At 34.2% G+C, this 68,189-nt stretch overlaps 3 protein-coding genes and 1 long non-coding RNA gene across 5 annotated transcripts; 2 read left to right on the plus strand and 2 right to left on the minus strand.

Moving 5' to 3' along the window:
- The first annotated feature begins 36,497 nt into the window (after positions 1 to 36,497).
- LOC138134786 (uncharacterized) lies at positions 36,498 to 43,222 on the plus strand. The gene is made up of 5 exons (XM_069053275.1): positions 36,498 to 36,545; positions 41,692 to 41,858; positions 41,910 to 42,065; positions 42,117 to 42,398; positions 42,447 to 43,222. Exons 2-5 carry the CDS (start codon positions 41,765 to 41,767, stop codon positions 43,133 to 43,135), a joined length of 1,221 nt encoding a protein of 406 aa, XP_068909376.1. The 5' UTR covers positions 36,498 to 36,545; positions 41,692 to 41,764; the 3' UTR covers positions 43,136 to 43,222.
- Positions 43,223 to 43,341: 119 nt separating this feature from the next.
- On the minus strand, positions 43,342 to 45,894 carry LOC138134784 (cytochrome P450 9e2-like). The gene is made up of 4 exons (XM_069053273.1): positions 45,450 to 45,894; positions 45,234 to 45,397; positions 44,858 to 45,186; positions 43,342 to 44,810 (listed from the first exon to the last, which is right to left on the minus strand). The coding sequence occupies exons 1-4, from the start codon at positions 45,683 to 45,685 to the stop codon at positions 43,917 to 43,919; spliced, it is 1,623 nt and encodes a 540-aa protein (XP_068909374.1). The 5' UTR covers positions 45,686 to 45,894; the 3' UTR covers positions 43,342 to 43,916.
- Positions 45,895 to 46,230: 336 nt separating this feature from the next.
- Positions 46,231 to 48,086, minus strand: LOC138134785 (cytochrome P450 9e2-like). Its single transcript, XM_069053274.1, has 4 exons — positions 47,823 to 48,086; positions 47,609 to 47,772; positions 47,232 to 47,560; positions 46,231 to 47,183 (listed from the first exon to the last, which is right to left on the minus strand). Exons 1-4 carry the CDS (start codon positions 48,032 to 48,034, stop codon positions 46,287 to 46,289), a joined length of 1,602 nt encoding a protein of 533 aa, XP_068909375.1. The 5' UTR covers positions 48,035 to 48,086; the 3' UTR covers positions 46,231 to 46,286.
- Positions 48,087 to 50,468: 2,382 nt separating this feature from the next.
- On the plus strand, positions 50,469 to 54,167 carry LOC138135276 (uncharacterized). Of its 2 annotated transcripts, none has more exons than XR_011160911.1 (4): positions 50,469 to 50,688; positions 50,739 to 50,921; positions 52,786 to 53,770; positions 53,824 to 54,167. It is a non-coding gene; the product is annotated as an uncharacterized lncRNA (long non-coding RNA). The 2 variants fall into 2 exon arrangements; XR_011160910.1 differs by having other exon boundaries at positions 50,739 to 50,909.
- The last annotated feature ends 14,022 nt before the right edge of the window (positions 54,168 to 68,189 follow it).

Consider the following 68,189-nt stretch of genomic DNA (forward strand, 5'->3'; position numbering starts at 1 on the left):
CCAGGACTTTTCGAGGCAAAAATTTTATAACTCAAGAAATGTAGGGTTTGGGCAGGAAATTCCTAAATTTCTGAAAAGACGTAAGTTTCAATTATAACTCATGAAAGGGACGGTTTCGGCCGGAAATTATTAAATTTTCCAAAGAGACGTAAGTTTCTACATTTCATGCGAATTTCTTAACCAGGACTTTTCGAGGCAAAAATTTTATAACTCAAGAAATGTAGGGTTTGGGCAGGAAATTCTTAAATTTCTGAAAAGACGTAAGTTTCAATTATAACTCATGAAAGGGACGGTTTCGGCCGGAAATTATTAAATTTTCCAAAAAGACGTAAGTTTCTACATTTCATGCGAATTTCTTAACCAGGACTTTTCGAGGCAAAAATTTTATAACTCAAGAAATGTAGGGTTTGGGCAGGAAATTCTTAAATTTCTGAAAAGACGTAAGTTTCAATTATAACTCATGAAAGGGACGGTTTCGGCCGGAAATTATTAAATTTTCCAAAAAGACGTAAGTTTCTACATTTCATGCGAATTTCTTAACCAGGACTTTTCGAGGCAAAAATTTTATAACTCAAGAAATGTAGGGTTTGGGCAGGAAATTCCTAAATTTCTGAAAAGACGTAAGTTTCAATTATAACTCATGAAAGGGACGGTTTCGGCCGGAAATTATTAAATTTTCCAAAGAGACGTAAGTTTCTACATTTCATGCGAATTTCTTAACCAGGACTTTTCGAGGCAAAAATTTTATAACTCAAGAAATGTAGGGTTTGGGCAGGAAATTCTTAAATATCTGAAAAGACGTAAGTTTCAATTATAACTCATGAAAGGGACGGTTTCGGCCGAAAATTATTAAATTTTCTAAAAAGACGTAAGTTTCTACATTTCATGCGAATTTCTTAACCAGGACTTTTCGAGGCAAAAATTTTATAACTCAAGAAATGTAGGGTTTGGGCAGGAAATTCTTAAATTTCTGAAAAGACGTAAGTTTCAATTATAACTCATGAAAGGGACGGTTTCGGCCGGAAATTATTAAATTTTCCAAAAAGACGTAAGTTTCTACATTTCATGCGAATTTCTTAACCAGGACTTTTCGAGGCAAAAATTTTATAACTCAAGAAATGTAGGGTTTGGGCAGGAAATTCTTAAATTTCTGAAAAGACGTAAGTTTCAATTATAACTCATGAAAGGGACGGTTTCGGCCGGAAATTATTAAATTTTCTAAAAAGACGTAAGTTTCTACATTTCATGCGAATTTCTTAACCAGGACTTTTCGAGGCAAAAATTTTATAACTCAAGAAATGTAGGGTTTGGGCAGGAAATTCTTAAATTTCTGAAAAGACGTAAGTTTCAATTATAACTCATGAAAGGGACGGTTTCGGCCGGAAATTATTAAATTTTCCAAAAAGACGTAAGTTTCTACATTTCATGCGAATTTCTTAACCAGGACTTTTCGAGGCAAAAATTTTATAACTCAAGAAATGTAGGGTTTGGGCAGGAAATTCCTAAATTTCTGAAAAGACGTAAGTTTCAATTATAACTCATGAAAGGGACGGTTTCGGCCGGAAATTATTAAATTTTCCAAAGAGACGTAAGTTTCTACATTTCATGCGAATTTCTTAACCAGGACTTTTCGAGGCAAAAATTTTATAACTCAAGAAATGTAGGGTTTGGGCAGGAAATTCTTAAATTTCTGAAAAGACGTAAGTTTCAATTATAACTCATGAAAGGGACGGTTTCGGCCGGAAATTATTAAATTTTCCAAAAAGACGTAAGTTTCTACATTTCATGCGAATTTCTTAACCAGGACTTTTCGAGGCAAAAATTTTATAACTCAAGAAATGTAGGGTTTGGGCAGGAAATTCTTAAATTTCTGAAAAGACGTAAGTTTCAATTATAACTCATGAAAGGGACGGTTTCGGCCGGAAATTATTAAATTTTCCAAAAAGACGTAAGTTTCTACATTTCATGCGAATTTCTTAACCAGGACTTTTCGAGGCAAAAATTTTATAACTCAAGAAATGTAGGGTTTGGGCAGGAAATTCCTAAATTTCTGAAAAGACGTAAGTTTCAATTATAACTCATGAAAGGGACGGTTTCGGCCGGAAATTATTAAATTTTCCAAAGAGACGTAAGTTTCTACATTTCATGCGAATTTCTTAACCAGGACTTTTCGAGGCAAAAATTTTATAACTCAAGAAATGTAGGGTTTGGGCAGGAAATTCTTAAATATCTGAAAAGACGTAAGTTTCAATTATAACTCATGAAAGGGACGGTTTCGGCCGAAAATTATTAAATTTTCTAAAAAGACGTAAGTTTCTACATTTCATGCGAATTTCTTAACCAGGACTTTTCGAGGCAAAAATTTTATAACTCAAGAAATGTAGGGTTTGGGCAGGAAATTCTTAAATTTCTGAAAAGACGTAAGTTTCAATTATAACTCATGAAAGGGACGGTTTCGGCCGGAAATTATTAAATTTTCCAAAAAGACGTAAGTTTCTACATTTCATGCGAATTTCTTAACCAGGACTTTTCGAGGCAAAAATTTTATAACTCAAGAAATGTAGGGTTTGGGCAGGAAATTCTTAAATTTCTGAAAAGACGTAAGTTTCAATTATAACTCATGAAAGGGACGGTTTCGGCCGGAAATTATTAAATTTTCTAAAAAGACGTAAGTTTCTACATTTCATGCGAATTTCTTAACCAGGACTTTTCGAGGCAAAAATTTTATAACTCAAGAAATGTAGGGTTTGGGCAGGAAATTCTTAAATTTCTGAAAAGACGTAAGTTTCAATTATAACTCATGAAAGGGACGGTTTCGGCCGGAAATTATTAAATTTTCTAAAAAGACGTAAGTTTCTACATTTCATGCGAATTTCTTAACTCGGACTTTTCGAGGCAAAAATTTTATAACTCAAGAAATGTAGGGTTTGGGCAGGAAATTCTTAAATTTCTGAAAAGACGTAAGTTTCAATTATAACTCATGAAAGGGACGGTTTCGGCCGGAAATTATTAAATTTTCCAAAAAGACGTAAGTTTCTACATTTCATGCGAATTTCTTAACCAGGACTTTTCGAGGCAAAAATTTTATAACTCAGGAAATGTAGGGTTTGGGCAGGAAATTCTTAAATTTCTGAAAAGACGTTAGTTTCAATTATAACTCATGAAAGGGACGGTTTCGGCCGGAAATTATTAAATTTTCTAAAAAGACGTAAGTTTCTACATTTCATGCGAATTTCTTAACCCAGACTTTTCGAGGCAAAAATTTTATAACTCAAGAAATGTAGGGTTTGGGCAGGAAATTCTTAAATTTCTGAAAAGACGTAAGTTTCAATTATAACTCATGAAAGGGACGGTTTCGGCCGGAAATTATTAAATTTTCCAAAAAGACGTAAGTTTCTACATTTCATGCGAATTTCTTAACCAGGACTTTTCGAGGCAAAAATTTTATAACTCAAGAAATGTAGGGTTTGGGCAGGAAATTCTTAAATTTCTGAAAAGACGTAAGTTTCAATTATAACTCATGAAAGGGACGGTTTCGGCCGGAAATTATTAAATTTTCTAAAAAGACGTAAGTTTCTACATTTCATGCGAATTTCTTAACCAGGACTTTTCGAGGCAAAAATTTTATAACTCAAGAAATGTAGGGTTTGGGCAGGAAATTCCTAAATTTCTGAAAAGACGTTAGTTTCAATTATAACTCATGAAAGGGACGGTTTCGGCCGGAAATTATTAAATTTTCCAAAGAGACGTAAGTTTCTACATTTCATGCGAATTTCTTAACCAGGACTTTTCGAGGCAAAAATTTTATAACTCAAGAAATGTAGGGTTTGGGCAGGAAATTCTTAAATTTCTGAAAAGACGTAAGTTTCAATTATAACTCATGAAAGGGACGGTTTCGGCCGGAAATTATTAAATTTTCCAAAAAGACGTAAGTTTCTACATTTCATGCGAATTTCTTAACCAGGACTTTTCGAGGCAAAAATTTTATAACTCAAGAAATGTAGGGTTTGGGCAGGAAATTCTTAAATTTCTGAAAAGACGTAAGTTTCAATTATAACTCATGAAAGGGACGGTTTCGGCCGGAAATTATTCAATTTTCTAAAAAGACGTAAGTTTCTACATTTCATGCGAATTTCTTAACTCGGACTTTTCGAGGCAAAAATTTTATAACTTAAGAAATGTAGGGTTTGGGCAGGAAATTCTTAAATTTCTGAAAAGACGTAAGTTTCAATTATAACTCATGAAAGGGACGGTTTCGGCCGGAAATTATTAAATTTTCTAAAAAGACGTAAGTTTCTACATTTCATGCGAATTTCTTAACTCGGACTTTTCGAGGCAAAAATTTTATAACTCAAGAAATGTAGGGTTTGGGCAGGAAATTCTTAAATTTCTGAAAAGACGTAAGTTTCAATTATAACTCATGAAAGGGACGGTTTCGGCCGGAAATTATTAAATTTTCCAAAAAGACGTAAGTTTCTACATTTCATGCGAATTTCTTAACCAGGACTTTTCGAGGCAAAAATTTTATAACTCAGGAAATGTAGGGTTTGGGCAGGAAATTCTTAAATTTCTGAAAAGACGTTAGTTTCAATTATAACTCATGAAAGGGACGGTTTCGGCCGGAAATTATTAAATTTTCTAAAAAGACGTAAGTTTCTACATTTCATGCGAATTTCTTAACCCAGACTTTTCGAGGCAAAAATTTTATAACTCAAGAAATGTAGGGTTTGGGCAGGAAATTCTTAAATTTCTGAAAAGACGTAAGTTTCAATTATAACTCATGAAAGGGACGGTTTCGGCCGGAAATTATTAAATTTTCCAAAAAGACGTAAGTTTCTACATTTCATGCGAATTTCTTAACCAGGACTTTTCGAGGCAAAAATTTTATAACTCAAGAAATGTAGGGTTTGGGCAGGAAATTCTTAAATTTCTGAAAAGACGTAAGTTTCAATTATAACTCATGAAAGGGACGGTTTCGGCCGGAAATTATTAAATTTTCCAAAAAGACGTAAGTTTCTACATTTCATGCGAATTTCTTAACCAGGACTTTTCGAGGCAAAAATTTTATAACTCAAGAAATGTAGGGTTTGGGCAGGAAATTCTTAAATTTCTGAAAAGACGTAAGTTTCAATTATAACTCATGAAAGGGACGGTTTCGGCCGGAAATTATTAAATTTTCTAAAAAGACGTAAGTTTCTACATTTCATGCGAATTTCTTAACCAGGACTTTTCGAGGCAAAAATTTTATAACTCAAGAAATGTAGGGTTTGGGCAGGAAATTCTTAAATTTCTGAAAAGACGTAAGTTTCAATTATAACTCATGAAAGGGACGGTTTCGGCCGGAAATTATTAAATTTTCCAAAAAGACGTAAGTTTCTACATTTCATGCGAATTTCTTAACCAGGACTTTTCGAGGCAAAAATTTTATAACTCAAGAAATGTAGGGTTTGGGCAGGAAATTCTTAAATTTCTGAAAAGACGTAAGTTTCAATTATAACTCATGAAAGGGACGGTTTCGGCCGGAAATTATTAAATTTTCCAAAGAGACGTAAGTTTCTACATTTCATGCGAATTTCTTAACCAGGACTTTTCGAGGCAAAAATTTTATAACTCAAGAAATGTAGGGTTTGGGCAGGAAATTCTTAAATTTCTGAAAAGACGTAAGTTTCAATTATAACTCATGAAAGGGACGGTTTCGGCCGGAAATTATTAAATTTTCCAAAAAGACGTAAGTTTCTACATTTCATGCGAATTTCTTAACCAGGACTTTTCGAGGCAAAAATTTTATAACTCAAGAAATGTAGGGTTTGGGCAGGAAATTCTTAAATTTCTGAAAAGACGTAAGTTTCAATTATAACTCATGAAAGGGACGGTTTCGGCCGGAAATTATTAAATTTTCTAAAAAGACGTAAGTTTCTACATTTCATGCGAATTTCTTAACTCGGACTTTTCGAGGCAAAAATTTTATAACTCAAGAAATGTAGGGTTTGGGCAGGAAATTCTTAAATTTCTGAAAAGACGTAAGTTTCAATTATAACTCATGAAAGGGACGGTTTCGGCCGGAAATTATTAAATTTTCCAAAAAGACGTAAGTTTCTACATTTCATGCGAATTTCTTAACCAGGACTTTTCGAGGCAAAAATTTTATAACCCAGGAAATGTAGGGTTTGGGCAGGAAATTCTTAAATTTCTGAAAAGACGTTAGTTTCAATTATAACTCATGAAAGGGACGGTTTCGGCCGGAAATTATTAAATTTTCCAAAAAGACGTAAGTTTCTACATTTCATGCGAATTTCTTAACCAGGACTTTTCGAGGCAAAAATTTTATAACTCAAGAAATGTAGGGTTTGGGCAGGAAATTCTTAAATTTCTGAAAAGACGTAAGTTTCAATTATAACTCATGAAAGGGACGGTTTCGGCCGGAAATTATTAAATTTTCCAAAAAGACGTAAGTTTCTACATTTCATGCGAATTTCTTAACCAGGACTTTTCGAGGCAAAAATTTTATAACTCAAGAAATGTAGGGTTTGGGCAGGAAATTCTTAAATTTCTGAAAAGACGTAAGTTTCAATTATAACTCATGAAAGGGACGGTTTCGGCCGGAAATTATTAAATTTTCTAAAAAGACGTAAGTTTCTACATTTCATGCGAATTTCTTAACCAGGACTTTTCGAGGCAAAAATTTTATAACTCAAGAAATGTAGGGTTTGGGCAGGAAATTCTTAAATTTCTGAAAAGACGTAAGTTTAAATTATAACTCATGAAAGGGACGGTTTCGGCCGGAAATTATTAAATTTTCCAAAAAGACGTAAGTTTCTACATTTCATGCGAATTTCTTAACCAGGACTTTTCGAGGCAAAAATTTTATAACTCAAGAAATGTAGGGTTTGGGCAGGAAATTCTTAAATTTCTGAAAAGACGTAAGTTTCAATTATAACTCATGAAAGGGACGGTTTCGGCCGGAAATTATTAAATTTTCCAAAAAGACGTAAGTTTCTACATTTCATGCGAATTTCTTAACCAGGACTTTTCGAGGCAAAAATTTTATAACTCAAGAAATGTAGGGTTTGGGCAGGAAATTCTTAAATTTCTGAAAAGACGTAAGTTTCAATTATAACTCATGAAAGGGACGGTTTCGGCCGGAAATTATTAAATTTTCCAAAAAGACGTAAGTTTCTACATTTCATGCGAATTTCTTAACCAGGACTTTTCGAGGCAAAAATTTTATAACCCAGGAAATGTAGGGTTTGGGCAGGAAATTCTTAAATTTCTGAAAAGACGTTAGTTTCAATTATAACTCATGAAAGGGACGGTTTCGGCCGGAAATTATTAAATTTTCCAAAAAGACGTAAGTTTCTACATTTCATGCGAATTTCTTAACCAGGACTTTTCGAGGCAAAAATTTTATAACTCAAGAAATGTAGGGTTTGGGCAGGAAATTCTTAAATTTCTGAAAAGACGTAAGTTTCAATTATAACTCATGAAAGGGACGGTTTCGGCCGGAAATTATTAAATTTTCCAAAAAGACGTAAGTTTCTACATTTCATGCGAATTTCTTAACCAGGACTTTTCGAGGCAAAAATTTTATAACTCAAGAAATGTAGGGTTTGGGCAGGAAATTCTTAAATTTCTGAAAAGACGTAAGTTTCAATTATAACTCATGAAAGGGACGGTTTCGGCCGGAAATTATTAAATTTTCTAAAAAGACGTAAGTTTCTACATTTCATGCGAATTTCTTAACCAGGACTTTTCGAGGCAAAAATTTTATAACTCAAGAAATGTAGGGTTTGGGCAGGAAATTCTTAAATTTCTGAAAAGACGTAAGTTTAAATTATAACTCATGAAAGGGACGGTTTCGGCCGGAAATTATTAAATTTTCCAAAAAGACGTAAGTTTCTACATTTCATGCGAATTTCTTAACCAGGACTTTTCGAGGCAAAAATTTTATAACTCAAGAAATGTAGGGTTTGGGCAGGAAATTCTTAAATTTCTGAAAAGACGTAAGTTTCAATTATAACTCATGAAAGGGACGGTTTCGGCCGGAAATTATTAAATTTTCCAAAAAGACGTAAGTTTCTACATTTCATGCGAATTTCTTAACCAGGACTTTTCGAGGCAAAAATTTTATAACTCAAGAAATGTAGGGTTTGGGCAGGAAATTCTTAAATTTCTGAAAAGACGTAAGTTTCAATTATAACTCATGAAAGGGACGGTTTCGGCCGGAAATTATTAAATTTTCCAAAAAGACGTAAGTTTCTACATTTCATGCGAATTTCTTAACCAGGACTTTTCGAGGCAAAAATTTTATAACTCAAGAAATGTAGGGTTTGGGCAGGAAATTCTTAAATTTCTGAAAAGACGTAAGTTTCAATTATAACTCATGAAAGGGACGGTTTCGGCCGGAAATTATTAAATTTTCCAAAAAGACGTAAGTTTCTACATTTCATGCGAATTTCTTAACCAGGACTTTTCGAGGCAAAAATTTTATAACTCAAGAAATGTAGGGTTTGGGCAGGAAATTCTTAAATTTCTGAAAAGACGTAAGTTTCAATTATAACTCATGAAAGGGACGGTTTCGGCCGGAAATTATTAAATTTTCCAAAAAGACGTAAGTTTCTACATTTCATGCGAATTTCTTAACCAGGACTTTTCGAGGCAAAAATTTTATAACTCAAGAAATGTAGGGTTTGGGCAGGAAATTCTTAAATTTCTGAAAAGACGTAAGTTTCAATTATAACTCATGAAAGGGACGGTTTCGGCCGGAAATTATTAAATTTTCCAAAGAGACGTAAGTTTCTACATTTCATGCGAATTTCTTAACCAGGACTTTTCGAGGCAAAAATTTTATAACTCAAGAAATGTAGGGTTTGGGCAGGAAATTCTTAAATTTCTGAAAAGACGTAAGTTTCAATTATAACTCATGAAAGGGACGGTTTCGGCCGGAAATTATTAAATTTTCTAAAAAGACGTAAGTTTCTACATTTCATGCGAATTTCTTAACCAGGACTTTTCGAGGCAAAAATTTTATAACTCAAGAAATGTAGGGTTTGGGCAGGAAATTCTTAAATTTCTGAAAAGACGTTAGTTTCAATTATAACTCATGAAAGGGACGGTTTCGGCCGGAAATTATTAAATTTTCTAAAAAGACGTAAGTTTCTACATTTCATGCGAATTTCTTAACCCAGACTTTTCGAGGCAAAAATTTTATAACTCAAGAAATGTAGGGTTTGGGCAGGAAATTCTTAAATTTCTGAAAAGACGTAAGTTTCAATTATAACTCATGAAAGGGACGGTTTCGGCCGGAAATTATTAAATTTTCCAAAAAGACGTAAGTTTCTACATTTCATGCGAATTTCTTAACCAGGACTTTTCGAGGCAAAAATTTTATAACTCAAGAAATGTAGGGTTTGGGCAGGAAATTCTTAAATTTCTGAAAAGACGTAAGTTTCAATTATAACTCATGAAAGGGACGGTTTCGGCCGGAAATTATTAAATTTTCCAAAAAGACGTAAGTTTCTACATTTCATGCGAATTTCTTAACCAGGACTTTTCGAGGCAAAAATTTTATAACTCAAGAAATGTAGGGTTTGGGCAGGAAATTCTTAAATTTCTGAAAAGACGTAAGTTTCAATTATAACTCATGAAAGGGACGGTTTCGGCCGGAAATTATTAAATTTTCTAAAAAGACGTAAGTTTCTACATTTCATGCGAATTTCTTAACCAGGACTTTTCGAGGCAAAAATTTTATAACTCAAGAAATGTAGGGTTTGGGCAGGAAATTCTTAAATTTCTGAAAAGACGTAAGTTTAAATTATAACTCATGAAAGGGACGGTTTCGGCCGGAAATTATTAAATTTTCCAAAAAGACGTAAGTTTCTACATTTCATGCGAATTTCTTAACCAGGACTTTTCGAGGCAAAAATTTTATAACTCAAGAAATGTAGGGTTTGGGCAGGAAATTCTTAAATTTCTGAAAAGACGTAAGTTTCAATTATAACTCATGAAAGGGACGGTTTCGGCCGGAAATTATTAAATTTTCCAAAAAGACGTAAGTTTCTACATTTCATGCGAATTTCTTAACCAGGACTTTTCGAGGCAAAAATTTTATAACTCAAGAAATGTAGGGTTTGGGCAGGAAATTCTTAAATTTCTGAAAAGACGTAAGTTTCAATTATAACTCATGAAAGGGACGGTTTCGGCCGGAAATTATTAAATTTTCCAAAAAGACGTAAGTTTCTACATTTCATGCGAATTTCTTAACCAGGACTTTTCGAGGCAAAAATTTTATAACTCAAGAAATGTAGGGTTTGGGCAGGAAATTCTTAAATTTCTGAAAAGACGTAAGTTTCAATTATAACTCATGAAAGGGACGGTTTCGGCCGGAAATTATTAAATTTTCCAAAAAGACGTAAGTTTCTACATTTCATGCGAATTTCTTAACCAGGACTTTTCGAGGCAAAAATTTTATAACTCAAGAAATGTAGGGTTTGGGCAGGAAATTCTTAAATTTCTGAAAAGACGTAAGTTTCAATTATAACTCATGAAAGGGACGGTTTCGGCCGGAAATTATTAAATTTTCCAAAAAGACGTAAGTTTCTACATTTCATGCGAATTTCTTAACCAGGACTTTTCGAGGCAAAAATTTTATAACTCAAGAAATGTAGGGTTTGGGCAGGAAATTCTTAAATTTCTGAAAAGACGTAAGTTTCAATTATAACTCATGAAAGGGACGGTTTCGGCCGGAAATTATTAAATTTTCCAAAGAGACGTAAGTTTCTACATTTCATGCGAATTTCTTAACCAGGACTTTTCGAGGCAAAAATTTTATAACTCAAGAAATGTAGGGTTTGGGCAGGAAATTCTTAAATTTCTGAAAAGACGTAAGTTTCAATTATAACTCATGAAAGGGACGGTTTCGGCCGGAAATTATTAAATTTTCTAAAAAGACGTAAGTTTCTACATTTCATGCGAATTTCTTAACCAGGACTTTTCGAGGCAAAAATTTTATAACTCAAGAAATGTAGGGTTTGGGCAGGAAATTCTTAAATTTCTGAAAAGACGTAAGTTTCAATTATAACTCATGAAAGGGACGGTTTCGGCCGGAAATTATTAAATTTTCTAAAAAGACGTAAGTTTCTACATTTCATGCGAATTTCTTAACCCGGACTTTTCGAGGCAAAAATTTTATAACTCAAGAAATGTAGGGTTTGGGCAGGAAATTCTTAAATTTCTGAAAAGACGTAAGTTTCAATTATAACTCATGAAAGGGACGGTTTCGGCCGGAAATTATTAAATTTTCCAAAGAGACGTAAGTTTCTACATTTCATGCGAATTTCTTAACCAGGACTTTTCGAGGCAAAAATTTTATAACTCAAGAAATGTAGGGTTTGGGCAGGAAATTCTTAAATTTCTGAAAAGACGTAAGTTTCAATTATAACTCATGAAAGGGACGGTTTCGGCCGGAAATTATTAAATTTTCCAAAAAGACGTAAGTTTCTACATTTCATGCGAATTTCTTAACCAGGACTTTTCGAGGCAAAAATTTTATAACTCAAGAAATGTAGGGTTTGGGCAGGAAATTCTTAAATTTCTGAAAAGACGTAAGTTTCAATTATAACTCATGAAAGGGACGGTTTCGGCCGGAAATTATTAAATTTTCCAAAAAGACGTAAGTTTCTACATTTCATGCGAATTTCTTAACCAGGACTTTTCGAGGCAAAAATTTTATAACTCAAGAAATGTAGGGTTTGGGCAGGAAATTCTTAAATTTCTGAAAAGACGTAAGTTTCAATTATAACTCATGAAAGGGACGGTTTCGGCCGGAAATTATTAAATTTTCTAAAAAGACGTAAGTTTCTACATTTAATGCGAATTTCTTAACCCGGACTTTTCGAGGCAAAAATTTTATAACTCAAGAAATGTAGGGTTTGGGCAGGAAATTCTTAAATTTCTGAAAAGACGTAAGTTTCAATTATAACTCATGAAAGGGACGGTTTCGGCCGGAAATTATTAAATTTTCCAAAAAGACGTAAGTTTCTACATTTCATGCGAATTTCTTAACCAGGACTTTTCGAGGCAAAAATTTTATAACTCAAGAAATGTAGGGTTTGGGCAGGAAATTCTTAAATTTCTGAAAAGACGTAAGTTTCAATTATAACTCATGAAAGGGACGGTTTCGGCCGGAAATTATTAAATTTTCCAAAAAGACGTAAGTTTCTACATTTCATGCGAATTTCTTAACCAGGACTTTTCGAGGCAAAAATTTTATAACTCAAGAAATGTAGGGTTTGGGCAGGAAATTCTTAAATTTCTGAAAAGACGTAAGTTTCAATTATAACTCATGAAAGGGACGGTTTCGGCCGGAAATTATTAAATTTTCCAAAAAGACGTAAGTTTCTACATTTCATGCGAATTTCTTAACCAGGACTTTTCGAGGCAAAAATTTTATAACTCAAGAAATGTAGGGTTTGGGCAGGAAATTCTTAAATTTCTGAAAAGACGTAAGTTTCAATTATAACTCATGAAAGGGACGGTTTCGGCCGGAAATTATTAAATTTTCCAAAAAGACGTAAGTTTCTACATTTCATGCGAATTTCTTAACCAGGACTTTTCGAGGCAAAAATTTTATAACTCAAGAAATGTAGGGTTTGGGCAGGAAATTCTTAAATTTCTGAAAAGACGTAAGTTTCAATTATAACTCATGAAAGGGACGGTTTCGGCCGGAAATTATTAAATTTTCCAAAAAGACGTAAGTTTCTACATTTCATGCGAATTTCTTAACCAGGACTTTTCGAGGCAAAAATTTTATAACTCAAGAAATGTAGGGTTTGGGCAGGAAATTCTTAAATTTCTGAAAAGACGTAAGTTTCAATTATAACTCATGAAAGGGACGGTTTCGGCCGGAAATTATTAAATTTTCTAAAAAGACGTAAGTTTCTACATTTCATGCGAATTTCTTAACCAGGACTTTTCGAGGCAAAAATTTTATAACTCAAGAAATGTAGGGTTTGGGCAGGAAATTCTTAAATTTCTGAAAAGACGTAAGTTTCAATTATAACTCATGAAAGGGACGGTTTCGGCCGGAAATTATTAAATTTTCCAAAAAGACGTAAGTTTCTACATTTCATGCGAATTTCTTAACCCGGACTTTTCGAGGCAAAAATTTTATAACTCAAGAAATGTAGGGTTTGGGCAGGAAATTCTTAAATTTCTGAAAAGACGTAAGTTTCAATTATAACTCATGAAAGGGACGGTTTCGGCCGGAAATTATTAAATTTTCCAAAAAGACGTAAGTTTCTACATTTCATGCGAATTTCTTAACCAGGACTTTTCGAGGCAAAAATTTTATAACTCAAGAAATGTAGGGTTTGGGCAGGAAATTCTTAAATTTCTGAAAAGACGTAAGTTTCAATTATAACTCATGAAAGGGACGGTTTCGGCCGGAAATTATTAAATTTTCTAAAAAGACGTAAGTTTCTACATTTCATGCGAATTTCTTAACCAGGACTTTTCGAGGCAAAAATTTTATAACTCAAGAAATGTAGGGTTTGGGCAGGAAATTCTTAAATTTCTGAAAAGACGTAAGTTTCAATTATAACTCATGAAAGGGACGGTTTCGGCCGGAAATTATTAAATTTTCCAAAAAGACGTAAGTTTCTACATTTCATGCGAATTTCTTAACCAGGACTTTTCGAGGCAAAAATTTTATAACTCAAGAAATGTAGGGTTTGGGCAGGAAATTCTTAAATTTCTGAAAAGACGTAAGTTTCAATTATAACTCATGAAAGGGACGGTTTCGGCCGGAAATTATTAAATTTTCCAAAAAGACGTAAGTTTCTACATTTCATGCGAATTTCTTAACCAGGACTTTTCGAGGCAAAAATTTTATAACTCAAGAAATGTAGGGTTTGGGCAGGAAATTCTTAAATTTCTGAAAAGACGTAAGTTTCAATTATAACTCATGAAAGGGACGGTTTCGGCCGGAAATTATTAAATTTTCCAAAAAGACGTAAGTTTCTACATTTCATGCGAATTTCTTAACCAGGACTTTTCGAGGCAAAAATTTTATAACTCAAGAAATGTAGGGTTTGGGCAGGAAATTCTTAAATTTCTGAAAAGACGTAAGTTTCAATTATAACTCATGAAAGGGACGGTTTCGGCCGGAAATTATTAAATTTTCCAAAGAGACGTAAGTTTCTACATTTCATGCGAATTTCTTAACCAGGACTTTTCGAGGCAAAAATTTTATAACTCAAGAAATGTAGGGTTTGGGCAGGAAATTCTTAAATTTCTGAAAAGACGTAAGTTTCAATTATAACTCATGAAAGGGACGGTTTCGGCCGGAAATTATTAAATTTTCTAAAAAGACGTAAGTTTCTACATTTCATGCGAATTTCTTAACCAGGACTTTTCGAGGCAAAAATTTTATAACTCAAGAAATGTAGGGTTTGGGCAGGAAATTCTTAAATTTCTGAAAAGACGTTAGTTTCAATTATAACTCATGAAAGGGACGGTTTCGGCCGGAAATTATTAAATTTTCTAAAAAGACGTAAGTTTCTACATTTCATGCGAATTTCTTAACCCAGACTTTTCGAGGCAAAAATTTTATAACTCAAGAAATGTAGGGTTTGGGCAGGAAATTCTTAAATTTCTGAAAAGACGTAAGTTTCAATTATAACTCATGAAAGGGACGGTTTCGGCCGGAAATTATTAAATTTTCCAAAAAGACGTAAGTTTCTACATTTCATGCGAATTTCTTAACCAGGACTTTTCGAGGCAAAAATTTTATAACTCAAGAAATGTAGGGTTTGGGCAGGAAATTCTTAAATTTCTGAAAAGACGTAAGTTTCAATTATAACTCATGAAAGGGACGGTTTCGGCCGGAAATTATTAAATTTTCCAAAAAGACGTAAGTTTCTACATTTCATGCGAATTTCTTAACCAGGACTTTTCGAGGCAAAAATTTTATAACTCAAGAAATGTAGGGTTTGGGCAGGAAATTCTTAAATTTCTGAAAAGACGTAAGTTTCAATTATAACTCATGAAAGGGACGGTTTCGGCCGGAAATTATTAAATTTTCTAAAAAGACGTAAGTTTCTACATTTCATGCGAATTTCTTAACCAGGACTTTTCGAGGCAAAAATTTTATAACTCAAGAAATGTAGGGTTTGGGCAGGAAATTCTTAAATTTCTGAAAAGACGTAAGTTTAAATTATAACTCATGAAAGGGACGGTTTCGGCCGGAAATTATTAAATTTTCCAAAAAGACGTAAGTTTCTACATTTCATGCGAATTTCTTAACCAGGACTTTTCGAGGCAAAAATTTTATAACTCAAGAAATGTAGGGTTTGGGCAGGAAATTCTTAAATTTCTGAAAAGACGTAAGTTTCAATTATAACTCATGAAAGGGACGGTTTCGGCCGGAAATTATTAAATTTTCCAAAAAGACGTAAGTTTCTACATTTCATGCGAATTTCTTAACCAGGACTTTTCGAGGCAAAAATTTTATAACTCAAGAAATGTAGGGTTTGGGCAGGAAATTCTTAAATTTCTGAAAAGACGTAAGTTTCAATTATAACTCATGAAAGGGACGGTTTCGGCCGGAAATTATTAAATTTTCCAAAAAGACGTAAGTTTCTACATTTCATGCGAATTTCTTAACCAGGACTTTTCGAGGCAAAAATTTTATAACTCAAGAAATGTAGGGTTTGGGCAGGAAATTCTTAAATTTCTGAAAAGACGTAAGTTTCAATTATAACTCATGAAAGGGACGGTTTCGGCCGGAAATTATTAAATTTTCCAAAAAGACGTAAGTTTCTACATTTCATGCGAATTTCTTAACCAGGACTTTTCGAGGCAAAAATTTTATAACTCAAGAAATGTAGGGTTTGGGCAGGAAATTCTTAAATTTCTGAAAAGACGTAAGTTTCAATTATAACTCATGAAAGGGACGGTTTCGGCCGGAAATTATTAAATTTTCCAAAGAGACGTAAGTTTCTACATTTCATGCGAATTTCTTAACCAGGACTTTTCGAGGCAAAAATTTTATAACTCAAGAAATGTAGGGTTTGGGCAGGAAATTCTTAAATTTCTGAAAAGACGTAAGTTTCAATTATAACTCATGAAAGGGACGGTTTCGGCCGGAAATTATTAAATTTTCTAAAAAGACGTAAGTTTCTACATTTCATGCGAATTTCTTAACCAGGACTTTTCGAGGCAAAAATTTTATAACTCAAGAAATGTAGGGTTTGGGCAGGAAATTCTTAAATTTCTGAAAAGACGTAAGTTTCAATTATAACTCATGAAAGGGACGGTTTCGGCCGGAAATTATTAAATTTTCCAAAAAGACGTAAGTTTCTACATTTCATGCGAATTTCTTAACCAGGACTTTTCGAGGCAAAAATTTTATAACTCAAGAAATGTAGGGTTTGGGCAGGAAATTCTTAAATTTCTGAAAAGACGTAAGTTTCAATTATAACTCATGAAAGGGACGGTTTCGGCCGGAAATTATTAAATTTTCCAAAAAGACGTAAGTTTCTACATTTCATGCGAATTTCTTAACCAGGACTTTTCGAGGCAAAAATTTTATAACTCAAGAAATGTAGGGTTTGGGCAGGAAATTCTTAAATTTCTGAAAAGACGTAAGTTTCAATTATAACTCATGAAAGGGACGGTTTCGGCCGGAAATTATTAAATTTTCCAAAAAGACGTAAGTTTCTACATTTCATGCGAATTTCTTAACCAGGACTTTTCGAGGCAAAAATTTTATAACTCAAGAAATGTAGGGTTTGGGCAGGAAATTCTTAAATTTCTGAAAAGACGTAAGTTTCAATTATAACTCATGAAAGGGACGGTTTCGGCCGGAAATTATTAAATTTTCCAAAGAGACGTAAGTTTCTACATTTCATGCGAATTTCTTAACCAGGACTTTTCGAGGCAAAAATTTTATAACTCAAGAAATGTAGGGTTTGGGCAGGAAATTCTTAAATTTCTGAAAAGACGTAAGTTTCAATTATAACTCATGAAAGGGACGGTTTCGGCCGGAAATTATTAAATTTTCTAAAAAGACGTAAGTTTCTACATTTCATGCGAATTTCTTAACCAGGACTTTTCGAGGCAAAAATTTTATAACTCAAGAAATGTAGGGTTTGGGCAGGAAATTCTTAAATTTCTGAAAAGACGTAAGTTTCAATTATAACTCATGAAAGGGACGGTTTCGGCCGGAAATTATTAAATTTTCTAAAAAGACGTAAGTTTCTACATTTCATGCGAATTTCTTAACCCGGACTTTTCGAGGCAAAAATTTTATAACTCAAGAAATGTAGGGTTTGGGCAGGAAATTCTTAAATTTCTGAAAAGACGTAAGTTTCAATTATAACTCATGAAAGGGACGGTTTCGGCCGGAAATTATTAAATTTTCCAAAGAGACGTAAGTTTCTACATTTCATGCGAATTTCTTAACCAGGACTTTTCGAGGCAAAAATTTTATAACTCAAGAAATGTAGGGTTTGGGCAGGAAATTCTTAAATTTCTGAAAAGACGTAAGTTTCAATTATAACTCATGAAAGGGACGGTTTCGGCCGGAAATTATTAAATTTTCCAAAAAGACGTAAGTTTCTACATTTCATGCGAATTTCTTAACCAGGACTTTTCGAGGCAAAAATTTTATAACTCAAGAAATGTAGGGTTTGGGCAGGAAATTCTTAAATTTCTGAAAAGACGTAAGTTTCAATTATAACTCATGAAAGGGACGGTTTCGGCCGGAAATTATTAAATTTTCCAAAAAGACGTAAGTTTCTACATTTCATGCGAATTTCTTAACCAGGACTTTTCGAGGCAAAAATTTTATAACTCAAGAAATGTAGGGTTTGGGCAGGAAATTCTTAAATTTCTGAAAAGACGTAAGTTTCAATTATAACTCATGAAAGGGACGGTTTCGGCCGGAAATTATTAAATTTTCTAAAAAGACGTAAGTTTCTACATTTAATGCGAATTTCTTAACCCGGACTTTTCGAGGCAAAAATTTTATAACTCAAGAAATGTAGGGTTTGGGCAGGAAATTCTTAAATTTCTGAAAAGACGTAAGTTTCAATTATAACTCATGAAAGGGACGGTTTCGGCCGGAAATTATTAAATTTTCCAAAAAGACGTAAGTTTCTACATTTCATGCGAATTTCTTAACCAGGACTTTTCGAGGCAAAAATTTTATAACTCAAGAAATGTAGGGTTTGGGCAGGAAATTCTTAAATTTCTGAAAAGACGTAAGTTTCAATTATAACTCATGAAAGGGACGGTTTCGGCCGGAAATTATTAAATTTTCCAAAAAGACGTAAGTTTCTACATTTCATGCGAATTTCTTAACCAGGACTTTTCGAGGCAAAAATTTTATAACTCAAGAAATGTAGGGTTTGGGCAGGAAATTCTTAAATTTCTGAAAAGACGTAAGTTTCAATTATAACTCATGAAAGGGACGGTTTCGGCCGGAAATTATTAAATTTTCCAAAAAGACGTAAGTTTCTACATTTCATGCGAATTTCTTAACCAGGACTTTTCGAGGCAAAAATTTTATAACTCAAGAAATGTAGGGTTTGGGCAGGAAATTCTTAAATTTCTGAAAAGACGTAAGTTTCAATTATAACTCATGAAAGGGACGGTTTCGGCCGGAAATTATTAAATTTTCCAAAAAGACGTAAGTTTCTACATTTCATGCGAATTTCTTAACCAGGACTTTTCGAGGCAAAAATTTTATAACTCAAGAAATGTAGGGTTTGGGCAGGAAATTCTTAAATTTCTGAAAAGACGTAAGTTTCAATTATAACTCATGAAAGGGACGGTTTCGGCCGGAAATTATTAAATTTTCCAAAAAGACGTAAGTTTCTACATTTCATGCGAATTTCTTAACCAGGACTTTTCGAGGCAAAAATTTTATAACTCAAGAAATGTAGGGTTTGGGCAGGAAATTCTTAAATTTCTGAAAAGACGTAAGTTTCAATTATAACTCATGAAAGGGACGGTTTCGGCCGGAAATTATTAAATTTTCTAAAAAGACGTAAGTTTCTACATTTCATGCGAATTTCTTAACCAGGACTTTTCGAGGCAAAAATTTTATAACTCAAGAAATGTAGGGTTTGGGCAGGAAATTCTTAAATTTCTGAAAAGACGTAAGTTTCAATTATAACTCATGAAAGGGACGGTTTCGGCCGGAAATTATTAAATTTTCCAAAAAGACGTAAGTTTCTACATTTCATGCGAATTTCTTAACCCGGACTTTTCGAGGCAAAAATTTTATAACTCAAGAAATGTAGGGTTTGGGCAGGAAATTCTTAAATTTCTGAAAAGACGTAAGTTTCAATTATAACTCATGAAAGGGACGGTTTCGGCCGGAAATTATTAAATTTTCCAAAAAGACGTAAGTTTCTACATTTCATGCGAATTTCTTAACCAGGACTTTTCGAGGCAAAAATTTTATAACTCAAGAAATGTAGGGTTTGGGCAGGAAATTCTTAAATTTCTGAAAAGACGTAAGTTTCAATTATAACTCATGAAAGGGACGGTTTCGGCCGGAAATTATTAAATTTTCTAAAAAGACGTAAGTTTCTACATTTCATGCGAATTTCTTAACCAGGACTTTTCGAGGCAAAAATTTTATAACTCAAGAAATGTAGGGTTTGGGCAGGAAATTCTTAAATTTCTGAAAAGACGTAAGTTTCAATTATAACTCATGAAAGGGACGGTTTCGGCCGGAAATTATTAAATTTTCCAAAGAGACGTAAGTTTCTACATTTCATGCGAATTTCTTAACCAGGACTTTTCGAGGCAAAAATTTTATAACTCAAGAAATGTAGGGTTTGGGCAGGAAATTCTTAAATTTCTGAAAAGACGTAAGTTTCAATTATAACTCATGAAAGGGACGGTTTCGGCCGGAAATTATTAAATTTTCCAAAAAGACGTAAGTTTCTACATTTCATGCGAATTTCTTAACCAGGACTTTTCGAGGCAAAAATTTTATAACTCAAGAAATGTAGGGTTTGGGCAGGAAATTCTTAAATTTCTGAAAAGACGTAAGTTTCAATTATAACTCATGAAAGGGACGGTTTCGGCCGGAAATTATTAAATTTTCCAAAAAGACGTAAGTTTCTACATTTAATGCGAATTTCTTAACCCGGACTTTTCGAGGCAAAAATTTTATAACTCAAGAAATGTAGGGTTTGGGCAGGAAATTCTTAAATTTCTGAAAAGACGTAAGTTTCAATTATAACTCATGAAAGGGACGGTTTCGGCCGGAAATTATTAAATTTTCCAAAAAGACGTAAGTTTCTACATTTCATGCGAATTTCTTAACCAGGACTTTTCGAGGCAAAAATTTTATAACTCAAGAAATGTAGGGTTTGGGCAGGAAATTCTTAAATTTCTGAAAAGACGTAAGTTTCAATTATAACTCATGAAAGGGACGGTTTCGGCCGGAAATTATTAAATTTTCCAAAAAGACGAAAGTTTCTACATTTCATGCGAATTTCTTAACCAGGACTTTTCGAGGCAAAAATTTTATAACTCAAGAAATGTAGGGTTTGGGCAGGAAATTCTTAAATTTCTGAAAAGACGTAAGTTTCAATTATAACTCATGAAAGGGACGGTTTCGGCCGGAAATTATTAAATTTTCTAAAAAGACGTAAGTTTCTACATTTAATGCGAATTTCTTAACCCGGACTTTTCGAGGCAAAAATTTTATAACTCAAGAAATGTAGGGTTTGGGCAGGAAATTCTTAAATTTCTGAAAAGACGTAAGTTTCAATTATAACTCATGAAAGGGACGGTTTCGGCCGGAAATTATTAAATTTTCCAAAAAGACGTAAGTTTCTACATTTCATGCGAATTTCTTAACCAGGACTTTTCGAGGCAAAAATTTTATAACTCTAGAAATGTAGGGTTTGGGCAGGAAATTCTTAAATTTCTGAAAAGACGTAAGTTTCAATTATAACTCATGAAAGGGACGGTTTCGGCCGGAAATTATTAAATTTTCCAAAAAGACGTAAGTTTCTACATTTCATGCGAATTTCTTAACCAGGACTTTTCGAGGCAAAAATTTTATAACTCAAGAAATGTAGGGTTTGGGCAGGAAATTCTTAAATTTCTGAAAAGACGTAAGTTTCAATTATAACTCATGAAAGGGACGGTTTCGGCCGGAAATTATTAAATTTTCCAAAAAGACGTAAGTTTCTACATTTCATGCGAATTTCTTAACCAGGACTTTTCGAGGCAAAAATTTTATAACTCAAGAAATGTAGGGTTTGGGCAGGAAATTCTTAAATTTCTGAAAAGACGTAAGTTTCAATTATAACTCATGAAAGGGACGGTTTCGGCCGGACATTATTAAATTTTCCAAAAAGACGTAAGTTTCTACATTTAATGCGAATTTCTTAACCCGGACTTTTCGAGGCAAAAATTTTATAACTCAAGAAATGTAGGGTTTGGGCAGGAAATTCTTAAATTTCTGAAAAGACGTAAGTTTCAATTATAACTCATGAAAGGGACGGTTTCGGCCGGAAATTATTAAATTTTCCAAAAAGACGTAAGTTTCTACATTTCATGCGAATTTCTTAACCAGGACTTTTCGAGGCAAAAATTTTATAACTCTAGAAATGTAGGGTTTGGGCAGGAAATTCTTAAATTTCTGAAAAGACGTAAGTTTCAATTATAACTCATGAAAGGGACGGTTTCGGCCGGAAATTATTAAATTTTCTAAAAAGACGTAAGTTTCTACATTTCATGCGAATTTCTTAACCAGGACTTTTCGAGGCAAAAATTTTATAACTCAAGAAATGTAGGGTTTGGGCAGGAAATTCTTAAATTTCTGAAAAGACGTAAGTTTCAATTATAACTCATGAAAGGGACGGTTTCGGCCGGAAATTATTAAATTTTCTAAAAAGACGTAAGTTTCTACATTTCATGCGAATTTCTTAACCCGGACTTTTCGAGGCAAAAATTTTATAACTCAAGAAATGTAGGGTTTGGGCAGGAAATTCTTAAATTTCTGAAAAGACGTAAGTTTCAATTATAACTCATGAAAGGGACGGTTTCGGCCGGAAATTATTAAATTTTCCAAAAAGACGTAAGTTTCTACATTTCATGCGAATTTCTTAACCAGGACTTTTCGAGGCAAAAATTTTATAACTCAAGAAATGTAGGGTTTGGGCAGGAAATTCTTAAATTTCTGAAAAGATGTAAGTTTCAATTATAACTCATGAAAGGGACGGTTTCGGCCGGAAATTATTAAATTTTCCAAAAAGACGTAAGTTTCTACATTTCATGCGAATTTCTTAACCAGGACTTTTCCAGGCAAAAATTTTATAACTCAAGAAATGTAGGGTTTGGGCAGGAAATTCTTAAATTTCTGAAAAGACGTAAGTTTCAATTATAACTCATGAAAGGGACGGTTTCGGCCGGAAATTATTAAATTTTCCAAAAAGACGTAAGTTTCTACATTTCATGCGAATTTCTTAACCAGGACTTTTCGAGGCAAAAATTTTATAACTCAAGAAATGTAGGGTTTGGGCAGGAAATTCTTAAATTTCTGAAAAGATGTAAGTTTCAATTATAACTCATGAAAGGGACGGTTTCGGCCGGAAATTATTAAATTTTCCAAAAAGACGTAAGTTTCTACATTTCATGCGAATTTCTTAACCAGGACTTTTCCAGGCAAAAATTTTATAACTCAAGAAATGTAGGGTTTGGGCAGGAAATTCTTAAATTTCTGAAAAGACGTAAGTTTCAATTATAACTCATGAAAGGGACGGTTTCGGCCGGAAATTATTAAATTTTCCAAAAAGACGTAAGTTTCTACATTTCATGCGAATTTCTTAACCAGGACTTTTCGAGGCAAAAATTTTATAACTCAAGAAATGTAGGGTTTGGGCAGGAAATTCTTAAATTTCTGAAAAGACGTAAGTTTCAATTATAACTCATGAAAGGGACGGTTTCGGCCGGAAATTATTAAATTTTCCAAAAAGACGTAAGTTTCTACATTTCATGCGAATTTCTTAACCAGGACTTTTCGAGGCAAAAATTTTGTAACTCAAGAAATGTAGGGTTTGGGCAGGAAATTCTTAAATTTCTGAAAAGACGTAAGTTTCAATTATAACTCATGAAAGGGACGGTTTCGGCCGGAAATTATTAAATTTTCCAAAGAGACGTAAGTTTCTACATTTCATGCGAATTTCTTAACCAGGACTTTTCGAGGCAAAAATTTTATAACTCAAGAAATGTAGGGTTTGGGCAGGAAATTCTTAAATTTCTGAAAAGACGTAAGTTTCAATTATAACTCATGAAAGGGACGGTTTCGGCCGGAAATTATTAAATTTTCCAAAAAGACGTAAGTTTCTACATTTCATGCGAATTTCTTAACCAGGACTTTTCGAGGCAAAAATTTTATAACTCAAGAAATGTAGGGTTTGGGCAGGAAATTATTAAATTTCTGAAAAGACGTAAGTTTCAATTATAACTCATGAAAGGGACGGTTTCGGCCGGAAATTATTAAATTTTCCAAAAAGACGTAAGTTTCTACATTTCATGCGAATTTCTTAACCAGGACTTTTCGAGGCAAAAATTTTGTAACTCAAGAAATGTAGGGTTTGGGCAGGAAATTCTTAAATTTCTGAAAAGACGTAAGTTTCAATTATAACTCATGAAAGGGACGGTTTCGGCCGGAAATTATTAAATTTTCCAAAAAGACGTAAGTTTCTACATTTCATGCGAATTTCTTAGCCAGGACTTTTCGAGGCAAAAATTTTATAACTCAAGAAATGTAGGGTTTGGGCAGGAAATTCTTAAATTTCTGAAAAGACGTAAGTTTCAATTATAACTCATGAAAGGGACGGTTTCGGCCGGAAATTATTAAATTTTCCAAAAAGACGTAAGTTTCTACATTTCATGCGAATTTCTTAACCAGGACTTTTCGAGGCAAAAATTTTATAACTCAAGAAATGTAGGGTTTGGGCAGGAAATTCTTAAATTTCTGAAAAGACGTAAGTTTCAATTATAACTCATGAAAGGGACGGTTTCGGCCGGAAATTATTAAATTTTCCGAAAAGACGTAAGTTTCTACATTTCATGCGAATTTCTTAACCAGGACTTTTCGAGGCAAAAATTTTATAACTCAAGAAATGTAGGGTTTGGGCAGGAAATTCTTAAATTTCTGAAAAGACGTAAGTTTCAATTATAACTCATGAAAGGGACGGTTTCGGCCGGAAATTATTAAATTTTCCAAAAAGACGTAAGTTTCTACATTTCATGCGAATTTCTTAACCAGGACTTTTCGAGGCAAAAATTTTATAACTCAAGAAATGTAGGGTTTGGGCAGGAAATTCTTAAATTTCTGAAAAGACGTAAGTTTCAATTATAACTCATGAAAGGGACGGTTTCGGCCGGAAATTATTAAATTTTCTAAAAAGACGTTAGTTTCTACATTTCATGCGAATTTCTTAACCAGGACTTTTCGAGGCAAACATTTTATAACTCAAGAAATGTAGGGTTTGGGCAGGAAATTCTTAAATTTCTGAAAAGACGTAAGTTTCAATTATAACTCATGAAAGGGACGGTTTCGGCCGGAAATTATTAAATTTTCTAAAAAGACGTAAGTTTCTACATTTCATGCGAATTTCTTAACCAGGACTTTTCGAGGCAAAAATTTTATAACTCAAGAAATGTAGGGTTTGGGCAGGAAATTCTTAAATTTCTGAAAAGACGTAAGTTTCAATTATAACTCATGAAAGGGACGGTTTCGGCCGGAAATTATTAAATTTTCTAAAAAGACGTAAGTTTCTACATTTCATGCGAATTTCTTAACCCGGACTTTTCGAGGCAAAAATTTTATAACTCAAGAAATGTAGGGTTTGGGCAGGAAATTCTTAAATTTCTGAAAAGACGTAAGTTTCAATTATAACTCATGAAAGGGACGGTTTCGGCCGGAAATTATTAAATTTTCTAAAAAGACGTAAGTTTCTACATTTCATGCGAATTTCTTAACCCGGACTTTTCGAGGCAAAAATTTTATAACTCAAGAAATGTAGGGTTTGGGCAGGAAATTCTTAAATTTCTGAAAAGACGTAAGTTTCAATTATAACTCATGAAAGGGACGGTTTCGGCCGGAAATTATTAAATTTTCCAAAAAGACGTAAGTTTCTACATTTCATGCGAATTTCTTAACCAGGACTTTTCGAGGCAAAAATTTTATAACTCAAGAAATGTAGGGTTTGGGCAGGAAATTCTTAAATTTCTGAAAAGACGTAAGTTTCAATTATAACTCATGAAAGGGACGGTTTCGGCCGGAAATTATTAAATTTTCCAAAAAGACGTAAGTTTCTACATTTCATGCGAATTTCTTAACCAGGACTTTTCGAGGCAAAAATTTTATAACTCAAGAAATGTAGGGTTTGGGCAGGAAATTCTTAAATTTCTGAAAAGATGTAAGTTTCAATTATAACTCATGAAAGGGACGGTTTCGGCCGGAAATTATTAAATTTTCCAAAAAGACGTAAGTTTCTACATTTCATGCGAATTTCTTAACCAGGACTTTTCCAGGCAAAAATTTTATAACTCAAGAAATGTAGGGTTTGGGCAGGAAATTCTTAAATTTCTGAAAAGACGTAAGTTTCAATTATAACTCATGAAAGGGACGGTTTCGGCCGGAAATTATTAAATTTTCCAAAAAGACGTAAGTTTCTACATTTCATGCGAATTTCTTAACCAGGACTTTTCGAGGCAAAAATTTTATAACTCAAGAAATGTAGGGTTTGGGCAGGAAATTCTTAAATTTCTGAAAAGATGTAAGTTTCAATTATAACTCATGAAAGGGACGGTTTCGGCCGGAAATTATTAAATTTTCCAAAAAGACGTAAGTTTCTACATTTCATGCGAATTTCTTAACCAGGACTTTTCCAGGCAAAAATTTTATAACTCAAGAAATGTAGGGTTTGGGCAGGAAATTCTTAAATTTCTGAAAAGACGTAAGTTTCAATTATAACTCATGAAAGGGACGGTTTCGGCCGGAAATTATTAAATTTTCCAAAAAGACGTAAGTTTCTACATTTCATGCGAATTTCTTAACCAGGACTTTTCGAGGCAAAAATTTTATAACTCAAGAAATGTAGGGTTTGGGCAGGAAATTCTTAAATTTCTGAAAAGACGTAAGTTTCAATTATAACTCATGAAAGGGACGGTTTCGGCCGGAAATTATTAAATTTTCCAAAAAGACGTAAGTTTCTACATTTCATGCGAATTTCTTAACCAGGACTTTTCGAGGCAAAAATTTTGTAACTCAAGAAATGTAGGGTTTGGGCAGGAAATTCTTAAATTTCTGAAAAGACGTAAGTTTCAATTATAACTCATGAAAGGGACGGTTTCGGCCGGAAATTATTAAATTTTCCAAAGAGACGTAAGTTTCTACATTTCATGCGAATTTCTTAACCAGGACTTTTCGAGGCAAAAATTTTATAACTCAAGAAATGTAGGGTTTGGGCAGGAAATTCTTAAATTTCTGAAAAGACGTAAGTTTCAATTATAACTCATGAAAGGGACGGTTTCGGCCGGAAATTATTAAATTTTCCAAAAAGACGTAAGTTTCTACATTTCATGCGAATTTCTTAACCAGGACTTTTCGAGGCAAAAATTTTATAACTCAAGAAATGTAGGGTTTGGGCAGGAAATTATTAAATTTCTGAAAAGACGTAAGTTTCAATTATAACTCATGAAAGGGACGGTTTCGGCCGGAAATTATTAAATTTTCCAAAAAGACGTAAGTTTCTACATTTCATGCGAATTTCTTAACCAGGACTTTTCGAGGCAAAAATTTTGTAACTCAAGAAATGTAGGGTTTGGGCAGGAAATTCTTAAATTTCTGAAAAGACGTAAGTTTCAATTATAACTCATGAAAGGGACGGTTTCGGCCGGAAATTATTAAATTTTCCAAAAAGACGTAAGTTTCTACATTTCATGCGAATTTCTTAGCCAGGACTTTTCGAGGCAAAAATTTTATAACTCAAGAAATGTAGGGTTTGGGCAGGAAATTCTTAAATTTCTGAAAAGACGTAAGTTTCAATTATAACTCATGAAAGGGACGGTTTCGGCCGGAAATTATTAAATTTTCCAAAAAGACGTAAGTTTCTACATTTCATGCGAATTTCTTAACCAGGACTTTTCGAGGCAAAAATTTTATAACTCAAGAAATGTAGGGTTTGGGCAGGAAATTCTTAAATTTCTGAAAAGACGTAAGTTTCAATTATAACTCATGAAAGGGACGGTTTCGGCCGGAAATTATTAAATTTTCCGAAAAGACGTAAGTTTCTACATTTCATGCGAATTTCTTAACCAGGACTTTTCGAGGCAAAAATTTTATAACTCAAGAAATGTAGGGTTTGGGCAGGAAATTCTTAAATTTCTGAAAAGACGTAAGTTTCAATTATAACTCATGAAAGGGACGGTTTCGGCCGGAAATTATTAAATTTTTCAAAAAGACGTAAGTTTCTACATTTCAGGCGAATTTCTTAACCGGGACTTTTCGAGGCAAAAATTTTATAACTCAAGAAATGTAGGGTTTGGGCAGGAAATTCTTAAATTTCTGAAAAGACGTAAGTTTCAATTATAACTCATGAAAGGGACGGTTTCGGCCGGAAATTATTAAATTTTCTAAAAAGACGTAAGTTTCTACATTTCATGCGAATTTCTTAACCAGGACTTTTCGAGTCAAAAATTTTATAACTCAAGAAATGTAGGGTTTGGGCAGGAAATTCTTAAATTTCTGAAAAGACGTAAGTTTCAATTATAACTCATGAAAGGGACGGTTTCGGCCGGAAATTATTAAATTTTCCAAAAAGACGTAAGTTTCTACATTTCATGCGAATTTCTTAACCAGGACTTTTCGAGGCAAAAATTTTATAACTCAAGAAATGTAGGGTTTGGGCAGGAAATTCTTAAATTTCTGAAAAGACGTAAGTTTCAATTATAACTCATGAAAGGGACGGTTTCGGCCGGAAATTATTAAATTTTCCGAAAAGACGTAAGTTTCTACATTTCATGCGAATTTCTTAACCAGGACTTTTCGAGGCAAAAATTTTATAACTCAAGAAATGTAGGGTTTGGGCAGGAAATTCTTAAATTTCTGAAAAGACGTAAGTTTCAATTATAACTCATGAAAGGGACGGTTTCGGCCGGAAATTATTAAATTTTTCAAAAAGACGTAAGTTTCTACATTTCAGGCGAATTTCTTAACCGGGACTTTTCGAGGCAAAAATTTTATAACTCAAGAAATGTAGGGTTTGGGCAGGAAATTCTTAAATTTCTGAAAAGACGTAAGTTTCAATTATAACTCATGAAAGGGACGGTTTCGGCCGGAAATTATTAAATTTTCTAAAAAGACGTAAGTTTCTACATTTCATGCGAATTTCTTAACCAGGACTTTTCGAGTCAAAAATTTTATAACTCAAGAAATGTAGGGTTTGGGCAGGAAATTCTTAAATTTCTGAAAAGACGTAAGTTTCAATTATAACTCATGAAAGGGACGGTTTCGGCCGGAAATTATTAAATTTTCCAAAAAGACGTAAGTTTCTACATTTCATGCGAATTTCTTAACCAGGACTTTTCGAGGCAAAAATTTTATAACTCAAGAAATGTAGGGTTTGGGCAGGAAATTCTTAAATTTCTGAAAAGACGTAAGTTTCAATTATAACTCATGAAAGGGACGGTTTCGGCCGGAAATTATTAAATTTTCTAAAAAGACGTTAGTTTCTACATTTCATGCGAATTTCTTAACCAGGACTTTTCGAGGCAAACATTTTATAACTCAAGAAATGTAGGGTTTGGGCAGGAAATTCTTAAATTTCTGAAAAGACGTAAGTTTCAATTATAACTCATGAAAGGGACGGTTTCGGCCGGAAATTATTAAATTTTCTAAAAAGACGTAAGTTTCTACATTTCATGCGAATTTCTTAACCAGGACTTTTCGAGGCAAAAATTTTATAACTCAAGAAATGTAGGGTTTGGGCAGGAAATTCTTAAATTTCTGAAAAGACGTAAGTTTCAATTATAACTCATGAAAGGGACGGTTTCGGCCGGAAATTATTAAATTTTCTAAAAAGACGTAAGTTTCTACATTTCATGCGAATTTCTTAACCCGGACTTTTCGAGGCAAAAATTTTATAACTCAAGAAATGTAGGGTTTGGGCAGGAAATTCTTAAATTTCTGAAAAGACGTAAGTTTCAATTATAACTCATGAAAGGGACGGTTTCGGCCGGAAATTATTAAATTTTCTAAAAAGACGTAAGTTTCTACATTTCATGCGAATTTCTTAACCCGGACTTTTCGAGGCAAAAATTTTATAACTCAAGAAATGTAGGGTTTGGGCAGGAAATTCTTAAATTTCTGAAAAGACGTAAGTTTCAATTATAACTCATGAAAGGGACGGTTTCGGCCGGAAATTATTAAATTTTCCAAAAAGACGTAAGTTTCTACATTTCATGCGAATTTCTTAACCAGGACTTTTCGAGGCAAAAATTTTATAACTCAAGAAATGTAGGGTTTGGGCAGGAAATTCTTAAATTTCTGAAAAGACGTAAGTTTCAATTATAACTCATGAAAGGGACGGTTTCGGCCGGAAATTATTAAATTTTCCAAAAAGACGTAAGTTTCTACATTTCATGCGAATTTCTTAACCAGGACTTTTCGAGGCAAAAATTTTATAACTCAAGAAATGTAGGGTTTGGGCAGGAAATTCTTAAATTTCTGAAAAGATGTAAGTTTCAATTATAACTCATGAAAGGGACGGTTTCGGCCGGAAATTATTAAATTTTCCAAAAAGACGTAAGTTTCTACATTTCATGCGAATTTCTTAACCAGGACTTTTCCAGGCAAAAATTTTATAACTCAAGAAATGTAGGGTTTGGGCAGGAAATTCTTAAATTTCTGAAAAGACGTAAGTTTCAATTATAACTCATGAAAGGGACGGTTTCGGCCGGAAATTATTAAATTTTCCAAAAAGACGTAAGTTTCTACATTTCATGCGAATTTCTTAACCAGGACTTTTCGAGGCAAAAATTTTATAACTCAAGAAATGTAGGGTTTGGGCAGGAAATTCTTAAATTTCTGAAAAGATGTAAGTTTCAATTATAACTCATGAAAGGGACGGTTTCGGCCGGAAATTATTAAATTTTCCAAAAAGACGTAAGTTTCTACATTTCATGCGAATTTCTTAACCAGGACTTTTCCAGGCAAAAATTTTATAACTCAAGAAATGTAGGGTTTGGGCAGGAAATTCTTAAATTTCTGAAAAGACGTAAGTTTCAATTATAACTCATGAAAGGGACGGTTTCGGCCGGAAATTATTAAATTTTCCAAAAAGACGTAAGTTTCTACATTTCATGCGAATTTCTTAACCAGGACTTTTCGAGGCAAAAATTTTATAACTCAAGAAATGTAGGGTTTGGGCAGGAAATTCTTAAATTTCTGAAAAGACGTAAGTTTCAATTATAACTCATGAAAGGGACGGTTTCGGCCGGAAATTATTAAATTTTCCAAAAAGACGTAAGTTTCTACATTTCATGCGAATTTCTTAACCAGGACTTTTCGAGGCAAAAATTTTGTAACTCAAGAAATGTAGGGTTTGGGCAGGAAATTCTTAAATTTCTGAAAAGACGTAAGTTTCAATTATAACTCATGAAAGGGACGGTTTCGGCCGGAAATTATTAAATTTTCCAAAGAGACGTAAGTTTCTACATTTCATGCGAATTTCTTAACCAGGACTTTTCGAGGCAAAAATTTTATAACTCAAGAAATGTAGGGTTTGGGCAGGAAATTCTTAAATTTCTGAAAAGACGTAAGTTTCAATTATAACTCATGAAAGGGACGGTTTCGGCCGGAAATTATTAAATTTTCCAAAAAGACGTAAGTTTCTACATTTCATGCGAATTTCTTAACCAGGACTTTTCGAGGCAAAAATTTTATAACTCAAGAAATGTAGGGTTTGGGCAGGAAATTATTAAATTTCTGAAAAGACGTAAGTTTCAATTATAACTCATGAAAGGGACGGTTTCGGCCGGAAATTATTAAATTTTCCAAAAAGACGTAAGTTTCTACATTTCATGCGAATTTCTTAACCAGGACTTTTCGAGGCAAAAATTTTGTAACTCAAGAAATGTAGGGTTTGGGCAGGAAATTCTTAAATTTCTGAAAAGACGTAAGTTTCAATTATAACTCATGAAAGGGACGGTTTCGGCCGGAAATTATTAAATTTTCCAAAAAGACGTAAGTTTCTACATTTCATGCGAATTTCTTAGCCAGGACTTTTCGAGGCAAAAATTTTATAACTCAAGAAATGTAGGGTTTGGGCAGGAAATTCTTAAATTTCTGAAAAGACGTAAGTTTCAATTATAACTCATGAAAGGGACGGTTTCGGCCGGAAATTATTAAATTTTCTAAAAAGACGTAAGTTTCTACATTTCATGCGAATTTCTTAACCAGGACTTTTCGAGGCAAAAATTTTATAACTCAAGAAATGTAGGGTTTGGGCAGGAAATTCTTAAATTTCTGAAAAGACGTAAGTTTCAATTATAACTCATGAAAGGGACGGTTTCGGCCGGAAATTATTAAATTTTCTAAAAAGACGTAAGTTTCTACATTTCATGCGAATTTCTTAACCAGGACTTTTCGAGGCAAAAATTTTATAACTCAAGAAATGTAGGGTTTGGGCAGGAAATTCTTAAATTTCTGAAAAGACGTAAGTTTCAATTATAACTCATGAAAGGGACGGTTTCGGCCGGAAATTATTAAATTTTCCAAAAAGACGTAAGTTTCTACATTTCATGCGAATTTCTTAGCCAGGACTTTTCGAGGCAAAAATTTTATAACTCAAGAAATGTAGGGTTTGGGCAGGAAATTCTTAAATTTCTGAAAAGACGTAAGTTTCAATTATAACTCATGAAAGGGACGGTTTCGGCCGGAAATTATTAAATTTTCTAAAATGACGTAAGTTTCTACATTTCATGCGAATTTCTTAACCAGGACTTTTCGAGGCAAAAATTTTATAACTCAAGAAATGTAGGGTTTGGGCAGGAAATTCTTAAATTTCTGAAAAGACGTAAGTTTCAATTATAACTCATGAAAGGGACGGTTTCGGCCGGAAATTATTAAATTTTCTAAAAAGACGTAAGTTTCTACATTTCATGCGAATTTCTTAACCAGGACTTTTCGAGGCAAAAATTTTATAACTCAAGAAATGTAGGGTTTGGGCAGGAAATTCTTAAATTTCTGAAAAGACGTAAGTTTCAATTATAACTCATGAAAGGGACGGTTTCGGCCGGAAATTATTAAATTTTCTAAAAAGACGTAAGTTTCTACATTTCATGCGAATTTCTTAACCAGGACTTTTCGAGGCAAAAATTTTATAACTCAAGAAATGTAGGGTTTGGGCAGGAAATTCTTAAATTTCTGAAAAGACGTAAGTTTCAATTATAACTCATGAAAGGGACGGTTTCGGCCGGAAATTATTAAATTTTCTAAAAAGACGTAAGTTTCTACATTTCATGCGAATTTCTTAACCAGGACTTTTCGAGGCAAAAATTTTATAACTCAAGAAATGTAGGGTTTGGGCAGGAAATTCTTAAATTTCTGAAAAGACGTAAGTTTCAATTATAACTCATGAAAGGGACGGTTTCGGCCGGAAATTATTAAATTTTCCAAAAAGACGTAAGTTTCTACATTTCATGCGAATTTCTTAGCCAGGACTTTTCGAGGCAAAAATTTTATAACTCAAGAAATGTAGGGTTTGGGCAGGAAATTCTTAAATTTCTGAAAAGACGTAAGTTTCAATTATAACTCATGAAAGGGACGGTTTCGGCCGGAAATTATTAAATTTTCTAAAAAGACGTAAGTTTCTACATTTCATGCGAATTTCTTAACCAGGACTTTTCGAGGCAAAAATTTTATAACTCAAGAAATGTAGGGTTTGGGCAGGAAATTCTTAAATTTCTGAAAAGACGTAAGTTTCAATTATAACTCATGAAAGGGACGGTTTCGGCCGGAAATTATTAAATTTTCCAAAAAGACGTAAGTTTCTACATTTCATGCGAATTTCTTAACCAGGACTTTTCGAGGCAAAAATTTTATAACTCAAGAAATGTAGGGTTTGGGCAGGAAATTCTTAAATTTCTGAAAAGACGTAAGTTTCAATTATAACTCATGAAAGGGACGGTTTCGGCCGGAAATTATTAAATTTTCTAAAAAGACGTAAGTTTCTACATTTCATGCGAATTTCTTAACCAGGACTTTTCGAGGCAAAAATTTTATAACTCAAGAAATGTAGGGTTTGGGCAGGAAATTCTTAAATTTCTGAAAAGACGTAAGTTTCAATTATAACTCATGAAAGGGACGGTTTCGGCCGGAAATTATTAAATTTTCCAAAAAGACGTAAGTTTCTACATTTCATGCGAATTTCTTAGCCAGGACTTTTCGAGGCAAAAATTTTATAACTCAAGAAATGTAGGGTTTGGGCAGGAAATTCTTAAATTTCTGAAAAGACGTAAGTTTCAATTATAACTCATGAAAGGGACGGTTTCGGCCGGAAATTATTAAATTTTCTAAAAAGACGTAAGTTTCTACATTTCATGCGAATTTCTTAACCAGGACTTTTCGAGGCAAAAATTTTATAACTCAAGAAATGTAGGGTTTGGGCAGGAAATTCTTAAATTTCTGAAAAGACGTAAGTTTCAATTATAACTCATGAAAGGGACGGTTTCGGCCGGAAATAATTAAATTTTCTAAAAAGACGTAAGTTTCTACATTTCATGCGAATTTCTTAACCAGGACTTTTCGAGGCAAAAATTTTATAACTCAAGAAATGTAGGGTTTGGGCAGGAAATTCTTAAATTTCTGAAAAGACGTAAGTTTCAATTATAACTCATGAAAGGGACGGTTTCGGCCGGAAATTATTAAATTTTCCAAAAAGACGTAAGTTTCTACATTTCATGCGAATTTCTTAGCCAGGACTTTTCGAGGCAAAAATTTTATAACTCAAGAAATGTAGGGTTTGGGCAGGAAATTCTTAAATTTCTGAAAAGACGTAAGTTTCAATTATAACTCATGAAAGGGACGGTTTCGGCCGGAAATTATTAAATTTTCTAAAAAGACGTAAGTTTCTACATTTCATGCGAATTTCTTAACCAGGACTTTTCGAGGCAAAAATTTTATAACTCAAGAAATGTAGGGTTTGGGCAGGAAATTCTTAAATTTCTGAAAAGACGTAAGTTTCAATTATAACTCATGAAAGGGACGGTTTCGGCCGGAAATTATTAAATTTTCTAAAAAGACGTAAGTTTCTACATTTCATGCGAATTTCTTAACCAGGACTTTTCGAGGCAAAAATTTTATAACTCAAGAAATGTAGGGTTTGGGCAGGAAATTCTTAAATTTCTGAAAAGACGTAAGTTTCAATTATAACTCATGAAAGGGACGGTTTCGGCCGGAAATTATTAAATTTTCCAAAAAGACGTAAGTTTCTACATTTCATGCGAATTTCTTAACCAGGACTTTTCGAGGCAAAAATTTTATAACTCAAGAAATGTAGGGTTTGGGCAGGAAATTCTTAAATTTCTGAAAAGACGTAAGTTTCAATTATAACTCATGAAAGGGACGGTTTCGGCCGGAAATTATTAAATTTTCCAAAAAGACGTAAGTTTCTACATTTCATGCGAATTTCTTAGCCAGGACTTTTCGAGGCAAAAATTTTATAACTCAAGAAATGTAGGGTTTGGGCAGGAAATTCTTAAATTTCTGAAAAGACGTAAGTTTCAATTATAACTCATGAAAGGGACGGTTTCGGCCGGAAATTATTAAATTTTCTAAAAAGACGTAAGTTTCTACATTTCATGCGAATTTCTTAACCAGGACTTTTCGAGGCAAAAATTTTATAACTCAAGAAATGTAGGGTTTGGGCAGGAAATTCTTAAATTTCTGAAAAGACGTAAGTTTCAATTATAACTCATGAAAGGGACGGTTTCGGCCGGAAATTATTAAATTTTCTAAAAAGACGTAAGTTTCTACATTTCATGCGAATTTCTTAACCAGGACTTTTCGAGGCAAAAATTTTATAACTCAAGAAATGTAGGGTTTGGGCAGGAAATTCTTAAATTTCTGAAAAGACGTAAGTTTCAATTATAACTCATGAAAGGGACGGTTTCGGCCGGAAATTATTAAATTTTCCAAAAAGACGTAAGTTTCTACATTTCATGCGAATTTCTTAACCAGGACTTTTCGAGGCAAAAATTTTATAACTTAAGAAATGTAGGGTTTGGGCAGGAAATTCTTAAATTTCTGAAAAGACGTAAGTTTCAATTATAACTCATGAAAGGGACGGTTTCGGCCGGAAATTATTAAATTTTCCAAAGAGACGTAAGTTTCTACATTTCATGCGAATTTCTTAACCAGGACTTTTCGAGGCAAAAATTTTATAACTCAAGAAATGTAGGGTTTGGGCAGGAAATTCTTAAATTTCTGAAAAGACGTAAGTTTCAATTATAACTCATGAAAGGGACGGTTTCGGCCGGAAATTATTAAATTTTCCAAAGAGACGTAAGTTTCTACATTTCATGCGAATTTCTTAACCAGGACTTTTCGAGGCAAAAATTTTATAACTCAAGAAATGTAGGGTTTGGGCAGGAAATTCTTAAATTTCTGAAAAGACGTAAGTTTCAATTATAACTCATGAAAGGGACGGTTTCGGCCGGAAATTATTAAATTTTCCAAAAAGACGTAAGTTTCTACATTTCATGCGAATTTCTTAACCAGGACTTTTCGAGGCAAAAATTTTATAACTCAAGAAATGTAGGGTTTGGGCAGGAAATTCTTAAATTTCTGAAAAGACGTAAGTTTCAATTATAACTCATGAAAGGGACGGTTTCGGCCGGAAATTATTAAATTTTCTAAAAAGACGTAAGTTTCTACATTTCATGCGAATTTCTTAACCCGGACTTTTCGAGGCAAAAATTTTATAACTCAAGAAATGTAGGGTTTGGGCAGGAAATTCTTAAATTTCTGAAAAGACGTAAGTTTCAATTATAGCTCATGAAAGGGACGGTTTCGGCCGGAAATTATTAAATTTTCCAAAAAGACGTAAGTTTCTACATTTCATGCGAATTTCTTAACCAGGACTTTTCGAGGCAAAAATTTTATAACTCAAGAAATGTAGGGTTTGGGCAGGAAATTCTTAAATTTCTGAAAAGACGTAAGTTTCAATTATAACTCATGAAAGGGACGGTTTCGGCCGGAAATTATTAAATTTTCCAAAAAGACGTAAGTGTGCAATTTCAATCGATAATATTGGTGTCTGTAAGACCCATTGATAGAAATCCTGAAAGCCAGCTGCAAGCGTTCTTTTTGTTTGGCTATTGGTTAAGAGAGGGCGATCTCAGCGTTAAAATACGGAAGTGTCACATTAAAATTTAATCTAAAAATAAATGGTAAGTAATGATTATGTATGAGGTGCAATTACTACCGATGAGTCTCGCTGGTGAGTAATTTTTACTTAACATCATATTCGCTGGATTTTTTTTAATAAAATTAAATTCACAGTTTTTGAAATTGAAAAATTGTCTACAAAAACAATAAAATAAACTGGTTTAAATTGCACTAACACCAGAGAAATAATAGCTTTGATTACTGGGGTTTAACTAGCTAATAAAAATAGTTTCCATTACATGGCTACTGCGTTCTTTAAAATAAGAAATCAATTATCTTACCTGCCCTGTTTAAATGATCACAAGGATAAAGCAGGATTGTAGTTATCTTTAATTCTGGTTTAAAAATGTAACTAGTAATTACTACAAATCATATATCATTTTATTTTTCATTTACATTTAGGTACAATATGCAGGTATGCAGAATTCCATAATCTTTATTTAAAAAATAATTATTTACCTATGTAAAGGTTGACATATTTTATTTCAGTGGAAATAAATGTAAATACAAATTGAAATGAAACCAATCAGGAAATTTGTAGTTCAGAATGTATTTTGGGTTGCATCTCCGACAATTAATAATAAGCAATGTTTTTTGTTTTTCCTGATAAATTACTGGTTTTTTATTTTATTATAAACAATACATCGCATAAGTAATTCGTTTTGTGGGTATTATGTTCCATGTAGACCCTTTAAAAAATGTTTAATAAAGATTTTTAATAAAGCCATATTTAAAACTTAATGTAAATTAAGTATATTATTAGTAAATTATGTATATTATAGTTTATTTTTTAATCAAAGAACCACAACACCACAATTTACACCCAAAATAGAGCTGACAACATTGTACTCTTTTGACAGGGCGAAAAATCTCATCATATAAAAATTGAGGTTTTTATAGATATTAGTAGCGCAGCATGTTAATAAAATTAATAACAACTAATTTGGGAGTTTAATAAACGTCTTACTTTGAGAGGCATTTTTAATAACACGTTCAAATTTTAGCTGCGGGTTTGCGTACTTTCAAGCACATTAAAAATGACAGACGTTGGGGGTACCTATAGCCAATAGATATCATTAAATTTCCTAAATTTAGTAAAATTTTATATTTACAAACCTTAATCAACAAGTCGTGGTTCTTTGATTAAAAAATAGCCTATAATAAAGCACTATTGCGAGCAAAAAAAGTGGGATATCAAACTTCTGTCAGTTTTGAAAAATTCGATGTAGTTCAAGCGTAATTGTCAATTTGCCTTTGATTATTGTCATAGAAATTTGACACTATTCTAGCTGACAGTTTAAAAATTTATTTTGTACTCCTATTTTCCTTTTCCAAGTGCCCTCTTCTTTTGATAAAAGTAAATTTTCATTGGGACCTTGCATTAAATAAAAATTCACTACGTGCTTACTTACACTCATTACCTATAACCTACAATACTTAATGACAACCTCAATCAATTCAAAACAGATAAGGGTCGTTTCACATTAAAAGTCAAGACAGTGATGTTGATGTCCCACTTTTTTTGCTCGCAATAGTATCGTGTGTTCCAATAAAAACTCACTCGCAGTAAGCCATGACTATCGAGATAGATAGACTGGTCATGTCGATTTTAGGATCATTGGAAGTAGTTCATTTGTTACTTACAAATTTTCATCACATTGTGAGTTGTGACAGATAACCTATAAATTTACTTTAGTAGTTCATTTCACATCTGGTACTAAGACATACTTCACTTTTGTCATGGCTTGCTGCGAGTGAGTTTTTTGTGGAACACACGATACATAGAAGTGATTACATTTTCAAAATTTGAGATGTTTCACTGATGAATGAACTTTTTCCAAAAAAATGAATGATTCGGTAATTACGCAACAATTTGTCTCGTCTGTAATACTGCACTCAACGCTGTAATATTTTGTAAAAAGTATGTTCGAAGTGGGTAGATTGAAAGTAGGGGGATTTTAACTCGAGAACTTGAATTGTTTGGAATTATATAAATAGAATGTGTTACTTGATGTTCAGTATTTCTATTTTAAGATTTTAGGGGATAATTAAGCTTTTATATTCCTTGTTCGCAAAGCAATAAAAAGACAGAAATTTCTCTATAAACTATATTTAAGTTATAAATTGCAAATACGTTTGCTCGTATCATTAGGTATTTAAAATATTTTACAGGATGTACACTTCGAGACACGGATTTTCAGGCACCACTATCAATATTCTGTCAAAAAATGTAAATTAGGCTTTTCATTCCTAACCTCAATTTTACCGTTTGCGACGATATTGATTGACATGCGATTGACGTAAACAGAAAATAAATTTCAAAACTTGACTTTTGAATGTCACGTTGACAATAAAGAGTGATTTACATCGCAATTTTTTGAAGCGACAGAAAAATTATGCTCAAAATTCCGTGTCCCTAACTGTACCAAAAACAAGAAACAATTTTTAGAAAAAGTTTAGCTCTGTGAGGAAATTTGGCTTCATTATTGCTAGGATTTTCACTTACATTGTTTATTTATATTTTTATGTCTAATCATTATCATATTTTATATTATGTAACAGTAGTTTTGTAGTATCAGTTAAGCTATTTGTGAATCTGTCTTCGAGGATGATTCTTCTTCTTCACTTCTTCAGAGAGAAGATTCTAACTGACCAATGGTACCTAAATTGTTGCTCAATAATGAATCTTGAAATTTATTTTTCTTGGATGAAAATAATCGAGATACAATTGTAAAAATTGATAATAAATTACTTTTGTAAGTAAAAAATTTATAACAATCTTAGTGAAATATTAGAAGCATCGACACCGTATTCAAAGTGTCCCTAAAAGCACGTATATCATGAGACCTGTGGAATTGTGCGGCTCTATAATTTTATTGTGTCGAACTATTGAAGTGTCTAATGTAAAATTATTATATCTTATCGTCAGTTCTCTTAGTTGTTTTACTTGCGATTTTCTTCAGTTTTTCTATATGTATCTACCTATTCTATTTACTTTTCATCGTATTAAAAACCTGTCATTAATGGTCTTACATAACCTCTGTTTTTCTATTTGGTACCACAACATGCTATAGAGCGGCAAAAATCAAATATATTTATATGCCAATTTCACAGGACTCTTGATGTAGGTACCTTAGACTCTTAGAGACACTTTGTAAATTTAGGAGCCTAATTCCCTATGATTTTGGAACAGTCGTAATACGTCTTAAAATTTTGAAAGTATTTATTTCAATAATGTTAGTATTATCGCGCGTTAGAAAAAGTAAACCGGTTAGAACAGTGTAAAGTTTGAATTTCCCGCCGTTTGACACGAATGACAAGTTTATGTTTACCTAATCGGAACATAATTGAACATGTTTGTTTTCAGCAAAGGGTGCCTTTAGATATTTGCTTCGAGAACAGGAATCGTTAAGTTATTCTATTTTTAATGTAAAACATTGCAAAGAAAGAAAAAAAGAGAGATTTTTTTGGCTCTAAATTTTAGGTTAGCTGTCAACATGCTCCAATTAATCTACGCTTTAAAAAAGCACAACAATTGACGGTTTCGAACGCTTTCCCAGCCCAGGATTTCATTTGAACGCGCGATATTTATGTGCTAATTAACCAATTAATTAACTAATTAATTAACAATTAATAAAATTGATAATCAAGTTGCAAAATTTGATTTTCGACATTCAAGAGGACACCGTGTGTGTACTTATTGTATTGAAGCCATCAGGTTTTTATCGGAGCGTTATAGGGGTGATAGGTTATTTCGTCAGGTTTGCGTGCATTCAAATTAGAGCTCCTGTTCCGGAGCGGCGTCGAATCGTTGGCAGTATCGTGCCCCCGAGCCGGCGTTAAAGATGGAAATCGAATGGTATTTCGGCGTATTATGAGTTACGGCCCCGTTTCCATCTAAAGCAAATAGATATTCGTTCGGAAGACAGTTGACGTTATTTGTTATATTACGTGTGCAATATGGTTTCGGCGGTCCGCCTATCCGTATCACTCTATACGGCCGGAACTAATTTGAAGTTGGCGGAAGGATACATTTGTCATAGAGTCCCTGGTGAGCCATGATCGGGTCGGATGAAGTTATGAGAGGCAGAGTGCACTAGATCACCTCTTGCCGAGCGGGGCGACAGAGAAGTCCGAGTCACGCACCCCGCGATCTCGCAAGAGGGAGAGGGATGGGGGCCTAGGAGTCCGAAAGGGGTCCGGTGTAGAGGATCTCATGGGACACGACCCGGCAAAAATCATCTCCGTAGCCATTCCCTAGCAAAAATCATCTCGTTGAGAGAGCGAGATAAACAGCGAGACAATGGACGATGGATAAAGACGAACAATGTGTTGCTCCGCAAGAAATAAGGAAACTCCGCAACAGACGAGTCAATTCATGGAGAGAATTGCTCTATGAGAAAGAAAATCACGAAACGAACTTGCACTTGAGGCCTGATGGGAAAGCGATCTAGACACCATCATTGCGATTGCAACACATCTATTCGGAAACACCCTACATGGATTCTACACACATTTTATAAGTTTTCAATTAAAAAATTATCCTTACACTTAATCAGAAATTAAACTACATTCTCTAGATAGATAGATAGAGCGACGTTAAAAGCACTCCGCTAGCGCACGTGCTTTAAAGGCTTCCTTATACACTTGTATCGTAATATACTATTTTGATACATACTTAATTTAAAAATATGTATTAATTTACTGATATCATCATTGTAGGTGTGCTTTTGGGATTTAATTTTGCATCTTGCTAATTCGTGTAGGAAAGTATATAAGTTAGAGCGTGTTAAAATTGTTTTGAATTTAATGCATACAAATGCGTGAAGGTGTTAGGAGTATTGCGGCCCTAATTGTTATGCATATAAAAATGGGAGTTATAAAAATTGTTATGTAATACGTGGAACGTGCACAGATAAAGCTTTATGAAGCAACCCTCGCCTCTTCACAAGAAGAGGTGTAAAAGCTTACATTTTGTAGCCTCGCAAATGAGAAGCAGCAGCAATAAACCTATAAATCGCGTTTTATGGTTTTATAGTCTCCTACGCGGGAACTAGATTGAGTAGAGTGAACCCTCGCTTAACCAAGGTATTCTTGTCAAATCACGGCGGCTTCTCGTCCTCATGTGAATTTGATAAAATATTGTTCCGTTTATAAAAGCGACTTCGTAACAATAAAATCCTGAAAAAATTCCACAGCTGGACAATCAGCATGAATCATAGCTTCGTGGTCAAACTGAGATATCAACACTGACCTCATCTTCATCCACTAATGGGGGACTCGTACAGTTACAAAATGAAGTTATTCGTAGTGGGTTGCGTTTTTATCAGCTACTACATACACGTTTTGGTAGCGAAGCGAAAAGGTAAACCTGTCCGGTTCTTAATCGTTTCCACTTAACCGCGATTTCTTGCAGGATGTTCCTTTTCGGTCCACGGCCAAAGTGACAAAATTTCTCCGATTTTAGTGAAGAAAAACAATCTGATCGTGCCCAATAACGGTAAAGTCAAGCTGAAGACACGCGAAAATATCACGGTGCTGTGTCCCGATTCAGAGAATTATTTAGAGAACTGTAAAAAAGAACTTGCAGCAATTCCAATCGAGTCATTACAATTTTTTTCAGCCCCAGACCAGTCAAACCTAATGAGCGTACAATGCATACAAGGAAAGTTTTTACGCTTGGACAATCAAGATTTGACTTTCGACGACCTTCGCTGCAACAGGATGATCCGGGGGACGGTGACTACCACTAAAAGAAAATGCGGAAACGGAACGGGGAAGATTTATAAAATCGGCTACAAGCTGGAACCACGCATATTCATTGAATTAATCCAAGTCTGTTATAATTATCAGAACGGGGCGTCCCTTTACACTCAACATTTTCTCTACGGGCAAGACATCAAGTGTGAGTTTTCAACGTTTTAAAAATAATATTTTGATTTGTTGTTTGCAGACGCTTCTAAATCGAGTTATCGCCCTTCTTTTAGGTCTGAAGGTTCCGCCGTTCAACACGTTGCCGTCGCTTACAAACAAAAGTTTCAGAAAGTTATTTTAAATAATTTACTGAAATCTAAAACGCTTGCAGATAAATACCTAAACGAGAGTTTTTATTTCGATCGTGGTCATCTATCACCGGATGCGGATTTCCTCTTTGCATCTACTCAGTATACCTCATATTATTACATCAACGTGAGTCCGCAGTGGCACGTCATCAACACTAGAAACTGGAAGAAACTTGAAATGATAATAAGAGCGTTCGCCGAAACCAAACGAAAAACTTTCAAAATCATCACAGGAACGTACGGTATTTTGACGCTTCCTGATGTTAACGGGACTCACGTTGAAGTGTATCTCTTTGGGAACAAGTTGCCGATACCCAAATACTTCTGGAAAATTGTTTATGAGGAAAGAATGCAGCAGGCTATAGTCTTGATTAATTTAAATAATCCTTTTGTGAGGAAACTTGGCCGAGGGGAATATTTGTGTGAGAATATTTGTAATAAAGTTGGATGGGATTATGCATCTTGGTCAGACTATGGCCGCGGTTTTGTGTATTGTTGCGATTACAACCAGTTTGCTGATGAGGTTAAAACTGCCCCGAAACTTTCTGTTGTTGAAGTTCTTCAGGGACCTAAACCATAACGGTCTTAACTTCAGATTTGTTTCAACTAACGGTGCCATAAATCTAACAGTATTAGAACCTAAGTACAATAAAAAATAAAGATTAAATGCTTTTTATTCAAAAAAAATACCATCAACATTGTAATTTTATTAAATACAGGGTGTTATTGAAAGTTATACAGATATTTTAACCACGACACTTAATTTTTGAGCTACAATTTTTTTAAATTGCTTTTAGTTTTCTACGTTGTCCTACAATCTCGTAGGTAAAATTTCGGCACATTTTAAAAACACACCCTGTATATCATGTTTTATAAAATATACGCCAATGCGAAGTAACCTATAGGAAATATGCTTTAAAACAAGGAAACCGCATTGGTGTACGTTTTATAAAATATGATATACAGGGTGTATTTTTAAAATGTGCCGAAATTTTACCTACGAGATTGTAGGACAACGTAGAAGACTAAAAGCAATTTAAAAAAATTGTAAAAAATTCTGTGTCAAAAAATAAAATGACATTTATTTTTTGACACAGAATTTTTTAGATAGTTTTTCCGAGTTCTACATGAAGCCAGTAGCTCGTGGTTAAAATATCTGTACAATTTTCAATAACACCCTGTATAAATGTTTAAATAAAGATTTATCCTTCGTCGAGAGTCGATTGTGCCCGTCGGCAGAGTAAAAACACAAACAACCGCAACAAGTGAGGTTAGATTTAACCAGCTGATCCGTGATCTGTAATCTGTGGCGCGTTCACAATCGACTCTTCAACGCCTACTTTGAGGATAAATTTAAATGATTAGGGAGCATTCTCTGTTCGTTTGAGCCCTACATGGAAACCATTTTCTGACAGAAGCAGAGCACTATCTTTTCTGATTTTTATGGGAATTTGAGTTTTACTTGTGGTGACAAAATCAAATTCAAGCAAAAGATAGTACAGTAAAATTTTAGACTGCAACAAGGCAAATCGGGAACCGATACAATTACGTGGTCCAATCTCGAAAGGCAAATACGTAGAAGCATTTATTTTGTCTTTGTTTTCGGCGCTGAATCTTTCAGGATCAAATACAGTCGGGTCTGGGTGATAATTTGGATCTAGGTGAAGACCGTAAGCTGGTATCCAACACACATCTCCTTCGTTGATTGTCAATGGAGATTCTCCTTCCCTCTCGGGTTCAATTGTGAACTTCTTGGTACATTTTCGATCTATGAAACCGGCTTGGGGCCACTTTCGTAACGATTCTGATACCACCATGTCTAGGTATTTCATAGTAAGAAGTTTCTCGTATGTGATTTTGCCGTCGCATTCTTGGTGAGCTCTAATAATTTCGTCTTTGAGTTTTCTTTGAATGTTAGGATTGATCGCAAGCTCGAGGCCAGTAAAAGCCATCACAGAGGAAGTTGTGTCGAAACCACCGACAAAAAAGATAATGGCTTGGGCGGTAATGTCTTCATTCGTCAAGAAATTGACTTTGGCATTGTTACCCAAGTTTGACTCTGTCACAGCTGCGAAACCAGCTTCGGGTAAATTCTGGTAGTCTTCGTATCTCAGTTTGCCTTTTCTTGCCAAGATTAGAAAATGGATTAAGTCAGGACGGACAACATTGTTTTCAATGCGTAAATTGATAGTTTCATCGACAACTGATCTGAAGAAATTTGCAACTCCATCGTCTATTATTTTCAATTTAAAAAACTAAAATGTCAGTGATTATTACAAGACGGCAAATTCTACTGACTTACTTTTGCAATCTTGGGAAAATTACCATACAAGAAAAACTTAAACTTGTTGAGACCTGTAAAGTCAGACAGTTCGTAACCTTTCAATAAAAATTCGTTGTTTTGGTCTTTGAATGAGTCGCATTTGATTCCAAAAGCTGCGGTAGCAATTGTATCATTGGCATATCTCGTAAAAACATCTTTCAATTCCACTTCTATGACATTTTTGTGTTGTTCCGTGAAGTGGTCAACTAACTGTTTTGCGCATTCGTCCATTAAAATAAACATATTGCGCATTTTACTGCTGGTGAAAACAGGACTTAATGATTGACGCAAGTCTCTCCATCTTTCACCTGTGACGATTACTTCAGACGAGTAGAATTAACAAAATGTTTCATACCTTCACTGGCGAATAAATTTTTGCCCCATATGGGGTCAGCTTCAGATGAAATAAATCCAGTATGGTCAACAAAATTTTCGAAATTTTTTATCGTAATGGATTTTATCAATTCTGGGTCTTTTACTACAAGCACTGGAGTCATATATTGATAGAAGCCGAAGTACCTTTTAATCACAAAATTAATAATAAAAATAATAAGTGAAAAAAATGTGTTACCTTTCGTTCGGAAAAGCTTTGTACACGTCTAAAAGTAATGTCCAGAACGACTGCGAGTTTGTTACCACTGGTAGCATATTGCCAATAAGTGGTATCGGTTTTACATATTTGACACCTCTTTTCTTCCAGTGATTTACATTTTCTAAAGAACTTCGAATAATATATGTACCAAACAACACAGTTCCGAGAATAATTAAACTGATGAGCAACATATTGATACAATATCTAGTTGACATTTGGTAATATCATTATGTACCGTCAGTAAATATGTTGTATATGATAATATAAGTGGGGTCATATCAATTACAGTTGATATGTCTTTGGTTTTAATAAATAAAAATAATTTCATTTTTGGATTACATAATTTTTAGATGGTATTGACTTAGGAATATTAGTTTGTAAATTACTTGTTGTAACAAATATTAAATATTCAACGTGTTCTAAAATGATTGCGATATCGTAGGGTGCTTGGATCGGTAAAAATTATTTGCCACCTTTCGACGATAAGGTTCCGCACTACATTACACCAAACATAACCTACAAGCCGCTGACAAGTGTCAAATCATTTCTCTCATTAATTACCTGTGGTCAATATTCAAAATTTCACAATAAAATATAATGTTGACTCGGGTTTACCCAACGAAAACCATTATGAACTGATTTAGTTAATATTGTTTGGTTGATAAACCTAACCTCTCTTTTATCTGTCATTTTGATAGTTCTTGATAGTTGGCATCACTTTTGGAACAGTATCTATCAGCATTAGAATCAAACTACTGTAAATATATAAAGTAGATTTTATTAAAGAAGCAAATTTTGCAATGGATGGAAAAAAAATTAGTGAACATTCTCTGTTCGTTTGAGTCCTACGTGGAAACCATTTTCCGACAGAAGCAGAGCACTATCTTTTCTGATTTTTATGGGAATTTGAGTTTTACTTGTGGTGACAAAATCAAATTCAAGCAAAAGATAGTAGAGTAAAATTTTCGACTCTAATAAGGCAAATCGAGAACCGATGCAATTACGTGGTCCAATCCCGAAAGGCAAATACGTAGAACCATTTATTTTGTCTTTGTTTTCGTCGCTGAATCTTTTAGGATCGAATTGATTCGGGTTTGGGTGGTAATTCGGATCTAAATGAAGAGCATAAACTGGTATCCAACACACATCTCCTTTGTTGATTGTCAGTGGAGATTCCCCTTCCCTCTCGGGTTCAATTGTGAATGTCTTTGTACATTTTCGATCTATGAAACCTGCTTGAGGCCACTTTCGTAACGATTCTGAAATCACCATGTCTAGGTATTTCATGCTAAGAAGTTTCTCGTATGTGATTTTGCCGTCGCATTCTTGGTGAGTTCTAATAATTTCGTCTTTGAGTTTTCTTTGAATGCCAGGATTGAGGGCAAGCTCGAGGCCTGTAAACGCCATCAAAGACGAGGCTGTGTCAAAACCACCGAGGAAAAAGACAACGGCTTGTGCGGTGATGTCTTCGTTTGACATAAAGTTTACTTTGTCGTCGCTTTTACCCCAGTTTGACTCTTTCACAGCTGCGAAACCAGCTTCGGGCAAGTTCTGGTAATCCTCGTGTTTTAGTTTACCTTTTCTTGCCAAAATTAGGAAGTGGATTAAGTCAGGGCGGACAATATTTTTCTCGATGCGTAAATTGATAGTTTCCTCAACAACTGACCTGAAGAAATTAGCAACTCTATCCTCGATTATTTTCAATTTAAGAAACTAAAACTGTAATGGTTACTACAGGTATTAAAAGTAATGCCCACTTACTGATGCTATCTTGGGAAAATTACCGTACAAGAAAAACTTAAACCTGTTGAGACCTGTAAAGTTAGACAGTTCGTAACCTTTCATTAAAAATTCGTTGTTTTGGTCTTTGAATGAATCGCATTTGATTCCAAAAGCTGCGGTAGCAATTGTATCGTTGGTGTATCTTGTAAAAACATTCTTCAGTTCCACTTCTGTGATGTCCTGATTTTTGTCTTTAAAGTAGTCAACTAACTGTTTTGCGCACTCGTCCATTAAGATAAACATATTGCGCATTTTGCTGCTGGTAAAAACAGGACTTAATGATTGTCGCAAGTCTCTCCATCTTTCACCTACGACAGACACTTCACAGAAGACAAAAGAAAGAAATGGTTTCTTACCTTCACTGGCGAACAAATTTTTGCCCCATATGGGGTCAGCTTCAGATGAAAGAAATCCAGTGTGGTCAACAAAATTTTCGAAATTTTTAATCGTAATCGATTTTATTAATTCTGGATCTCTTACTATAAGCACGGGAGTCATAAATTGAAAAAATCCGAAGTATCTTTAATTTACTTTGTTACTGAAAATATTAACAAGTGGAAAATGTTTTACCTTTCGTTTGGGAAAGCCCTGTATACGTCTAAAAGTATTGTCCAGAACGACTGCGAACCTGTCACCACTGGCAGCATGTTACCAAGAAGTGGTAAAGGTTTTACATATTTCACACCTTTTTTTCTCCAATAGTTTACATTTTCTGAAAAAATTCGAATAATATAAATACTAAATAACACTGTTCCGAGAATAATTAAAGTGATGAGCAACATGTTGCTGCAATGTCTGGTTCACATTTGATTATATCGTCATGTACCATCAGTAAATTTGTTTTATATGATAATTGTTATAAGTGGGGCTTATCATTTCTATAGTTGTTATGTTGTTAGTTAGTTTATTTTTATCGGAAGTCGAATTTAAGTTGTAATAAATATTTCAATTTAATCTACATTAGCTTAGCCGTCCTGGATGTTGCAAATTTAAATCTTACAGGTGATCAAAAAATGTATTTCGTAAGAAATACATAGCAGTAAATTAAAAAAAAAACATATTGTGTAAGCTACTTTTCCATATATTTCGGTGAGAATATAATTTCTTGTTGGATATTCAATAAAAGAATTATACCAATTCCACGCCCCGTGTTGGAATCCACTGCTGTCGGCCAATCACATCCCTCGTATTTGCATTCTACAATAGCAGACCGCCAATCGGATGCGTTTGTAAACAATAAGTCGCGCATCGCGTAGCAACCAAAGTATAGTTTTCAACTCGCGTATGGCTATTATTCACTCGGATGATTCCACTACTCGCCTACGTCTCGTGTTGGAATTTTCATCCTCTTTTATTCGATTTTTCGTTAACAAATTCTGACAAAAGCTCAAGAGTTTCTTGGAGTTATAATTTAAACCGATAGTTCCTTATAAACTTGTCTTGTAGTGAATTTGCCACTTAAAGAATGTAACAAATGTGGTAAAGTAGAGGTGTTTTCTTGTAGTATGCTCTGTCGTTGCCTTGTGCATATTACGTGAGCTGCATCCTTCAGTAAACATGCATCCAGTTCAGTCGATACCTTCTAAGTTTATTTTTGCATTTTATCTTGGAGGAGCATCTTGAAATTAAGAGACGAGACAAGGATCTGCGTCTTGTGGGAGATTTTGGAAAGCGCCACCGCTGTCGCTTTTGAAGGTAAAATCTTCGAGTCGCGTCCAAGCCAGTCTCTTCCGATCTTCGCTTCCTATCTGTGCAAAAGGACATTATACTAAAACATGCACGTTTCGAGCAAAGGCTTCGAGGCGGTCCGTTCCCGTGACGGCGATAAAACTTTTTCAAAGAAGCAAAACTGTCATCAGGACGACGTGTATAACAATGTGTTGCATTGTCGAGCTGGGGCAAACAACACGCTGCCCGCCATTTGTATTATAATATTTATTATTTGTGTGTCCCGCATGAATGTCGTAATGTCCCTCTAGTCTCATAACGCCTCCCGTCTCGCACTCTCATAGAAATGTTATTTTATTTAACTCTCAAAACAGAGTCCCTTGTCTCCTCTTTTTCAAAGTCGCGGAATGGTTCTTTCTCGCATCTTTTATGACAACAGAAGTGTTTAAAATTACCTCCTCCGAGACAGCCATATCATTTAATTTTCATAGTATTCCCGCCGCCGTTAACTCGGCATCGTGTGCCGAGGATTAAAATATAATGCCTCATAACTACATTACGGCCGGCGATGCCTCAAATCTACACCGTTCCTCGTCCAAAACCCCTAAATTATTGAAAAGTCTCCACGTTTTATTGCGACTAATCCCGGGTTACACCTCGGTCCGATCTTGATCTGTTGGCGCCCTCCGGAATAATCCAATTACAACACCGCAAGACAATTAAACGCCAAGCTCCGATTCGTTTAGCTGTATATAATTCTTGGGTCGTGATAAAAGTTGCGTGAAATATTAAAAGTTGTCGTGTGATTTAATAACGCCGGAACCATAGCCGAATTCAATTTAACTGTCTATAACATCTCTCGGGGAAAAAGTTTTCTTTTGTACGCGCCAGCTAATATGAGAAAATTAGGTTTTCCTTAAAATGGCAAAAGCCAGTGAGGTACTTTACTTCTTCGCTGCAGGGGTGTCACTGTTTACTTTATAACTCGAACAATAAGAATCCGACGTTTCTGGCTAATGTGCTTACGGTCTCAATTACAAATTCGTGCACTGGAAAGTACCGCATTTATTATTCATGTTTTCATTTGCAAGTGAAAATTCCACAGATCTGAATAGGGGAGGACCGTGACAATATTTCCTGCATAACTAAGCATCGATAAAATTCACAGCCTTCAGGAGTTTAACTTCATTACCTCTTGCGTTTTCCCGTTTTATCAACGAACACACAATTCGGAAAACACCAACTCGCAACTTTTTGCCATTTTATATTTTTCAATTCTGTTATATCAAGTAGCAATATACAGAACTCGCGGATCAAACTTGGAGTGCGTTTTCCTTATTGGTAATGAAGGTAAAAAATGTTTACAAAAATATTCAGGGTGCAACAGCTTTTTAATTATGAATTAATCCATTTGACCAATATAACTCGATCTAATTTTCCCTTTACGAGAAAATTCAGTACCTTCCATCAATTGCCAAGCAACGTGTAATTCAAATGAATAATAAAATTATTTTCAATATTTATCTGGTCGACTTGTCGGAACAGACGTCAAAAGTGACAACTATAGGTACTTTTGAAATAACCAAAAATGGGATAATTTCGCCAAAGGCAGGGGAACAAATAGAATCTTCATCAGGAAACACAAGAACTTTCTATGGTTTGTTATGAGCGAAAATTTCCAGAGCAATTGTAACCTTGAGGGGTATGAGAAATTGACGGGAGGGATATGATGTTGTTGATGGAAGGTAAAATGGCGACGTAGCGTCAAGTGAGTAATATTACTACCTTAAAAATCTTAGTAAAAAGTGAAATATGCAGGGCCTCTGAAGTGAATCGGAATCACAAGAAATTTATCCTGACCCTGTGCATACACTCTGCATCTTGCAACGTAGGTATTAGCGCAGCTACACGAGCGGGACGCGTCATCGTCGAAATGAAAGAAAAGACTTTTAGGAACATTCTTGACATTGCAAAAAGCTGGAATTACACGTAGGTTTGAACGTAGGTTTTTCAACGTACTATTGCGGGCAAAAAAAGTGGGACATCAACGTCATTGTCTTGACTTTTAATGTGAAATAACCCTTACCTGATTCTAACCCTACTTTGAATCGATTGACGTTGTCATTATGTATTGTACGTTGTAGGGAGCGATTGTAAGTAAGCACGTAGTGAATATTTATTTAATGCAAAGTTCCAATCAAAATCTACCTTTATCAAAAGAAGAGGGCATTTGGAAAAGGAAAATAGGAGGATAAAATAAATTTTTAAACTGTCAGCTGGAATAGTGTCAAAAAAAATGACAATAAAGCTTGAACTATATACATCGAATTTTTCAAAACTGACAGAAATTTGATGTCCCACTTTTTTTGCCCGCAATAGTACACTGTGCGCATATCTATAAAATTGAGTTTTGGTACAAAATTTTACAATTCAAAAAGAAAATGCCGCGTCGTCTTCTCAAAGTTGGGACCAAACGGTTAATATTGACTTGTTTCGAGACATTTATTGAAGCCAACGGGAAAACAACTCACAAAAATGAATATCACTAATAAAGTTAACTCTATTTGTGCTTTTTTGTTGTACATTTTGGCTAGTAAGTGTTGTAGTTTGATATCTTCTGCCTTTTCATCCCCTGTAAATCATTTTTTTGAACTTTCTGTCTGATTAGTTTTTATCTGAAAATATTTGTATTAATCAATGCTAATTGAAAGTTCTGATTACCTTTATACCAGGCATTTTTCGCGTTTGTCTTACTGCCAAATTACCATTTCCTTCGTTCTTCATTAATATCGAGAATTGCATGAGGTGATTTCGAAGTTTTTACGTTAAATAATCTGTACCTGGATATAACTCCACTTTTCAACAGACGTGATCACAGAATCAGACAGACGTTTTTAGTTTCTCCTACTTCAAATATTGATTTCCGTTATTAATATTGATAAATACATAAAAATCATTGCTTTACTACCATGGTCAAGTTTTGACAATTCTGACATTTTCCATCATGTTCACACCACACAAATATTTAGTGTAAAACGTATGCAGCACACAGCTAAACAGCGCCTACTATGTTTTTCGTTGTGGTCACAATCAAAGTGAATAGATAATATTTATTATTATTATTCATTATTAGTAAAATTTTAGGATCAAATTTTATAACTTAAACGATGTGGAATGCAATAAATGAAATAAAAAACATGCAAAATAAAAAGAATAATTTATAACAAGTGTTCCAAATGACCACCTTTCATCTGAAGGAATAGGCGAGCTCGTTTTATTAAATTTTCCCTTGCCAGTCTAAGCATATTAGGAATAACAGTAGCCAGTGCTTGGTGAATTTGGTCAATCAGTTCTTCTAAAATATTGATAAGTTCGCGGTAAATATAGTTCTTCAAATATTCTTCTTCCACCGTCGTCATCAAAGGACTGAAGAACAGCATCTTCAGTCTCGGGCGTTCTAACTTCTCGCGGGGGACCACCAACCGTAGAAATACGTTATGGCAAACCTCATGGAAAACGTATTGCATATTCTCTTGCATCTTCACGTGCATTGCGCCCACACTCTCCATAAAGTATGAGCATTTCGGCATACTCTGCAGCTGTATACATGATTTCAATAGAAAGTTTGACAATTTCGAATTAAATTATAACTTGACGTTGTCAAAATCATTACAGTTGCCCAAACATTTACTGGAAATTCCATACCATTCTTACTAGAATTATGTTGCTAGGCAATTCAAACTGTTGGTTAAATTTACCTGAAATTCAAATTAACAGCGTCCTTCTGATTGGTCAACTTTAATTATTCATTACAAATAATAATCTATTATACCCTGTACTTTTTTTTAAACGCTATTGCTTCCAGTTATCACCAAGGAAAACGCACTCTAAGTTTGATTCGCCAGGTCTGGGTCACCCTGTATAAATAGGAATACTATCCTCAAAGTTGGCGTTGAAGAATCGATTGTGAACGCACCACTCATTATTCGAAATTATTGCAAAGATAAATTTATTTATGTTCTACAATTAATAAATGAGTTAGATAACATTTTATCATTTACATTCAAAACAAATCTAAATTTATTAACATAATATAAATAATTGAATTTTGCGATGAACTTTAAGGTCATCAAATGACAATTTAATAGTCACTGATGTAATTGAAATATATTTACTGAAATACTAGTCAAGTTAAAATCTGCAGGATGAAGCTGCTGAACTGTCACTCTCTTATACGGATGCATTTGCAATCTTTGCTTACAAATTTTTTAAAAAATAAACCATAACAAACACCTGTTATAGATGAAAGTGTAGTTATTAGAGTGTTATAGTTTTTCATAGACTTATTCAGGTTTTGTTCCACCTGTTAGTGAATATCCTGCCACGAGGTTTAATTCTTGGGGAGCGTTTGAAAAAATCTCTCAATTATTCTATTACAATATTGTGCAAACATCCTGTAATGAAGATATCGCGCGTTCAAATAAGAATAATAAGATCCTGGGCTGAGTAGGCGTTGGAAAAATTAAACCGTTTACTGCCGGAACGTTATAGATGTGAATTGGGGGCTTGTCGTTAGGTTGGCACTACCAGCAAAAGTAACTAGGCGCGCCAATGACGTATTTGGAATTAATGACAGATCTCACTAACGTACAGTGCAATCATAAGTTTTAAGCGACTTTGAGTTTGACCATTCACATCCAGAACGTTTTTACTTTAGAACAGTGTAAAGTTTGAATTTCCCGCCGTTTCACACGAATGACATGTGTAATTGAAAATGTTTGTTTTCAGCAAAGAGTGCCCTTGGATATTTGCTTCGAGAACAGGAATCGTTGAGTTATTCCATTTTTAATGTAAAACATTGCAACGAAAGAAAAAGAGAAAGATTTTTGTCTGTAAATTTTAGGTTAGCTGTCAACATGCTCCAATTAATCTACGCTTTAAAAAAGCACAAGAATATGAAGATATGAAGACTTTTTGCGAAAGTATCGGTTTTAGCAGGAGGTTGTTTGGATTCGCGACGTCAGAACCGGACTTGTTCCTCATAATTAACGCCATCCCCAGACGAGAAGACATTCCGAGTCCGGGCCGACTGGATCTCGTGCTAACTCAAATACATGGCTTCATTAAACTCGCATTTTAATTCATTTTCGAGGGAGGAAACTTTTTCGCCGCTGTGTTGAAGGGTCAAATATGTATTGTGTTATGAATGGCCTCTCCAGGAGGCATAAATAAATCAACCTTCCTCCAGCCCCGGCTACTCTTTCAGGTCCGGAGCGTTCATTACGTTCCGACAAGATATGCAGATACTAATAAATATACATATAAATTAGGGACAGGACATGTACCTCTATATGAATGTTAAAATAAGTTTCAAATTGTCAACGACGCAAGTTGGTTCCCTTGAGACGACAGTGTAGGGGCCAGGACTAATTCTGGTGCAGCGAGAGGCAATCTAGCTGGCTGCGGACGGGGCCTAAATTCATTAGCAAACCCAGAAAAATTGTCTACTCGCTTGATATGAAGGCGGCGGGTGGAGGGACTTGGCGAACATTGCAAACTTTTTCTGTTTTAATTTAATTCTTTATTATCTATGCACCTTGCTCAACAGCCATGTTCTTTAATTAGCAAACCCAGGAGCGCAATGGTATAATCTACCCACATTCCCCCGCTTTACACAGACTCAAATATTTATATTTTAATTATGCATCGCGTCGCCCAATATTTGAGACGTCACATATTTTCTTGGAAAAATCACCCAAAGGGCCACCCAAGATTATCTCCAAAAAAAAAAATTCTTTCTACCTTCCAAAGATTTAAGAATACACTGCCAGAAACAAATTAGATACAGTTGTTACTTAACTGTTAATCGATTTAAATTACAATCGATGAAAGAAAAATCTTTATAAATTATGAAAAAACACAAAAATCAGTAAAAGAGATTAACATCAATACCTAATATTTCTTTTTCGATGTTCCTACTATCAAAACAGATACATTAACACGATTGCTAAAACGGCCAAAGGTTATTTGTAAATATTGAGAATATTTGATTTTTCGATCATTTTGACAATCATTAGACGATTGTTTTTATAGAAATGACCTTGCAAATAAAATTTCAGCATTCTTTATCTCATTCCAGATGTGTTGAGACATTTTGACCCTATTTCGATAAACCAACCAGTTTTCCCCCGATTAATTTTTAAACATCTCTTTCGGCTAATTGTCCATGTGCTCAACTTAACGTTCCTCATTTTATAAATGTGGTTTTTCCAATTTAAATTTATCGTCGGTTAGGGGTTGGAATGAAAAAAAAACCGCGACAATGACGATTATTATTTTGACGTGGTGCCAACCGTAAAGTTGTAATTGTACACGAAATCAGGTTTATGTCGGTCATTAAGGGTGGAATTAAACAGAAGGGGTGAGCTTTAAAGTAGTTGAAGCCTCGTAGTAGAAGACAATGAAGCTACTGACAAGCACATGTCTGTCCTCTTGCATTACTCACGACATTATCACAAATTTAAATGTAACGGTCGCTCTGCTGACTGGAGACTGTGCTTCTATGCAAACTTAATTCATCTCATTCGAGTTTGTTCGTTTCCCTATCTTACATTTAATACAAAAGTTAAAACAAAACCCAGCTTCTTTATTAGATGTTGAAATATTAAGAGAGTGGACTCGGACGGTTAATTAATTAAAAAGGGGAATGACGTGTGAGCGAGTCTTAACAAGGCGTCTTTGTTGGTTATTGTCCTGTTATAAATTGTTGCAATGTTGATAAGAACATGTAAATGTGTAAACATTAACAATTAATAAACGCGACACGCACGTTATGGTTATATAATGACGTCCCAAAGGGCCATTTCAATATTGCTGCGTGCGTGGAGGAATTTATATTCTTTGTTGTTAAACTGAATTTCATTTTGTTAAAGTGCGTTTTTTTAATCTTCTATCTACCTTTATCACCGTTATATTTCATTATTAAGTGTGTACGGTCGAATTTTTTCCTCATGTCTGACTTAGCACGTTGATATCCAAAAAATTCAATCGACGGAATTGATTCAGACAACATACATGCATAAGTGATGAAGATTTGTAATACACCATTCATTAATCATGTATCCTGTTAAGCCGCCTCCCCGAGGAAGGCGCGTTCAACCTTATTTCTTATTTTTCTCATATATCACGTGAAAGTCTTGACACTTGTCAGACCGACCAAACAAACTCTAGATTGCGATTCGGAGCCTTGCTTTGCAATTTCAAATGCCAATTATGTATTCGAGACACATAAGCAATTCTCAGCCAGACGAGAAATATGAAGCATTTGAAATTCTCTGTCACTCACGGACGACGTGTTACATCTCTTCAATGACAATAAGTTTCCCGACACTATTATAAAACAGCGCACTAGCAAATGCCTCTAATGAGGTACGTGCACTTTGTAGTATTTCCGTTTAGATTTAAAGTTCTCTTGATTTAAATAAAATAACTAGTGAATTAATTTAATTTAAAAAATTTTTTTAACTGAACAGGTAGCATCCGAAGATTGGCCTAGGATTGGATTCCCCTTATCAACGCGCGTCTTTTGAGCCGAAAAAAATTTACCTTGCTTTTTCCATTTTAGAGAAATTCGCAAAAAAAAACAAAAATCCCACAGCAAAAAATGAGGTCAATGGGAGGAACTTTTCCTGTACAGTTTTTAAATATCAATAAGGAGAATTTTCGGAAACAATTATAGATAAAGACAACAGAAAGAGTGGAGTAATACGAGTAGTTTATGATCCATTATAATAAACGACAAACCGTTCCTATACAAAATTCGGAGATTAGGTATTTCCTTTGATTTTTTATAAAATCAAAGGTAAACTCTGTCCACTGATAGATTGCTTGACATAAATGTAACTAAAAGTGTTCACTCTACGCTATAAGAAATAGATCCGGCGCGAAATTTAAAAAAATGAAAGAACAGGTTTACACGTGATGTTTTATTATTATTCTGCATGTTTGCACTTAGGAAAGACGAAAGAAAACTTCAGTATAGCAGGGGTAATATATTAGGTTTTATTAATACAGGGTATTTCAAGAGTGATAATGTGCCCCATGGATTTAAAAATGCAACGCACAATACATTTTCGAATTTCCGAAAAAAGCTGGCTACTGAAATGAAAATATCCAGCTTTTTTCGGAAATGGCTAAAACAAACAAGAGATTATTTAATATTTAATGCATGAACAAAAATTACCTCTGTATCATTTTCGATGTTTGTAATGTCACTTAAAGTGTTCATTATGCTAGATTCTTGAGGCACGCACTCACTTCACAAATTCAAAGAAATCAACAAAAATCGCAACGGAGAAGATCAAAACAGCAACACGATCAAAACTTATAACTTTTAAAACCAGAGGAACGCAAAACAAAGCTCTAAAGATGAAAAATCGCAAATCTAAATGCTTAAATCACTTGACAGCACTGACAATTTCAAATTTGAAATGTCATATAATTTATTTTTCGCGTGGGTTTTATAACAACCAATGAGAATCAGTGGCGCGAATGCTTCAAGATAATACCAACACAATCTATGATACTTTCTTAATATTTTAATGTTATGGTTTGGGGATTTTGTTATCTAAAGGGGCCCCTAGACGTACATTCAAGTTTTATGAAGTTGACTGTACAAACAAATCATACATACAAAATTAGTGAGAGACTAGATGTCAAAACAAATATGACTTACATGTTTCAGTAAGTTGTATGCACATACATGAGTCGCTACTACACGTTTAATTATGTTTTTGCAAAGTTGTTTGTGCAAACAGGGTTGATCAACAAGTCTAAGCAACTTTAAAATGTTTGACATATATGTTTCCTAATATTTGTATCATCAACAAAACATGGTCCTACATGTTAGAACATCTTAGTGGAGATATTTGCATAAATCTGTTTGGGCAAACCAATAATTGAGTGTAGCGTGGAGATATGTTGGTAGAAACAAATCATACAATCATTTTGCGAAGAATCTGGAGAGTTAGATTTTTACGCGTAGTTACTGTCCAAGGACATGCGCATCAACGAGAACAATAGAGCAATAGGCATTCAGGTTTGGTTTTCGTGCAGTGTTGTTTACACAGCTACTACATCTGATGCACCTCCATTAATTAATAGAAAATTCACAAAAATGAGTGATTTGAATTTTGAAGATCACTGATACTCGTAGTTCCCTCAATCAATTCATATGCGAGAATTTAGGTACTATTGGGAGCACGGAATTTCGGGCAGACTTGAAATTTGACTGATATATAATGTGAAATAGGCATTAGGTGCTAGACGTATTAATAACCTTATTTTAATATCTACTATTGTCTCATATCATTTTGCAAATTGCATTCGTCAATTCTGAAAAGCTGCAAGTGCTTAGATGTCATTTTCTGAAAACTAAACCATCTTTTTTATTAAACTTTGGAAATCAATAACTAAAATATAAAATTGTGCATAATTGTGACAGTTTATTTTGAAGTTTCTTCAAAATTAATTATTATAACATTTATGACAATAAAGCTTAGACTACATTGGGTTTTTTTAAATGACATGTAAATTGCTGCCCGAAATTCCATGCTCGCAATAGTACCATTCTTTACACCATAATCGTTTTTTCTTGTAACACTCTTCGTCGTGTAATAATAAAGCAATTATTAGTAGTTTATTTGACGAGTTTGTGTGTAAATTGGGCCTTTTTTGGCACTCGTGGGCCTTTAAAACGCTCGTTTCACTCGCGTTTTAAAATGGCTCACTCGTGCCAACAAAGGCCCAATTTACACAAGAACGAGTTGAATACAACGTTTTTTTGTTCGACGAGCCCTTTAAAGGCTCCAAATCGCTTAAAACCTTTAAAATTAGCTTGACGTTTCGTTTTGACAAGTTGTGACATTTATCAAAATCCGTTCACATAGGAGAAAATTCTCAAATTCTGACAGTGTCGAACAAAAAAACATAATTATGCTGCCCTTCTTTTCGTTGCCATGTTGAACACGAATTAAGCACGTCTAGGTAAGGAACAAATTATTTTAATAGCTCGATTTACTTCAACGCACGCAGTTTTATTACCACAATTAGTTGAAAACTAGACTACTCAACATGTTTGTACAAACAGAGTAAATGAAATAATTGGCAATCACTTGTTGTTACGTGTGGTCGTACATTTTGTATCTCCAACTTCTATGTAATATACATGAAAAATCATATTCCTACATTACGCAAACTTTATCTTAAAATTGATTGTACAAACAAATATCCAAAGGATAGTTGGATAATGTGGGTACTACTTTTGTTTGTGTCAGTTGTTTGCACATACATGTCTTATAAATATGATTGTACGTTTAGGGCCCCCTTAAGGATATTTAAAAAAATGCATTCTATCAGTGGACGTAGTCTATTTCTCTTCCTCTTGTAGCGGGACGTTATAGCGCACTGTTGCCAAATGGTCACCTCCGTGATTGCCACATCTACCACGGTACGTATCGTAAAATTCTCGTAAAATGAAATGACAAAAATATTCGCTGGCTTCCGATTCAGAGGCTTAAAAGTTCGTCGTGTGGGCAGTTAATGGCAAAAAGCTGACACCTTGCTAAATCGATTGATTATGTATAGGTGAACTTCCAAAAAGTTCAAAAATTGTCGTGTGCAAAAGGGCGTTATTCAAAATTTTCGAGTTATGTAGCTTATCGGATAGCCGATGTTCAAGTATTTTTTTGGTAGAAACTTTGTAATATTTTCTGTAGCCGTTTGGTTGTAAAAAAATAAACAGTTTTTAAAGAAGCATTGGGTCTTATGGGAAGAATAAAATTGAAATGGCTGTATCTCTGTTCGACGCTCGCCAAAAATTCGTTAATTTTGCCGTGTTTTTACGTTTCTCACTCCATTGCTCGAAAACTAAGCCTCACATGGAAAAAATGTATTCTTTAAGAACTAAAGACAGATATTCTCTGATTACGATGGTTTTTATTGTTATAATTTTGAGGCAATATTAATCAAGTTATGATTAAAAAACTAACGTTGCAATAAAATTTCTAATAAGTCATTCGAAATGCAAACCTCGATCACCCTCCCGCACCTTTCTGTTCCCCGCGCTCGGCCGTTCCCCAAGACCTACCGAAACAATTATTTTGTTTCTAATATTTACATCATAGTCCTTTTTTTAAACAATTGTCAATGTCAAAATTTTCTTAAATACCACCCTAAAACCTTTCGTTTCAAAAGTTAGAAAAGTATTAGCCGTCACGACTGTTTTAAACACGCAGCAGGACAAGACATTTTTTGTTAGGTTGGCGTCAGGTCCCGTCATATGACGTTTCGTTGTTAAATATTCGTCTTATTGTCAATTCCGTAATTAATTTAGTGCAATTAAATTATAACCTAAAAAATTCAAATGCACGCATCTGAATTGTCATACAAATAATGTCACAAAAATGTTTGTACATAGTTGCCATATTTATCCACAATCATTTGCAATCACCCAATAGGACTCGGCAAAAATAGTCCACTGTCGCAAGAATCGTCGCCCTACGCAAAAATATATCGTGTGTTCCAATAAAAACTCACTCGCAGTAAGCCATGACTATAGAGATAGATAGACTGGTCATGTCAATTTTAGGATCACTGGAAGTAGTTCATTTGTTACTTACATATTGTGAGTGACAGATAACCTATAAATTTACTTTAGTAGTTCATTTCACATCTGGTACTAAGACATACTTCACTTTTGTCATGGCTTGCTGCGAGTGAGTTTTTTGTGGAACACACGATATATTTTTTTTTTAAGTTTGGCTATTTCTCGAAATTGGGAAAGGTATAATTTTTTCGGCTCTAAAGAAGCACCTTGACGGAAAGAATCCAGTGGTTTGAAGTTTTTTTTGTAATTTGCCTCCATTTTGATTTTCTAATAGACATATTAACGAACGCGACGTCATCATCTGGGATGTCCTTATAGCCTTTATTTCACGGAACATTTTACGAAAATTTTTAGGTTGGCATAGCTTGATCCATCATGCGTGTCAGTTTAAATTACAAAATGTGCAAAGAATTATTTATCAGGATTTATCAGGCAACAAATTCGCGACCGTATTTTTGGCAATTTCACGTATTTCAGCGGGCGTACATGAAAGATTATCTTTCATATTCGTGTTTTGTGACACAATTTGGATGAAACAAAAGGCGACTTTGAAGACTTGATCAAATTTTCACTTTTAAAATTAAGACATTACCAACCGCCACAAAAATCCCTAAATCGAGGAAAGTAAACATTTTTGTTTAAAAACGGCTCAAAAACGGCAAATTACAAAAAATAGTATAAAAAACTTGTTTCATAAGACCATGAAGCACTCATTCTTTAAAATAACTCGTGTCTACGCCACTCGTTTTTTAATCTTGAATTCGTGCTTCAAGACTGGTCTTATGAAACTCGTCTTTTAATATACTATTCTCAGTCGAAAAAAAGGAGGGGATAGTGTTTTTTTGGCATATTCCCCTTAAAAGCTATGGCATCGCATTTTGCACTCTTCAAGACGCTTTCTTGAGACTATAAACATTATAATTTAACCTTCTTCATTTTTTAGAAAAACCCAAAAAACTGAAAAAACGGATTTCATTTTTCTTGAAATAAACAAATTCAATCGACCATATATTCCTTAATGCAACGGAATGATATTGAATTTTTACCGTTGCATTCTACTTTTCAAGGTCATTCTTTTGAATGGTAAACATCATAATTTTACTCTTGATTTTCTAGAAAAGCAAAAACCTTAAAAAAACCATTTAAATGTTATGTTCTATTCTAAACGTTGCTGGTCTATCTGAGTGAAACAACTAAACCATTTCGAGCTTGCCATCACACCAAAATTATTCTCTCAATTTCTCCAAAAAACTAATACTAATCCATTACAATTTAGGAATAGATGATTTAGGTAAACCACGATGTTTGAAAAAAAATATCCTTCAATTATTACAAGTTGACAACGTCAGGTTTTATAAAAACATCATTTAAAAATGTTTATATTGAGAACCATCAAACCGTCCTGCAATGGTGCAAATATATTATCGAGTCAATTATATTTTTCTTTTGCTTGCTGACTTGAGCGGTGGGCTTTCCTGCTACATTTCAACGCACTGTTGCCAGATAGTCAGCTCCATGATTGCCAAGTCGCATGATACGAATTATAAAATTCTCGTGGCGAAACGAAATGACAAAAATAATCGCTGACTGTCCGACCGGAGGCTCAAAAAGTTCATCGTGTCGGAAGTTAATGACAAGAAGCTGACACCTTGCTAAATCGATTAGTCATGTATAGGTGAACTTCCAAAAAAAAAAGTTCAAAAATTGTCGTGTGCAAAAGGGCGTTATTCAAAATTTTCGACTTACGTAGCGTGTCAGATACCCGATGTTCAAATATTTTTTTGGTGGAAACTTTGTCATATTTTCTGTAGCCGTTTGGTTGTAAAAAAATAAATACTTTTCAAAGAAGCATAGCGTCTTATGGAAAGAATAAAATTCAAATGCCTGTATCTCTGTTCGACGCTCGCCAAAAATTCGTTAATTTTGCCGTGTTTTTACGTTTCTCACTCCATTGCTCGAAAACTAAGCCTCAAATCGAAAAAATGTATTCTTTAAGAACTAAAGACAGATATTCTCTGATTACGATGGTGTTTATTATTATAATTTTGGGGGAATATTAATCAAGTTATGATTCAAAAACTAACGTTGCAACAAAATCTCTAAGCGATTAGAAACGTAAACCTGGATCACCCTCCCGCACCTCTCTGTTCCCCGCGCTCGGCCGTTCCCGAAACAATTATTTTGTTTCTAATATTTACATTATAGTCCTTTTTTTAAACAATTGTCAATGTCAGAATTTCCTTAAAGACCAGGCTGTACCACCCTAAAACCTTTCGTTTCAAAAGTTAGAAAAGTATTAGCCGTTCACGATTGTTTTAAACACGCAGCAGGCCAAGATATTTTTTGTTAGGTTGGCGTCAGGTCCTGTCATATGACGTTTCGTTGTTAAATATTCGTCTAATTGTCAATTCCGTAATTAATTTAGTGCAATTAAATTATAACCTAGATTTATTATGCCAAACTGAAAATTTCAATTCGATTCTATCGAAAATACCGAAACGCATCTTAACTCAGAATTCAAATATTTATCCCTTGTCTCTTGGGCTTATAGAGCGCGCCTATTCTCCGTTTAACATCGTTTAGTTTTTAAACCGTTATATTCCATCGAATGAGAAAGAAAATTCCTTTGTATGTGTTTTCAACAATCAATTTTAAAATTCACAATGATGGTTTTCAGTAAGTTGAATGTATTGACTCCCACGTCATTTATTTCATAATGTTTTCCAAGTAGGTTGTGCTCTAGCTATTCTACGTTTTCAGGTAATTATTACATCCACCCCTTTCCTTCGTTACTGGTTGCAATATAGCAAAATAGGAAAAATATTTCCTGATAATTATTTCAAAATAAAATTGGTCATTGTATTGTTTTTTAATTTCTCACCATTGCAGTTTCAATTCAATTCTTTTTAAAATGTTTATTGTAGGAACAATATTTAGAAAATGAGCCATTACGTTTTGTCGCAAGACCAAAGTTACAAAAATGTTTGATTTTTGAATCTACCGCTGTAGAAAATTGTGGTTCTGTCAGGGGAGTTTCAATTACAGAATACACACGATATTTCGCTGAATAAAACATATAACGTGATATACACAAGTTACGATCTGAAACAAACAGAAAAAAGAAATGTGTAAACAAACTAAATGTAAACGGAACTGGCAAAATGATGCATGTTGTGAATTTTCTCTTGGGAAACAATGCTAGTTACCATTTCAAACTAAAACGCTATTTACTAGTTTAAGTGATCTGGGGCCGTCAATGTCTCTCGCGTGTGCTTGAATAATTAGTTGCTTAGCATAAAATACAATACCATTAAATTTAACCTTATAGAAGGAAAACTATCGTAAAGGGTGCACTCGTTCAAAAGGAGGGGTGACAAATTCGAGGATTTCAAACCGGGAGCGCAACGATCTTTGACAAATAATTATAGTCGTTCCGGATTATTATCGAACAAGTGTTTGTTTAGGTTTGTTTGCACTTAAATGGAAAGATTAAAATCAAACCAAGCAGAAGTCTTTATAAATAAAATACTGATGTGCAAACATTAGTCAGCCAATGGTCGCTCACAATACGTCTACTGGACCAAAGAATTATCCCCTATCTAAATTTAACGAGATTGCGTTGCGGGGACCAAGCCTGAATAAAACTGCCTCCGACACACACCTCCTATTTATTTATTTTTTAACTAATTAGTAGGTAAACGAAGCAAAATTCCTCAAATCCCTTCAGCCTCAATTACACGAAAAATCCTGAATCAGGCCATTATTCCTGTGTTGGTTAACGATGCAACACATAACGCGATTTTATATTGCCAACCCTTAAATGTGGTGAAAGCCAGTGATTTAATTTTGATAAAAATTATACCCATCCAAAGGAATTAGGTACCCTGTCTTAATGTAATTTTCCTTAACGAACCAAAATTCCCAAAGCTGAGCGAACCGTCTCACTCATCCGCATCGAAAACAGTCGAAAAGTTCAGAAACAGACTAAATATTCCATGCAACGCGATACAACTTTACGAAGGGGCAACGGGATCCTTCTTCTTCAAGGTGTAAGCCAATTAAGCTCTTAATTGCTGAATTTGTTTAAGTACATTAACGGAGCCAATATTAACGCGTCTGACGCCTTCTTTATACCCTACATTTGCATGGCAAATGTTTAAAGATAAATTAATAACGAACATTTTAGGGCGATATTACTTCATCATGGATATCCTTCGCTCCCCCAATTTATTTAAAATCTAGTTATCGTTAGTTCGACCCGGGAAAACGGTTACTTTGCTAGGACTATCCACAGAACTAAACGAATCTGTTCAATTTCTTGAATATTAGTAATCTGAGGAGGTCAATTAATTTGGTTTTGAAATTTAGAAAAAGTTAGTATGCTATCAGAAAGAATTGGAGAAATTTACGACTGAATGAAAACCAGTGAGTGAAAGACAGTGAGCGAAAAACGATGAGCGAAAGTGAAGAGAATGAAAGAGAAATCTTCACCCACACTATGGACTCACTTTGTAGGGACGTATCGAACGAAAGTAATTCTGCGTTAACAAGTTTTTTGAAAATTTTTAACTACAAGATTGTCGTTAAGTACTTTTGAGATTGTCAATGTTCTATACTTATTCATTAATGAAAAATATCTAATCTATATTATTTTTAAGCATTTAAGGAAGATTCGTGATTGGTCAGAATCAAGTTTGAAGGATTAACTACATTTCTTTAATGTAAATTTCTCGGTTAGAATTTAGATTTTGCAATTTGCAAAAATTGAGTATTTCGGTGGCCACCGAAATTGTCCCGTGCCGACCGGATTTGCAAAGTAGTGTAATTGGTCCCAGATTCCCGGACCAATTTTTCGCATAGAAAAACAAAGAGATGTAGGTCTTCCTCGGATTAATTCTGCACGAGAAAATCCTCCATAAAAATTCGTGCAAATATGACAGAAATGGGGTAGCGAACTGTTAAGTTATGAGATATAGGAGTTGAATTATAGAAAGTGACCAGTATCCAATTTAAGTTTAGTGTGAAAGAGACGGGGTCTGAACCGGTAACGGCTCCTTCGGGACCAAACTTCATCCAATGATTCAGACCGTCAGCTATCATATCGCAGTTGGGGCGCGCTAGCACTAACGAACGATGAATTGATAATGAATGTTAATTTTCGGCGTAACTGACATAAGAGCGACCAAATTCATTTAAGCCTCTCTTTGACCCACTTCAACCTGGCGATTTTCGAAGAATTGTTTTCGAAGCGAACGTGTGTGCTCGAAATAACTCGATAACAAACAAGCTGATCAAAGTGGGTAAAATATGTAACAAATCGACATGGGGTGTTGATGAAGCCGTCAGAGGGGGCTGGTTCGACAGGTCCTCGAGCATAGGCATATGGTGCTGCAACATACATTAGCAAGTTGCATATCACATGCAGCCTGGGGTGAGTCTCTGCATGAAACATGTACATACATCCTGGGGTTTATCCGCCCCGTCGATATCGACATCAATGCTGCATACTCTAAATCTATTTTGCATCATTCATGCATTTCCGACGGAAACAATCAGCTTATTTCGACGTTCAAGCCAAATTAGGCAAGTTTTACGAAGCGAATTTAACTACGTTACCGACTAACTAACTTATTCACGTCATTGCATCCAAAACGTAAAAGGACGATCGAAAATCAAATATTAACTACACAAGATTTCCGTACCTACAGAAGAACTACAAAGAGCAAGTGATGTGCTTGAACTCTTTCTTTTTTCACAACTTCATTTAACCAAGCTAAATATGTTTTATATTTTTTAAATCAAAAACAACATATAACGATAACGATAACTTTGCAACTGTATTGTGGGTTGCATTTTCAATTCCGTCGGACTCATTATCACTCGCGAAATACCAGGTACAATTACGCTATTTTCAGTTTATTGGAATCTTATTGGTCACTATCTATAAATTAACGTTATTTTATTTGATTTATAACAAACGACAACAGAACTGTCACGCGTTCAAATGAAATCCTGGGTTAGAAACCAATGAAACCATCAATTGTTGTGATTTTTTAAAGTGTAGATTAATTGGAGCATGTTGACAGCTAACCTAAAATTTAGAGCCAAAAAATCTTTCTTTTTTCCTTTCTTGCAACGTTTTACATTAAAAATAGACTAACTTAACGATTCCTATTCTCGAAGCAAATTGTCTAAGGGCACCCTTTGCTGAAAACAAACATGTTTAATGATGTCCCCATTAAACATAAACAAATGTCATTGGTGTCAAACGGCGGGAAATTCAAACTTTACACTGTTCTAAACGGTTTACTTTTTACTCCTACGCAGCCCAGGATTTCAACGCACGATAGTTCTTACCAGTAAATTAGGAAGTTGTAGGAATGTATTGTTTTTTAAGTTGTTTTGTAAAGTAATTTTCCAGTCGTAGAGTTACAAAGTAGCTTTCAAGTGAACATTTCGTTAGAAGTAATGTAATCGCGGGGGTTTGAGTGAGTGACGCGCGAGCTTCCAGCCATCGAACGGAGCTTTTAACCCCATAATCTAGGCATTTAATCTGCTAATTCAAAATGCGATTACAGTAAACTTAATAAACTGATTAGCATGCAGATCTGCAGAGTGTCATCTTCACATCCGTGGAACAACTTAATCAAGCGAATTATGCGAAATCTTAGCACAATGTCAGGTGAACAGGCTTAATTAATATGCTCACAGAGCTAAGGTGCTTTAATTCAGTTATGAAATATTAAGCAAGTCAAGCCCCGAATTAGCGGCTTGTCATCAGACATACTACGAATATAATTCATAGACGGGGTGCACGCATCACGTGATTAATAACCTCATGAATCTATTCGTCGTTTTAAGTGTGTTTCTTTGTTTTATGCAAATGGAAGTAGCCGATGACCGGAAGAGCCAAGGGGACTTCACTTATACCACACGTGTCACTTGAAATGGAAGCTGAAGGCTGCTTCATTTTTTAAATATTCACCGTTCGGTTGAAACGTAAGGGAAGCCGCTAATCTCCCTTGGAATGCATTATTCACTTTGACTTTGTGCTTGATTATTTACCTCCCAAAAAATAAACCTCCGTTATTAAGTTATCGCCGGAAAAAAACTGCATCGGACCAACTTTTCTATCGCAATCATGAATATTCAATATGTTCACTTTGAAAGTTTCAATGAAATTAATTTTGTTTTTTGTGAATTTTGAAAGGTAATAAAGTCGGGTTATGCCATAATGTATACGGCAATGAATCAGCAATATTTGTGACACTTTTATGACGGACCGCATAACACAACTGCACGTTAAAGGGGTCAAATATGTTGTTTATGGCAGGCCTCGATGGAACCACCCATCACCCCAATTAATTGCAATGATAATCTTGTTGCACTCAAACCGTACCAATAACGACCTATTAAACATTAAATTCTTAATCCATGCATTTGCCGATAAATCAAACGATAAAAGTTTCAAAAGTCCCAACAAATAATGAAAATTATCATCGTAAATTACGGTCTCCCACGTGAACAAGACCATCACATCAAAATGAAACAATTTAAATTTTATTAATTGCCGCAGTACCTGCACAACACGCAAAATATTTGCC

This window comes from Tenebrio molitor, chromosome 7, assembly GCF_963966145.1.
Source record: "Tenebrio molitor chromosome 7, icTenMoli1.1, whole genome shotgun sequence".
NCBI classification, from domain to species: Eukaryota; Metazoa; Arthropoda; class Insecta; order Coleoptera; family Tenebrionidae; genus Tenebrio; species Tenebrio molitor.

Excerpts from the sequence above, each read along its gene's own strand:
- LOC138134785 (XM_069053274.1), bottom strand. The coding sequence starts at position 48,034 with ATGTTGCTCATCACTTTAATTATTCTCGGAACAGTGTTATTTAGTATT. Across the intron at positions 47,773-47,822 it reads AGGGCTTTCCCAAACGAAAG|ATACTTCGGATTTTTTCAAT; the intron begins GTAAAACATTTT and ends AGTAAATTAAAG. Across the intron at positions 47,561-47,608 it reads AAATTTGTTCGCCAGTGAAG|GTGAAAGATGGAGAGACTTG; the intron begins GTAAGAAACCAT and ends TGTCTGTCGTAG.
- LOC138134786 (XM_069053275.1), top strand. The coding sequence starts at position 41,765 with ATGGGGGACTCGTACAGTTACAAAATGAAGTTATTCGTAGTGGGTTGC. Across the intron at positions 41,859-41,909 it reads TTTGGTAGCGAAGCGAAAAG|GATGTTCCTTTTCGGTCCAC; the intron begins GTAAACCTGTCC and ends GATTTCTTGCAG. Across the intron at positions 42,066-42,116 it reads AGAGAATTATTTAGAGAACT|CCCCAGACCAGTCAAACCTA; the intron begins GTAAAAAAGAAC and ends AATTTTTTTCAG.
- LOC138134784 (XM_069053273.1), bottom strand. The coding sequence starts at position 45,685 with ATGTCAACTAGATATTGTATCAATATGTTGCTCATCAGTTTAATTATT. Across the intron at positions 45,398-45,449 it reads AAAGCTTTTCCGAACGAAAG|GTACTTCGGCTTCTATCAAT; the intron begins GTAACACATTTT and ends TGTGATTAAAAG. Across the intron at positions 45,187-45,233 it reads AAATTTATTCGCCAGTGAAG|GTGAAAGATGGAGAGACTTG; the intron begins GTATGAAACATT and ends TAATCGTCACAG.